Source organism: Cupressus sempervirens, chromosome 2, assembly GCF_028749045.1.
Source record: "Cupressus sempervirens isolate cs-2001-9-10 chromosome 2, ASM2874904v1, whole genome shotgun sequence".
Lineage (NCBI taxonomy): Eukaryota > Viridiplantae > Streptophyta > Pinopsida > Cupressales > Cupressaceae > Cupressus > Cupressus sempervirens.
The window spans coordinates 762,867,913-762,940,001 of NC_143119.1; the positions used below are offsets into that span (position 1 = coordinate 762,867,913).

At 34.8% G+C, this 72,089-nt stretch overlaps 1 protein-coding gene across 1 annotated transcript; it reads right to left on the reverse strand.

Annotated features, from left to right (window-relative positions):
• Window positions 1-29,142: 29,142 nt before the first annotated feature.
• LOC149575687 (agmatine hydroxycinnamoyltransferase 1-like) lies at window positions 29,143-53,373 on the reverse strand. Its single transcript, XM_089815442.1, has 2 exons — window positions 52,700-53,373; window positions 29,143-30,139 (listed from the first exon to the last, which is right to left on the reverse strand). The coding sequence occupies exons 1-2, from the start codon at window positions 53,102-53,104 to the stop codon at window positions 29,267-29,269; spliced, it is 1,278 nt and encodes a 425-aa protein (XP_089671568.1). The 5' UTR covers window positions 53,105-53,373; the 3' UTR covers window positions 29,143-29,266.
• Window positions 53,374-72,089: the final 18,716 nt, after the last annotated feature.

The following is a 72,089-nucleotide window of genomic DNA, read 5'->3' on the forward strand; positions in this document are numbered from 1 at the left end:
GGTTCCTAAGACTCTTTTTGGCACTGATCTCAAGCCAAAGATTGTAGACATTTTGGTTCTTTTACATCGATTGAAAGGTGAGATAGAAGCACTCAATTTTCTTGAACAATATTTCTTTTTGGTACAAATCATCTATTCAAACACAAATTATATTGATTGGGCATATGAGGTAAGTGAGCATTTGTCCAGAGCCCTTAGTGCCACAAAGTTCTACAATACCTTCTACATGTCTTCTTTCTTGATTTATATGTTAGCTTCTCTATAATTGTGGCCAGGCCTTCCCAAAATAGAGAATTTCCCTGATGATGTGAAAAGTTATGAATTTTATCCATGCTTGTCGTTATAGAATAGTTATGTAGAATATGTCAGAGTTAATGATTTGTTTACAATGAGGATTTGCAGGGAACTCCAAGGATGCCTGGAGAGGAGGTTCAACCCAGAAGTAATGGCGGCAATCAGTCAGTTTGGTAGCTACTTTATTTAATTCTCATCCTTTTTGTATTTGCATCTTGCAGCTTTCAACAAATTTCCTTTAGAGCTGCCCAAATACCCAAGCGACATGATCGTGCTAATAGAAATCATGAGACAAGCTATCCAGGTGAACATGTTGAGTGCTAGTTTAAGGAAGAAGGGGTATGAATTTCCCATGAAGGTTGGGGCTTACAATTGTGAGTCTCGATCTGATGCCAAAAACATGCTCAAGGTATTCAAGAATAAGTACAAATTGGAAGAATATGAGGTTGTGAGACCCATGTTCAACCCAAATGGATATGCAAGAGAGGTGCTTCAAATTGGGAGTGTGATCAAGCATGTCACCACTATAGAGGATTATTGGGCAGATGGATGAGTTGGAGAGCTGAGATCACGCTTTCGCCAGGCTCACGGTGGAAAAAATTAGGAAATATGGAATTGATCTCAATGTTGAAGGATTGGAGGTTGATGGTCAAAATATGTATCACAATAAATATTTGACCAAATTAAGGCAGATTCCTATCAGTTTGGAGCCATATGTAGATGTGGAAGAGAATCTTGATATCATGATGGCTAGGATCATCAAGAGAACTAGGAAATGGGTTGAGTGGACAACCAAGAAGAGTTGAAGCAAGGGTGCAACCACTCAATCTTCTCCAATAGCTACAACACCTACTTCATCTCAGAGTGCTATAGTGGGTGGGACAATAACTTCCACCGAAGGGCTAGCTCATCCATCAGGTGGAGGCGATCAACCTCTAGACAAGAATATTCCTATCACCCAAACCTGTCAAGATGGTTCTCTCCCAATTATAGGAAACCAAGCTGGTACTGATGAGGAAAAAATAGAGGAACCAAAGGAAAGTGTCTCCACTCCAGTCCCATCCCCTCATGCTACTCCAGTTCCATCTCCTCACACTATGTATTTTCCTTCTCTACATACCACCCCAATTCCATCTCCTCATCATAGCCCTGTGCCATCAGCGAGTGCTTCACTTTTGAAGCCAAGTGGTTCCCCTATACAGATAGTAGACCTAGGGGTTGGAAAGAGTAGTAGTAGTGAGTCTACTGAGTCGGATGAGGAGACGAAAAAAAATTCAAAAATGGAGAAGGTCCACACTTCTTCCAAACTCATCTCTAAGGATTCAAAGAATCCTTTCTCTTCAACTGCTATAACAATGACTCTACTGAAGAAGAAAATGTTCAATATAGAATCACTCGAAACAACTTCCAAAGTGATAGGAACAGATTCCCGGTTAGAAGATACTTTAGAAAGGAAAAGAAAGAGATGAAAGTGCTTCTCCAAAAGACATTGTATCTCTTGCAGTTCATTCCAAGATTACGTTGACAAAGGTCAAGAAGCAAAAGAATTTGTTAATACTTGGGCAAGATTTAGAAACATGGCACTTGACAATGGAAATAGCCAAGCCAAACAAAGGAGGGACAATTAAGGATATGATGCCTGATGATTTTACTCTGCATTCAGTTGATCTTGGAGAAGCCAGACATGATACAAAAGTTGGCTTGTGGAGATCAAGTAATGAAGTGATAGAAGGACAATTTGAAAGTCTCAAATTGTCAAAGATCAAGATGAAAGTCGAGATAGAAGAATTGAACAAATTTATTAGGCAAGTAGTCACTCCACTAGCAACTATTTTTGGTATGTCTGTGACCCAAACTCCTACTACAATTGAAGTGCAAGCCCTCATTTCCCACCTCTAGGAAGATATGCATTATGGCCAGATTGGTAAATAATGGATTAAGAGACTTAAATCAGAAGGAGTTTCTCTCATAGATCAAATTGGAAATATTATCCTCAAACTGGAGTCAAAAAAGGACAATATCTTGTCTAATATTAATATTCTCTGGCAAGAGAAAGGATTAGATGTGATGACTGCATCTCCCTTTTAAAGATGATCATCCAGATGAAAGCAAAAGAAGTAGTTGAAGCAAATATTATAAAGAAAGGAAATGAACCTCTGTTTGAGTGGCTCCAAAGTATATAGTTCAAGCTAGAAATGATTTAGGTAGTTGAGAAGGGACTCAAGAAAAAAAAAAGTAAAGAAGACTCCAGATAGAGGATTCGAACTTATGAGAGGGCTACACATTCATTCACAAACCAATGGTCAAGGAAAGGCTCTCATTAGAGTGGATGTGATGAAAAATAACTTTTCTACATTTTTGGATAGTCTGTCCAGAGTGGCTTCCAATAGTCAAAATAGAATCGCAAAACTCCAAAAGCTTAGTGGTTGTGTACATGTAGCTGTAGAGGAGTTTCCAGATTAGTTGAATATTGTAAAGGAGCTAGCAAGGGAACATTCGAAATGGCTCTTGAGATTCACTAATATACAAGTGTTCAACCACGAAGAGCTAATCCCAATAATGGTTGCTACTAAGGCATATAGGGCAAAAACTAAAAGGGGAAGAAGTCTAAATGATTCATATTATGCCCCCTTTTTGTTTTCTTTTATAATGTTGTAATATGACAAACTGGCATCTTGCCATTTGTCATCCTCAAAAGATGAACCGATTAAGCTTCCATTGTAATGGTCATCTCAAAAACTCTATATTTATGAAATTAGAAGATTAATAAAAGGTCAAAAAAATTTTGGTGTGAAGTACTTTTTGTTGTAGAGAAAATTGAATGGTATTTTATATCAATCATTTTCTGTTCCAGATAATGTTATAGTTAGTTTACATTTTCTCTTTTGTTTGAATTGAGACAAGGGAGAAATAGAGTTTTACCTCCCCTATTTTGAGGGAACGAATGAGCATAATAGGTGTTGTTATTGTTCATTCAAAGAGAAATTCTTTCAGTGTTTTCAACTTATTAATCAAAGTTCATATTCAAATTCAAATAGTTCATTATTCATTATTGTTCAGATAAGTTTTATGAATTCATAAGATGTGTGAGTGCATAAAACTATTTTGGTGTTGAGAAACTTCTATTTGCCTGAGTTAGATTCTATTTAGGTCTAGCTTGGTTATACCTCTATTGTTCTCAGGTTGAGAACATACCCCAAGGTAATTTAGGAAGAAAATAGAATTCATTGCAAATCTATTTTAGGAAGTTGTACCTACCAATTCAGAGGAAAGCCAAATCATCCATAAGTAGCTTTCCAACTGTCTGTGATTAGATATTGTTTCGAATTGGCATTTAAGAGTAATAATCTGAAAGAACAAATCTATTTACCAATAGAGTTGACATACCTTTGGGCTTGTTCCTTCTATCCCATAATAGGACCAGGTCACCCACCATGAACTTCCTTGGTCTGGCCTTCTTGTCAAAGAATGTCTTCATGTGCTTCTAGTGTTCTTTAATATGATCAACCATCCTTTTGCATTCTTCTTCCAACTTAGTTAGGTACATAATGTGCTTCTCCAATCCATCTTGGAATATTTGATCCTAGATCACTTGTTGTATTCTACAAATGGATAGCTCTAGGGGGAGAGGAAGACTAGCTCCAACTCTATATACTAGCTCAAATGGGGAAATCTTGATTGCCTTTTTCGGTGTAACTCTATCTATCTAGAGCGCATCATAAAATTTCTTGTGCCAGTTCTTCTGGTTCTTAGAGGCCAACTTCTTCATGATATTGATAAAGTTTTTATTACTTAATTTTGCTTGACCATTTCCTTGAGGGAAATAGTCAGATGAGGACTGAGATGTATGCTATTATTGTAGTAGAATTCTATAATCTCCACAGAAGAAAAGTAAGATGCGTTGTCTATGACAAGCTTTAGTGGCATAAAAACCTAATCCAAATGTTCTCTTTGATGAACTCATAGATGACCTCAGACATAGTCTTATTAGTTGGCTTGGCCTCCACCCATTTGGTGAAGTAATCCATAGTAGTAATGACATACAAATGACTCGCAGAAGAGGGCAAATTGATTGGTCCAATGAAATCAATTCCCCACTGCTGAAAGGGGCCTTCAATAACAACTAGCTTTAGAGGTAGAGCAACTAACTGAGGCTTGTTGGAGAACATCTGACACTTGTCACACTTGTCTACTGACTTATAAGAATCCTTGAACATGCAAAACTAGTAATAGCATTCCTCAAAATCTTCTATGATGTAACTATTGATTAAAAAATGACCACCACAGGCCTCATTGTGGAAGAAATGAAGCAACCTTTCTAGTTGAGGTTTATCCACCCATCTAAGGAAGGTTCCATCTATTACTCTTTTATATAGTTGGTTGTCATATATGACATACTTAGCTTCTTTGATTATGAGGTCTCATTTATGCTTGTTGTCAGTCCATCAGGGCAATCTCTATAAGTTAGAAAGTAGGCAATGTTTGTGAACTAGGGATCCTAAAGACTGACTATTAGTGCCCTTGAAGATTCATCTTCTTGGCTCAAGTCCTGATTTTCTACAATTATCTTTCACAAGCCATTTCCTCTCACCAATTTGGTTAGCTTCAGGTCAATGTCATACTCTTGAACCTTTTATATCAATGCACCTCTAGTATTGCAACCTATGTCTTGTTGGGTCAATATATTTTTGACAACTGAATCAGGTACAAATACAATAGAATGAGAGTGCAATATATGGAATCTAAATTTTTTTAGTGCTCTTACCACTGCATAGGCATGATTTTCCATTTGATAATATCTTAGCTCATGCTTCTTAAGGGGGGTACTCATGAAAGCAATTGGCACTTAGATACCTTCCTTTTTCGCTTGCATGAGTATTGCAGATAGCGTATGGGCTAAGGCATAGTGGTATAATATGAAATCCTCAATGTAATCTAGATGTACTATAAGGAAACTTGGCAATAAAGAATATAACCATTTCCACATAACCCATAATAGATCTGAAATAAATACGAAACTAAAATCCATATGCAAGAGAATAGACAACATACCCACAAAAATGTGACACAAGATATACCCTAGGAAACCCTCATTGAGGGAAAAACCTAGCCTCCAAAAGCATCCATCACCATGTATTATTCAGCAAAAAATACCATTGCCATACAACCATGGAAGCCTTCATGGCCATAGTCATAACCGAGAGAACTATGTGAACAAGCATGAATCCACACATCCCATGCCATGCTTTCAACCTTCACAAATGCTCCTTTGGCTAACCTGTCAAGCCTTGTCTTGCTCGACTCTTGCCTTTCTCACTCTTACTCTCATCTACAACAACTACCCTTGTGGCTGCTTATATAGTAGCAAGTCCCACAAAACCACCAAGTGGTATTACATAAACCATGTGCTACCTAACCCACTGACCCCACATTTAATATTAAGCATTTAATTCTTTTCCCCAATATTAAATAATTACATAAAATATTTTCACAATGTTACAATACAACTCATCAAGAATATTCCATGGGAATCTTTACATGTTGCACATCCATTTAGGCACAACATTACATAATAAAATAAAATAATAAAATATAACAATATTATGCAATGTGTGCAACACCCATTATCTCAACATGTATCATAATAGGTGTTTTGGCTATGACATCTTTAATTTGATCAAAATCCATTCTTCTAGTGTCATTCCATTTGAAACTTTGACTTGCTTTCATCATATATATTATGTATTTGCTGGTTTCAAAAAAATTAGGGACGACGTGCCTCAAAAATTCACCTCTTCAAAGAACGATTTGACACCAAATTTTCTTCCTAGAAAATTCAACTGTTGGATGGCTCTAACACACTTTGGGTCAATCCTGATGCCTTCCTGGGAAACTATGTGACCCAAAAATTTTCCTTCTATAACACAGAAAACTGATTTCTTGGGATTGAGTGAAACCCCATGCTCCCTGCATCTTTTGACACTTTCTCCAAGTCCCTTAGATGATTTTCTCTTTTCTTGGAGAAGACTGCCAGATCATCCAAGTAGATAACTACGACTTTGTCCTTTAGATCAACAAAGGAGGAATTCATAGCACTTTGAAAGGTGGCACCAACATTAATGAGCCCAAAGGCCATTCTTTTATATGTAAACTTTAACCAAGGAGTGGTGAACACAATCTTGAACCAATCTTCCAAATTTAGCTCAATTTGATTAAAACCCAAAAATTCATCTATCATGGACATCATTTTAGAGCTAGCTACTATTTGCAATATATGGTTCATATTGGGCAAGGCATAATTGTCCTTTAGAGATGGCTGGTTCAAATTCCTCAAATCCACACAAATTCTAATCTCCCCACTCTTTTTCTAGACTAGGGCAATGTTGGCTATCAATGTCGACTAATGTATGGGGTAGATAATTCTAGCTTCCAACATCTTGGGAACTTCCCTAAAGATGGCATTTGAAACCATAAGGTTGTAGCTATGTTGCTTTTTCCTAAAAGGAGTGGCTTCAGGCTTGAGGGGAATTTTGTGCTTGAACTTCCCATTTCTAAAGGTCTTTAAGTCCTCATATCCTCAAGAAAATACATCTCGGTATTTTGTCAACAAACCTTTTTCTTTTTCCCTTTCTTCCTTTGAGAAACTACTACCAATATTAATTAGCTTGAGTTTATATTTAGTGCCAATATTCATCCCTTCATATTCTCTAGAAGTTCCACCTTTTCTTCCTCTCTCCCTTTTGATAAATGCATCATGCCTATCAAATAGTTTCTCAAGTGAAATAAAGTGTTGAGGGATCTTGTTAACTTTGATTTGTTCAGCTCCAAGCTCTAACTCTTTCTTGGTGTTAGGGGAGAAATCCTTGCAGGTATTTTCACTCCCTTCAAACTATTGGTCACTGAAAGGTTTGAATCCTTTCAGGAATGACTGGATTTTTTTGTTATCATTACTTTTCAAGTCTAAACATTGTCAAGAATGTTCAGCCTAAACAAGACTTTGACCTTGTATTGATTGTCTATGAAATTTGGATGTGGGAGTAGCAGTGAGGAGGATGTGGCTAACAAGTCCATCCTTGCATTCTATTCCCTTGGAATAAATTGAATTGAGAAAGCATCCAGGTGTTCAATCTCATCCCAAACCCTATTTCTATAATTCCTAAGTCTAGCATTCTTTACAGTGTACTAAGCTCAAACTTGCTTCACTATAAGCTTTGTGTCTCCTTGAGCTCTTAAGATGTTGACTCCTCTCTACTTTGTAGCACTGATACCCAACAACAAGGCTTCATACTCTAAGGTGTTGTTTGTGTTTTTGAATTGCAACTTGTTTGCAAGCTGAGTCACATCTCCATTTAGGGATACAAGCACTACACTAGCTCCAGACCCGATAGTAGCACAACTACCATCAAACTCCAAGGTCCAAATCTATGGGTCACTAGAAGGCTCTAACTATTCCTTAGAACAATTGAAGTCAGAGAACATCATGTAATTTACAAACTCTGCCTCTTGATATAGGATCTACACCTTAGGGTCATCAGATTTCAAGACCATAAATTTGGCCTTCTCCTTAGGTTCCAACTTGATCTTTTTATTACCCATGGGAATTATGGCATGATACCAATCCATCTTGATTTCCCCTCCCATATTCCTATAGAAGCTTCTACTTAAAAGCATACCATATCTGGCTGAAATGTCTTCTACTAGGATGGTTAGTTTCATTCTCTTTGTAGGGTGAGCAACCAATGCTACTTATTCATCTTTCACTAGACCTATTAGAGGAACCTGCTTTGCATCCATGGAATAACAACATCCAAAGGTTTTGACAAGAGTCAAGCCAAGGGCAGCAACTAAAGAGGGCATGACGTTATCAAAGGCACCAGAATCAATAATGTAGTTACTAAGCTTATATCCATTTATGTATAAGGACACGTAGAATGGGTTCGAATTTTGACTAGGGGAGGTAGCTAAAACTGATGCTTCTTCACCTTTGAAGAGCATAGGAAAAACATGTTCTTCATCAACTAGTGAGCCACTATCCAATTGAGGTTGGTCATTGCTAATGTTAGAGTTGACATTAAGATGGATTTTGGCATTACCATTACTTTTACAATAATCTACTAGCTTTTTTAATTCAGTAGAATGAGTTTTGAGATAATCAAGGGGAGACAACTGGATACGAGCATCCTTAAAAAATTTATATTATGTCAAATGAGGATTGAGGCTTATCATTTGGATTGAACCTTGGTTGTTCTTTCCTCTAGGATGAGGAAGTGGATGCTCCAACCATCGCTGGTGAAGGGCTAGTGGTTGTGTTCCGAGGAGGAATAGAGTTCACCAGTTTCTTCTCTCTCTAACTTCTTATAGCCATGGTCATTTGAATTCTATCTAAGGTGGCAAAGAAGTCACCTCCAAATTTTGAATCTAATTCATACTCCAAAAAGAATGTTCCAGAGTTGCCATGGGGAGTAGAATTAGCTTCACTTTAAGGGTACTCGATGGTTAGATCATTAGAAGTAGCGAGTTTCTTATATCTATTCATTTCTAGGTAGGAATCACCATCATGATTTGATTGTAGATGAAAAATGTACATATTTTACTTCTTGGGAGGTGCCTCAATAACAAGATTTTGCTGAGTAAATGACAATTGCAATGGTTTGCCTTTGTGTTTCCTTCAAGGAATGTCTTGGTATGGTTGTTGGAGTGAAGAGTTGGGTTTTCCCATTTGTCTTTTCATGACAATAATTTCATTAGAGAGATTCTACAACAATGCTTCAGTATTGTTAGTTACACCAGGAGCAAAGCTTGTAGATGCTCTAGTATGAATCTCTCTTTTCCATTTCTCAACTGCTATCAAATCATCTTCCAATTCAATTGCTAGGGTCTAAGCAGCCAAAAAATTAGCCATATGCACTCATCTAATTTGAAAACTTATGTCAGGGGGCATGGAGCTAATGAAGAACATCTTCTGGTTATCAGCAATAGGTCTGCTTGTAGCAAGAATCGTATTGACCAATTTGTTGAATTTAGCAATGAAATCTCTCATGGAAATGCTTGGTTCTTTCGTTATCTAGGTAAGTTGAGTCAAGATATTATGGTCATCCTCTATACTCTTATAGTATGCTTTAAATTGGTTCCACATGTCATCCCAAGTTGTGGTACATCCTACTGGAAGGTGTTGAAACCAGTCAGCTACAATGTTGAACAAGGTTTCCACAAACATCCTCACTACTACATCTTCATTTTGAGGACAAATGACATTGCATGTGGCAAAGAAAGATGCAATGTGCTCATCAACAAAGACCTTCCCATTACCATTAAATTTTGGGAAATTCTTTCTAGAAGCTCGAGGCAAGTCATTACTGGTAGCAAGGCATAGAGGGCTAATAGCATTACCCCAGGGAACAACCATTGAGGTAGGGAGGATTATTGGTACAGCCTGAAATGTGATGGTAATAGGGGTAACTACTCCATGAAGAGTGAGGGCGTTACACAATTATAGTATTTGAGTGCATAAAATAGAAGGCAAAGATGAATGACTACCTATCTGGGCAATAGGGTGAGGAGGCAAAAAAAGAGCACCACAAATTCCTTGATATACTAGATCCTGAGAACATGTTCTCCCTCTTCCTATAGGATCTTCCAATAGAGGGAACTCAACTTTCTGTAATTCTTCAAACACAGGGTCAACTTTCCCTTTACCACGAGCATTGCATGTATATGTAGAATCTAGGGTGAACCATGTTAGCTCACTATATCATCTTAAAATGGAAGCACTTCCATATTGGTAGGTTTAGCACCCTCTTTTAGTACATTTATCATGATAGACTAGCATTTAGGATGCATTTTGCATTCAATTCCTTCATTATAGGTGAATTTAGAGTTAGGATCTTGAAGTTTCTCCTTAATTTCCCTCCTCTATGGATCTATTTTCTAGGTAGGACTTAGGCATTGGTCCTCCTAGCCTTCATCATATTCATCATAGGATTTTGTGCCTATTCATGACACTCTATCCTATTCTGATATCATTTCTAGGTCTCTGGGCATCCTCAAGACCTCTTATTTTTTTTTGGCTAGATCAAGACCCCTAGGTCAAGGTCAAGGTCAAACAGGTTGACCCTGAGCTAGGGCAGGGTCAAGGTTGTCCTTGACCTAGGTCAGGGTCAAGGTCATCCTTGAACCTCTTTGGGATTTGATCCCCCTTTTCAAATTTTGTTCACGGAGTTCCCCAAAATTAATGTCAAGCTTTTGGATCTGAATGCATAAGGGTTTTAATTTGAGATTCATTTATTTATTTTCCCTCCTTAGTTGGTTATTGTGATTGGACCATACTTTGAAGTGAAATTTAAATTATGGGTCCTCACATTACTCTAGGAGCCTCACCTTGAAACCTCTATATAAGAACTCTCATTTGCATTCATTTAGAACTAGAACTCGAACTGGAAGAACAAGACGATGCTAAGAAGATGTAAGATTGCAAGAGGATGATATAAAAGATCAAGCATTTTTGTGAATACACCATTGTGAACATCTATTTGGAGCAAGAGAGATCCTATCTTCCTTGATCTACCATTATCAATATTCAAGCATTTAAAGATACAATCATGGGATTGCAATTATGGATTATGAGTTTGGTAGGAATACTTTAGCCTTGGGGGCTTGGTATGCTTTCTTATCTTATTCAAGTCTATGCATTTCTTTCTCATACATATTCACACTAGGGTTTCAATTTAGTAGATTATATCTTGGCATTGCACATTCAATACACGAACACACACATTCTATTATATTTGACTATTCATGGAGGTGGAAACTACCAAAATGGGGGGTTGACTAAGGAAAATATAGCCACCCCAAAACCCTCATTTTTAGATTAATGTAGGTTTTGCTTTGACAATTAGAGTACAGATTTGGGTACCCTTTTTGACAAACTTCTAAGATCCACGAACAAATTTTTCATCAGAGCAGTGTAGGTCAAGGTTGAATTTTTGGGGCACAATTGTGCCCCGGGGTAAGATTGTGCCCCACTATCTAGGTCAAGGTCAACCTACCTTCAGAAGGATAATTTTTTTCTAGGTTTTCTTTGTCTTGACATTTCCAGTCTAGAACAAGTTGCAAAATTTCCAAAAATTGTTCATAGACATCAAAAAATAGGTATTTTCATATTAGTTCCATCATGAGGTATGTATCTTATTTGATCTAATTCCAAGCATTTCCATTACTTATTCCATTTCAACTCTAAAAATAATATATGAATAATGATGAATGTTATGAGGCATTGTTAAAGATCAATTTTTACCCTATTCACTCACAATGGGCGCACTTCTCTTAATCTTATTTCCCATAATACTCCCTTCCAATATTCAACATTGGCTTCCTCTCTTTCAAGGGTGAACCTTACTCTTCTATATTGGTTAAGGGGCTTTTGACTTTTCCAGGCAAGGGTATTCAATTGATTTATTATGTCCTCTTGTTTGTCCTAGAAATTGAGGTTAGGTTGCACTACTAGGATTTGTCCCTCGTGAGGCAACACCATTTCTCCTTAAGAGTTGTTATACATGACTCAACTATTTGAGTTTCATAGAGATGATCTATAAGTTCTTCAATAAAGCCATAGACAAACTTAAGAGAACTTAGGACGTATGAGTAATTCCCTAATAGAGTCGCCAAAAATTGTTGGTTAACCATTTATCTTCCTTGATATTTTTGTTTATACCTTGACTCTTAGACTGCCCAATGGCTTATGGAAAACAAATAAGTTAACAAAAAAAAGGGTCAAAATAGTAATCTATGAAAGACCCCTAAATTGAAAGGTATAGCTCTCTTATGAGTGCAAGATATGCAATGAATTTTTCTTTTAGATTTTGGGGGTATGCTCTTAACTAGAGAGAAAAAGAGGCAAAACCAAGTTGCTCAACACTTTAAACAACCTAGGAAAATGAAGGGGGATCAACTCACAAAATGCAATCTATTCTGACCTATAATGCAATGAATGGAAATATGCATAACTAGCTATGACAATAGGAAGAAAAGAAGAGATGGTGAAATAAGTAATTCTTGGATTACAAAGTTAGCTAATGATTTGACAATACCTAGATTGTCTATCTCTCAGCTACTGTACACACCATCTTTTCACTTACTTATGCATCTAAACACATGAACTACAATATACATCAGAGAGAACAAAAGACATACTTATACTAAAGAAAGTAAGATGTATAATCTATTGAACGAAGCAAACAAAACCAAGTTCATTCACATTCATTCCATATACTCTACTTTAAAATAAATGAACAACAAAGCTTAAAATGGACTCAGAGTCACACACAGTAGTCCCAGCTACAAGGGTTTGCCCAAAGTAAATTTTTTCTATCTTATTGATTTCATAAAAGGTTACATTTATAGGCCTTCTCAAAGTGACCGGTTACATTGGATGATTGCTTCGCAAAGCATCTCTAAACAAAATAATATAAAAATAGGACACACATCAATCATTGTCCATTACAAAGATTGACAAAATGCCACGAATGGCTACAAAAGAAAGAGAAGGAGAAGAATGATAGATGTCTAGAAAAGCATCAGAACATCATGTCTTCTTAGAAGTAACTAATTTATCTCTATAAGCTTTCATGGCTTCGGTTACTTTGTCTAGCTCTTCAACATCTAGAATGATGATATTGTTGGCTTGGACCATCCAGTAGTCATGCATTTCTATCAATTCATCAATTTTGGCCACCCTTGACTAGAATTTCTCCATTTCCCTCCCTATGATTACATCCGCTGCTAAGAGTTCCTAGATCTTGGACACTTGGAAGTTGAGTGGGTCAATGACTTCATTGAAAAATACCAAGAACTTGGATTTTATTCTCTCAATGTCTACAAGCTCTCCATTAGTGGACACGAAAGACTCTGTGTGTAAGATCTTCAAATATTAAAACAACTTGTCAATGACCTTTTGCACAAGGTCATGCACATCATTAAGCTCATTTGTAGATCTCATGGAGCTTTCTATGACAAACTCCAAGGATTGCTTCCAGTGAAATAGTGACTCTTTCCAGTCTTTAGAATCTTGTGAGCAATGGCCACATTTGTCTTCATGTATATCACTTCCTATAGAAGGAAAAATTTCTCTGTCAACTTGCCAACTGCCTTCTATATGGTTGTCTAATGGTTTGAAGCCACTTCCCTAAGCTTGTGAGCATCCAATACTAGGCTTCCCAAGTTTTCAACCAATGGGAGACCTTGAGCCTTCAGCTAATCTACCCATGCTTGGCCTATCTACTCGAATTGCCTTTCTTGTTGCAACTTTAGGAGTAATTTTTTTCTTCTCCTTTGCATTCCAGTCAAATTGACTAGAAGAAGTGCTCCTAAGTTCAAACGTTATGTATTCCACTAACTCTCTATTTGAGGCTTTCAATATCTGCTTCTCTACTCTAAGCTCTTCCAGCTTGTCCTAAATTTTCTCATTGGCGGACTTCCACATGTTCACTATGGAGTCATGAACTAGGATGCCAAAATCCACTGTCTTGATCTAGAAATCATCCTCTGAGAGATTATGAAATTTACCCTCTTTCTGTGGCTCAACAATCTCAACTAGCATGTGGTGAGTCGTTGAATCTGTAGCCAGTGCAATGATTGTCTTTTATTTCTTTGTCTTCTTGGATCACTAAGAGGAGATGACTTATGTGGTCAAGTCCTTTGATGGGGATGCATCCTCATATCTCATCTTCTTCCTATCAATGGTCTCTTCAAGCCAAGACTCTGTAGAGAGCACATTGATAGTGGATTGCAATGCACTAGGGTCAAATAGGTTCCTTTGGATTAATGGATCTGGCTTGCTCTGGGAAGCACTAGGGAAGGTAGCTACCTTGGTTACCAAAAGGGATAAAGTATCCCCTTGTTGAGATGCTTCCTATTCCTAACCATCCATGGGGTTAGTATCTCCATCCAAATTGATGACTTGAACAGGGGAAGATGGCTTGGCCACTATTTTTTCTTGTTCCTTCCCCTTATCCTTGTCATCTTCCATTTTCCCAGTCTTCTTGATGTTCAAAAGATGGCTAGCTCCCCAGGTAGGGTTGAGTGGTACATTCTTTTCTGGAGGTTGGCCTCCACCTTGGCCAATGGATTGTAATGGCCCTGCAGATGTTGATATAGTGGTTGTAGTGGTTGTTGTTGTGGTTTATTGGGCTACTCCAATGGATACTCCACCCGTGGAACCAATGCTCCTGGTCCTTTTCTTCCTTGCTTGGGTCCACTCCACCCATTTGTCTATTCTCTTTATTATCCCCTATATAAGAACCTCTATAGAGTCAATAACTATATATGCAGGTGGGGTAGACAAAATTGGGGTGCCTTTGATCTTTTTGTAAAATGTGGGGTGCATGTCGACTCCATCATCTGCAAGGTCAGAAACATCAACATAATCATTATATAATTTTATTTCACCTATGGTTAGCCGTGACCAAAATCTCTCCCGAGTTTGGTACTCATTGAGAAACCCAGACCAGAAGTCTTCAATATTCGGGACATGCCTATAGGCATATCTCAACTTCAGATGATGCCTTACAATGTTAAATAGATCATATTGAGGCTTGAGCACCTCATAGTCTAACAACTTAATCTTTCTCTCAAATATATTTACCAAATTCTGAGCATCTAATATGGAGGCACATGAATACGAGCCAACCACTATAGGGAAGGGAATTCTGGCTATCTTATTTATATTAGAGCATAGGGTATTCACTTCTAGGATTTGTTGACATAGTTCGACCAGGACCATCGTGTCTTCAGGATACCTCAGCAACCTCTTAGGAAGTCCATTGTAATGCCCTGCCAGGGAACCCAAAAGAAATTAACCTTAAGTTTCACTAAGTTTGCCAAAAAAAAAAAATTATAAAGATAATAACTTAACAACAATAGATATAAAATAGTGGAAGCAATAATATACACATAAACACATACCATAGAATAGATTACAATTCTTAAGGGTCCCATAATGTTGAATCACATTTAAGTTTAATTAATACTAAAACCAATATATAACACATTCACATTAAAGAATAACTACAAGTACAAATCCATTTAAATAATATACAATTATCCTGAATGCCACTTGGCAATAATTAGAATGCACAATCATCCACTGTACAAGTCACATGGTAGAAAAGGTTGAAAGAATATACATCATAAAATAGATTAAATCATCTCTTTAAGATCCATGAAATAAAATAACATACAATAAGTATAGCCATCCATCATAGTACACAAGAATATAATGAAAGGAAATGCAGAACATAGAACTCTAGCCACGACATCAAATTGGGGGATCTCAATGGTAAAAGTAAAAAGCACTACCACCTGACCTCGTGGTAACCTGAAAAGGGTCTACTCCCACCATGTTGAGGAGATAGTCTCAAGTCCCAAATAGTATAACAATCCCAAAAGTGAAAAGTAATATCTAGGTCAAGGACAACTTGAAAGCACTCTAACTCAAGGTACCAAGACACAAGTGACATCTAAACCCATAGACAAACAAAGAAACGTAGGGAATCTACTATGTAAGTGGGTAACTATCATCGCATGAGCCAATCTAAGGTTACCCTATTCGTCTTTTAATACTCTACCCTCGTAGTGTCTCTATGTGGCATCAGTATCCTTTCGTACTGATAAGGAATAATAATGAAGCAAGGTCGCAAACAAGCATCCTCTCTACTCCCATCCTAGTCTGTACTAGTACTCAAGGCATGGGCGAGGAAAGACAAAGACTCTTATTAATTTATTTTACTCTCATTTAATGTAGTATTATCACTTATTAGAATAACCTACAATGGGTTACTCGTCAGCCTCTTTAGGGTCTTAGCCTCTATTGCAAGCCACTTCCCAACATCAAATACAAATAACCTACTGTAAGCTTAGTAAAAATAGCAGGTCACATATGACCATAAGTCACTCATCAGTTCTTAAACAAGAAAAAAAAAATATTAAAAACATTACTAATCAAAATCACAGGTTTCATCAATATGATCATCCTAATAGGATTGATCCAACATTAAGTACACATAAACCAAATTCATGACATCACCTGACATCACCAAAATAATAACTCAATATCACCTTAGTCCTATACAAGCAACTAGGAAGCAATCCAATGATAATTGATCGAAGACTCAAAGGTTATATTGAAAAAGTCACACCATTCACTTCAGTTCTACACAAGAGAAATTGAAAGCAAAACAAAACATTTGATCAACTCAGCATAGAGCACACATGACACATCACCATGGTTGGGTATAAAAGATCATAACCAAAATAAGCCATAACATCATCACAGAACAAAACTCCCAGCGTCTAGTAAACATCTCGATTTGGTCCAAGAACTAAGTCAACCCCAAACCCATCATACAAGAAAACATACAATAGGTAATGTAGTTTAGTAGTTTTGTTTGAATTTAAAAACACATAGTTTGAGTTGATAGTAAGGTTCAAGTTTTCATTCCGATGTAAGTTTTCAATTCAATAAAGTTTATAAAATATCACTTACAACTTAACCCATATTCACTTTTAAATTTGATCACCCATTTAACACTAACTCACAAAATTATCGTCCTTATTAAGGTCATATATTGAATAATTATTATTAAATAATTAACTAGTAATTATTTAAATTATTAAACAATAAAATTAATTACAATAACTAATTTCCTTCTAATGTCCTATTAACAAATTAATTAATTAATTAAATTATTAATAACATATCCTTTTAAAGAAAAATACTTAATAAATTAAAAGTACTTTAATAATTAAAAGAAAACTTATTAATAAAATATATTAACAATAAATATTAATTAAATTTAAATTTAAATGAGTTTAAATTTTAAATAGCTTAAAATTTAAATAAATTTAAATTTAAATACTTTAAAATTTTAATAAGAAAATGACATGTTTTAAGGCCCGTCGGCCTTCCATTGTCAAAGGCCATCGTAGCAGGCCCTACTACGGCTGCAGTAGGTCCTGCATTAGCAGTACCTGTTGTTGTCGCTGCAGGACTGCTATGGTAGACCCTGTGCACTATTGGGGGGGGGAAGAAAGGGGTGGATGGGGGGTTGGAGGCCCCACCCACCAAAGTATATAAGTGTATATATATATATATACATATATACATATATACATATGTATATATGTATATATATATATATATACATATGTATATATGTATATATACATATATACATATATACATATGTATATATACATATATACATATGTATATATGTATATATGTATATATACATATATACATATGTATATATATATATATATACATATATACATATGTATATATGTACATATGTATATATATATATATACATATGTATATATATATATATACATATGTATATATGTATATATAGATATATACATATATATATATACATATGTATATATGTATATATAGATATATACATATATATATATACATATATACATATGTATACATATATACATATGTATATATATATGTATATATATATATATATATATACATATATATATACATATGTATATATGTATACATATGTATATATGTATACATATGTATATATGTATATATATATATATATACATATATATACATATATATATATATATGTATATAAATATATATATAAATGTATGTATGTATATATATATATACATATATATACATATATATATATATATACATATATATACATATATATATATATACATATATATATATATATATATATATATATATATATATGTATGTATATAAATATATCTATGTATATATATGTATATATATATATATACATATATATACATAGATACATATATCTTTATATACATATATATACATATATCTTTATATACATATATATACATACATACATACACACATATATATATATATATATTTAAAAAAAATTGTTTTTGTTTTATAAAAACAAACAGTACGCGCCCCCCCCCCAATCAAATACTCTAATAGGGAAACCTAGAAAAAGCATTTGAATTTACATTCTAGATTTTGATTTTTAATCCAAAACCAAAACCCATCTATTTAAAATTTAAATGAACGAGAGTTTCAAAAGCTCCATTCCTCAAACCCAAATAACTTCAATACGAAGATAAATTAAGATTCACAACAAGGTTTCATCAATGATATCAAACAAATCTTCAAATATATGAGAATGGATCTATCCAAACACGAAGCAGATAGAAGATTGAAAAATTAAAATCTTATTGCATAAATTAATCATAAGATTCTTCCTAAATTTGATGCTAACACGCAATCGCATGAAGAACATGAGAAAACCCCTTTCTTTTGAAAAATTTCTTCTCTAAAAATCACTTCTCCAAATCCTAGTCCTTGCAAAATGAGCTCCAGATCCCTGATAAAGAGTTCTCCCCTAATTTGAGGCTTTGATTGTGCAATCATGCGAGGGAACTCACTGATCATTTATTTTAATATTTAATTATCTTTTAAATTTTCATGCACACTTTTTGCAATTTAAAATATCTTTATTAAATTAATTTTCTTTCTCTCTTTAATTTAATTTTTGAAGTGTTTTTTATAGAAATATTTATTAACTTAAGTAATTATAATATTTAACATTTATTTTAAAATGATCTCCTAAATATATTATTATTAAATTAAATAAATATTATTATGCTCTAAAATTAGAACTACAACTTTATCTTTAAATTTAATTCTTTTATTTAATTAGTTTCTCAATTAATTAAATATTGAATTTTCTATATAAAATTCTCATTATATTAAATCATTTATAATTCTTTTAATTTGATTAAATTATAATAGAAAATAATCATAGACGTACAAGACTGAAATGAAAACTCATAATAAAGTACAAAAAACTAGATCAAATTCAAGGCTTATAATCATGAATTTATGTCACTTGACAAATTTGGAAGGTAGACAACTCAAATTCTTGCCCTACTTTTTAGGACAAATGGATTAAGAATAGGATTCAAACTCAATAGTTATCTCTACTCTCTTACCATTGAGATATTGCAACAACGTATGCTCATCCTAGCAATTCAGGGAAGTCGAAACCAATACCTGCAATCTACATAAAATTGACACATGTACATACACATATATTCTAAACTAAATAGGCAATGGCAGGAAGTGGTGCATCGTGTAGATCAAAACTAACAGATGACTACGACTCCCTCCCTCAACCATTTCAAAAACATTATACATAAAATAAAACATACAAGCACACCATACACATACAAGTATGGGGTAAGTATTCATAGAAAACGTGTATAAATAATCCATCCAACTAACATAATGAAATAATTGAAATAACTATAAACAATCCTTATCATCAAGGAATAATCATGCATACATGAAATAACTAGTACCAAGTAATCTCATCATATAATCAACTGAGCAAGAAATAATATCCAACAATTTGGAAAAAAAATACCACTAATCATCAAACATAATCATAAAGCTGGCCTAAAAGAGTTCGGCAATAATAACTAAAAAGAAAACTAGGGGTAGGCACTACATCCATCATAAGCTCTAATTCACAAATAGGAGAAACTCAGAAACTGGATGAATGAGCATCTGAATTAGTTTATGGCTGAAACTACCTCTGATGAGAATCTCCTTTCAGGGCATCCTTGCAATTCTCGGCATAGCCTCATTGTGAAGGCGTCATTGACAACTACGTACTCCTCATAGCTTCTTTGCAGTTGCAGTTGTGGGTAAAATTCATAGACTTTGGTGCGCTCATCATAATTTGGGATTCTAGGGAGGTCGGACCACAAGTGATGAGTTGCCAATGCATAGATTAGATAAGAGGACATGTAGAATTGCTTGAATCCTCTGGCCAAATTCAACCAGGAGGTGAGCTCATCACAAATTATTTGTGCCCAATCGATCTGCATATCCTCAACACATGTTTCTTGTACTAGGAAGAAATGGTGCTCGATGAACTCCAAAATCTCCTTTTTTCCTTTCAGTTTGAGGAGTGATTATCCACAATCTCTTATTTCAGATTTGTGCCAAAAAGGATCTTTGGCATTTTTCTCTTCTTTGAGCGAGTAGTTTGGAACTATGTCCTCTGCATGTCTTCCTATCTGAGGGTCTTCTTCTCATTGAACATGGACGTGGAAAACCTGAAATCAACATCACAATATTGCTCCTTCACATGGATGACAAATGCGAATTGCATCAGTGCCTTGTTGATTGATATGAGAATAGACTAGTCAGGAAACAAAATCTGCTTTGTTTTCGGGTTGTATCTTTCAATTCATTCCCTTACGAGCTTAGGTGCATGCACTACCATAGTAAAAAAAGTTGCTTCAACTAGTCCACTCTCCTTCAGTTTCTGAGTAATTGGGTGAATAGGTTGAGAATTAAATCTTCTATGAAGATCACCCAAATCATAGAATTTGAAGGACATGTTTGTAAGCTCTTTTAACTCACTCTCCAAGCCAATTAACTTATCATAACCAACAGCTTTTATTTCCATTCACCGTGATTGCACAAGATGCAGTTATTGATAAATAGTTATTTAATTATATTTGAGGAAACTAATTGAATGCAATTATAATGAAATAGCTTTAGGAATTAGAATGTTGGTGCCACACAAACAAAATTAAGTTCAGCCAATGATTACAATGATAGGATTTGCATTTAATTCAATGAGTAATGACTATTTAAACTTTCCATTCATTTGCATATAAAATACTAAGTTCCTGAAAGCTCCCTTACTTTACCTAAAGTAAAGTGATATGACTAAGAATCACTAAACAACACAAATGCTAAGCTTTACGGGAAGTGCCTTACTCTGCTTCAAAACTTGGAATGTAGATATACTTGATAATGTCAACATAAGTATGGGAGAGAGAGAGAGAGAGAGAGAGAGAGAGAGAGAGAGAGACTTAGCTTTTTCATAAATCTATTTTCCTTCTATTTGAAATTGCAGCACGAGGAGTAATCCTTTTGCTAGCTTGCACACTTCGTTCTTCCACTTTCTGCCTAAGGCTTTTAATATTGCATTTCTGCTATATCGAGGTCACACTTTCATCACTAACTTTTCTGAAGTATCTTTCAGCATATCTAAAGAATATTTGTATTTTAGAGTGAATTGACTTTCTATTCTCGAAGCATCTGGAGAAGTGACCTTTTTCATAGCCTTGGGACGGAAAACCCCTCTCTCAACAATATTTCTCGAACTGAAGCACCACAAACATCACTCAACCTTTCACTTCAATCTGATGGCCTTGAAGCTAGATCTTTGAGCATGCCTTACTAATTATAAGCCCAAAAATGGTTTATTCAACATTGTGCTCATACTATTTGATCAATGGGACTGAGATTTGGCTCTAGTCTATACAACATTAGAGGCAGAGCAAAACAACTTCACTTTCATGAATATTTAGCAAATACTCAATAGATCCGTGTTCACTTGATCTTACCTCCATGAATTTGAATGAGATTCATCTTGGATTTGATTCATAGCTTCATAGGCCGTTGGGCATGACACAATCATATTCACAACCTATTAATCACTATCATGACTTCATGCTTCGAATACACACTTGATAGAGTTTTCTCAAGGGGGAAAACAACTCAAAAGCTTGGAAACCATGGGATATGAAATATTAGGACAAGATAGAAGAGAATGAAATGTGGAATGCTTACTTCTCATCGGGAGGACACCATAACACACCCCAACCATGCCTAGATCACCTAAACCCCATGTGCACTGGAAAAACAAGAAAACCTACTTAGAAAGTAATTAGGTAAAGGTAATGCAAAGGGAGACCCAGGAAACAAAGAAAATAGAGTACTTCGAGAAAGATGAGAAGTGACCTAAAGGAAACTTAAACATCATCTTGGACACACACTCAATTTCATACCAAAGACTTAAAGCTTCTAAAGGGGTAAGACTAAACTTGGCAACAAGATGACATATGTTTTCTCATTGATACTGGTTACACATAAGTTCAGTCTGTAATTCCTAGAGTTGCATGGTTAAGACCTCTACATTATGAGATTAATATGAATGAAGTTTCAAATTCCATTACAACATTGTTAACTAAATAGATTAACAAGAATTCTAAACCCTCCAACACATATGAGACAGTTAAGATCAAAATGATGATGCAAACAAAGGTTCCCAAGATGGACAAAAAAAGAAAGAAAATGATTCAAGATTTAAAAGGTAAACTTGGGGAAGCACCATTGTAGATAACTAAAGGAAAAGGAGAAGAGCTCAACAGTGAAGAAGGTGATCATGTGCTATCATATAATCATTCACATGGTTGAGTAAACACCATAAATCCTAAAATTCATCTCCTGAGACATCAAAGATTTGATAGACCAATCAAATTATTCATTGTCTATCATAAACTATTCAACTCAATTGTACTATCACAGTTCAATCAATGATAGCTCTTTCCATACTTATGTGCAATACATGAAATTACACATACAACATCTAGAGACATCTCTAAGTCTCCCATATTAATTGTGCACTCTAACTCAACATAGAAACCAACTGCACACTTGATTGTTCTTTGTATATAGTAGAAAAAATCTCCCTAGTAAACAATTAGTAGACAACCTTCAAGTTGACATCAATGACAACACAATAACTGGCCAAAAAATCATCAAACATATGTTGTGACAAACCTTCAAGATAATTTTCATTAATTATGCCAACAATCTCCCCCCTTTGATATTGATCACAACACCAACTAAATTAGCAAGACCAACTAATAGGAAACACAAATCAACTTCCACAACTTGCTCCCCCTAAGTTCATTCATCCTCTCATCCTATGGTTGTCTTGTCCTTCTCCTTATGATGATCTTGTTCTTATCCTCCTTTGACAAAAATGCCAAAGTTGTCTCACTCATTCGTGAGTTCACCTTCTACTTTGAATATCCAATAACTTTCTCAATTTAGAACCCATTTACTATCCACATTGAGAACCAACTACATACTCCCCCTAAGTAGTCTCCATTACATCAATCTATAAGAAATATGTTAAATGATTTGAGTGTCTTGGTGTAATAATATCATCTTAGTTAGAAGTAGGGTGTGAAACGACCTTAGTATCTTTGGTAGGAGGTGGTGAGATTGCAGAATCTTGCTTTGGCTGAGAAGTAATAGGTTGTTTGCCCTTTTAGAAAAAATTAGTCCAAGTAGTATCATTTTTAAAAACCTCTAATGCTCATGAAATGGTTGGTTCCTTAAGATGATCCTTGAGTGCATAGAAATGACCAAGAGACAACCTTTAATCTTGTGATCCATAGAATGACAAATGAAGAAATTATTCATTAAATTCAAATACATAAATCTTTGGGTAAAGCATTGCCCACTAATCTAAATATCAACTAACTCCCTAAGGTCTTGGGCAAGGTCAATTTCTACACAAATCCTCTTTTGAGGGTGAGCGTGATATAAATTTTCTGGCTACATGCATACCACCCTACCTAGGGTCAGAGCGATAATTTTTAGAAAATGCCAACACAACACATGCAAACTAGGAAATTTGACCTAATGGGCACTTTAAGGTTTTTATCATGAGAGAAAAAAATAAATCTCTTGACCAAGGTTGAAAAATAAGGAGAGAAGTCTAGACAAACTAGTGGTCGTTTTTTAGAACACCCTTAGCAGGAGAAGGGTTCCCAAAGTGAAATAGGAAAAACCCTTTGATAAGTTTTGCACACCATCTACGCGTACCCCATGTGGGAGTTGGGATTTGATAATACATTCCTTAACACACTTTTAGAAGGGACTCTACCTATAAAGTAACCAATTAAAGTATTTTTCTACCTATTTACATGCCTTATCAAAATATGACAGAGGCAAAACAACATATAGGGAAAGAGATTATTTACCTCATGAAGGACATTGGGCACCAATTTTTTGGGACATATTCTCAATAGAGCCATAAACACTTGTTGCCAAAGCTTCAACACTAACAACAACTATTGAGAAAAATGTGGCCAAAGTCATAACAATGACTAGGAAAATCCTACAATTAACGTGGTATGACATGATTGGCAGGAGAGAAAGGTACAATGTAACCCTAGTGCAAACCCTAGGAAACCAATGGATGCAACAAAGTACTATAGTTGTAGATTTATTTTTGCAAAATCACCACCTATACCTAGTTTTCAATTTAAGACTTAGAACTTTCAAGGTTATGTGAATGTCACGTTTCATTTTGACATATGAAGTTAAGAATAGTTTTTTTTGTCTCAATTGTATCTCAAGTATTATGTTATAAATATAAATTTTACAATTATATAGAATAATTAAAAAATTAAAAAGTAATATATTTTTTTGTTTATTCTTAAAATAAAATAGTTTTTAAAAACATCTTTTTACATTTTCAAAACTATAATAATCCTTGTAACTTCTTATAATTTTCTTATTTTTATTATCATTTCAATTGTGATTTAAACAATGATTTATACACAAAACTCTTAAATATTTTTAAAAACAATATCTTCTTTAAATTATGATATCATTACCAATAGGTAAGAACTACAAAAAAAAAATGCTAAGTTGTGAACCTCTCATTTAGGAAGTCTTTGACTATTTTAAGATAATTCTCAACAATCCACAAATAAAAGAGAAAAAGAACATTAAAGCCAATAACATTATTACTAACACTCTAAAATCACCTACAGAGATTTATTAGTCCATGCCTTTAGGCGGAGACTTATGTTTTCAGATCATTTTCTCTAATTTATTTATGTTTGAAACATCATGCAAGAAGCCATTTTCCTAAGTGTTAGAATTTTTTTCATTAAAATTATATTTCTATATTCTGATTAGCTCTTGTCAGAATTCTCAGTAGTTTTTTTCATTTTAAGTGTTCAAAAATTGAGCATATTTAATTTAATTTTGAAATGGTGAATACATTGCAAAGATAAAGTTATGTTAACATATTTTATTAAATTTAAATATTTTGGTCATTTAATATTTTAGAATTGGTTGTTCCAATTTTGTTGCATATACCAAATATTTTGGAGATTTTTACGGTGCATATTTGGATGAGAATGGATGTGTAGTTTTATAACTTATTTGGTAGTTAAATGTAACTATTATATCTAGGACGATTTCCTGTGTTGTGTTTCCAGATTTTATTTATCAACTCTTTCTTTATCTTGTGTAAGGGGTTTGTTCTGGAGAAGGGAGCCTCAGAGATCTTTGTATGGGGTTTTATGCAGCTTGAAAGCTATGCATTGGGATATAAATGTAGAGTAGGAGTTTTGTCCAAGATATGCATTGGGATATAAATGTAGAGTAGGAGTTTTGTCCAAGATACATAATGTATTATTACCTAATGTCATGTTTTACTTATTATTTTTTCTTGGTATTTATGTAAAACAATGCATAAGTCTTACTTGCATCTTGCTATTCTATTCTGCAATCCATAGTAGTTATTTTAGATTTTGGTTAACTTTCCTTTTCTTGGATGCCTTCAATGTCATTATTAATATTAATAGGTATATCTATATTTTAACTCATTGAACCAACCCAACATAGTAGAAGTTTTGGTGGAACTTGTTGTTAAGTATTAGCAACATAATTGCCTGAACAGGTAGATCTGTTAACCTTTTCTTGAATTCAAATGCAATACATACCTTACTCTGCCTAACCAATAATTTAACTGGTGCAAACCTCATTTACATGAGTTAAATGTATATTGTTGTGTTTGGGAAAATGAGTAGAATATAACTGGTGCAAACCTCATTTACATGAGTTAAATATATATTGTTGTATTTGGAAAAATGAGTAGAATATGAAATATGTTCTACCTTGCATATTTCTCTATGACAATAATGAGTTAATTATATATTGTTGTGTTTGGGAAAATGAGTAGAATATGAAATAGTTTTTGCCTTGCATATTTCTAAGATAGTAATTGACCTAAACACACATTTGTGTAAGGGCCATTTGGTGCATGTTACCTTAAATCACAATCGACGATTTTTAAGTTATTTTGTTCTTTCAAGCATGACATTTTTATGCCATTGAATAAAAAAGCATTTAAATGGAAATGAGTATTCTAATATGTGTCTTCGTATATGTAACAAGACTAGGGTTGATGATTATATTGTTCGGTATTGGGAGGATTCATAAGTATGGTAGATTGTTTATTATTTAAAATTGTCCTGATAAACATAATCAACAATACGACTATTCCATCATAGTATGCTCACTGGTTATGTAAAACGTAGAATCACTAGCCAATCTTCCTTTTGTCTTTGAACAACCATTAGAGCAGATAAGGCAAGCAGAGGAAGGAATAGAACAAAAAAGATTGGAAATCTGAATTTTCAATTTTAGTTTTGAAAAATGTTATATATATTAAAAATTTACATTATATTTAAGAAATGAAAAATTTATAAGAAATTGGCATATAGAAATGCTCAATGAAAAGAAATGAAAAATTATAAGAAATTGACTTTTCCAAAGCCATAATGGAATATCAAAACCACAAACTCTAGTCATTGACTTTAGTGTTGACTCTCCTATTATTTAAATATATTTTTATCTCATTTTTTATAATTTTCTATACTTTGACTCATTTTTTGATATTTTATATTTTACAAGAGGCAAGGACTCCAGCTGGAGCAAAGCAGCCCTTGTTTATTATTATTATCATATAGTCCACATATCTCCATTGTTTAAATCTTTCTATTTTTGTTAAGCTTTGGCCCTTAAAAGGACCTAATCTATCATCTCCTTAAAATTGATTTGGGAAGAAATATTACAAATAATTGGAAGTCCACTCGATAATGAAAATTTAAAATGTCATTAAAAATATAAAAATATCCTTTAAAATATTTTTTTAAGACATTATCAAATGGTATATAGATAAAATAATTTTAACTAATTGATTCTTTTTTGAAAGAATGTGAAAAGAAGTAGTTTTGACAAGTAATATATATTTTCTATATAGTTTTAAAGTCAAACTCATTTACCTATATTTAAGTGGGATGGATTCTTCTAAGTGTTATTCATGAAACATAGATCAATAAATTTAACTAAAAACTACATTATTTATAATTATAAAAAGTATTATTAAAAATATAAATATGAATAATTATATTCTTTTAATTTAATTTTTACTCTCTAAAAAACTTATTTTTAGATTTATTAGTGTGTACTTGAACCTAGCTCAAACCAAAGGTGACTATAGAAAGGGAACCACCTCCCCTTATCCTATACATCCCATGAACTTGGTCAAATTTAAGATTAATAATTATCTCCTCTCCATGACTCGAAGCAAGGTATATCCTGGCTCTCCTCCCATCTTTTCTTCCTAAAATATGCCTTTTATGTACCATATGATGTCTAGCCTATTTATCACCTTTTAGACTTTCTTTATAGTGTTAAGTGGATGTTGACCTTCAAATTCTTAGCCAAAGCCTTAGTTCTGCCACAGTCAAGACATGTCCCTCAACAATACCTTGATTATTAACAGCCTCAGGTGTTTTCACTAATTTAGAATCATGACCTTGCTTAATCTCTACAAGCTTTGCCTCTTTACTTTCCTCATTTTTTACTGAATAGCATTGTGGCGAGACGTAAGTATTCTGGTTATGGGTCTTCTTCTTTGAACAATTCACTACAACGTGTCAGTCTAGTAACACCTTCTACATCTAAAGGGTAATGCCTTCATAATCCACTAATTGCAACCACATTTCATTTGCATATTTCATAACTCAACAAGAGGGGCATTTGTTAAGTCTATGGGCATTTGTAGTGTGATAAAACTCTTGTCATCCTCCATCCACTCCCAAGAATTTACCAAGGAATTCCCAATTACTCCAAAATAGGATTCAAATCAGTAATGGAAGGTTTGGAATAAATTTTTGGGGAATGTTTGAAGTCTTACCTATAATAAAATTTTGGTGGAATGATTTGGTAGCTGCATTGAAGCCAAGTACCATGATTTTAGCAACAACATGTACTAGTTCTCTTTAATCCAATGAGATTGACAAATGCTTTTATTTCTATCTTTATCATTGTCATATACCACCAAAAAAATCCCTTAACGCTAGGGTAGATTTGAATCTTACCTTTCACTATAGAGTTCCATTGTTGAGAGATCCATTTATTTAGTTTAATCTTACCTTCCACTATAGAATTCTATTGTTGAGAGATCCATTTATTTAGTTATCCAAGGTTTGACCAAAAACCCTTAAATCTACCTATAAGCCCATCTCCTAAAAACACTTTTTATTTTCACTAATTCTCCTCCAATCTCTTCCTTCAAAATTAGTATAAGGCTTCAATCCAATTTGGTTCTTTTTCCTCCATTGATGCCTACATTCTTAATTGCGTCTACATACAACCCCATTGTAGATATGTCAACATTATCTCCACTCTCACTCCAATACAGGTTAACATGGACATCTATTCTATTATGTGTGTTCTCGTGTTGTCCATCTTAACAACATAGAGTAGATGAGGGTGGCGGACATAGTCCTATATAATATACAAATGCATACACATCTAAATAGTGTTATTATCGCTGTAACTTTGCCTAAAAATAATGCAATATAATTTGAGAATCCCCACCTGACAGATAGAGCTGGATGAAGCCTCCCCCTTCTCAAAGTTCAAAGTTAGTGTGTGGTAATTCCAACTTCCTGTTAAGTTCAATATGTTGATTTGTACAGTTAAAAGGCTGCAAATTTTACACTCAAACCCCTGGAATCCCCCTTTCTTCCTTCTCCACAGAAGATGATCTTAGTTTTGATTAAAACTGGAGAGGTCTGTAGATTATGAAGGGCAAGCCCTATCATTCAATATAATTGATAAAATAATACTTGTTTATAGATAACCAAAGCATATCTAAGGTACTTACACTCAAATAAGCTTATCAAAGATAGCACTTGTATATGTTTAAAACTATTATGATATGATCATAGATTTCTATCAAAATTGAAAACAAATTTGTTCAAATAGAGCCATGTGGGATTCCAACAAACAAATCATAACATCTATACTCCCATCTTTGGCACATGAATCATATAAGATGATAAGGCCTTCAGACCGGATCATTGAAGGGCCTGCATAAATTGGTTTTCCCATTCCAAAATGGAATTCATGGTAAGGGAATTTTAGCCAGCTTGTGGCTATCACACTAGTAGGATCATTAAGCTCTAGTGGCCCTGTAATTTCGTTGTTTAGCTCAAAAAAATCAATAGCTGATCGTATAAATTCATCATCCACCTTAGCAATTGACTGATGGATCAATTCTGCAGCAAAGTCTAAAGATCCATTTGTGAGTTCAGAAACAGTTGTCTGAGCCCATGATTCATACACAACATTACCAAAGTAATCTTCAGCAATGGGAGGATTTATCCTTTTCCTTCCATTTATTGGAATGCTAGCTTTTGTTTCAACATCACCATCAAGTCTTCTGGCTTGTGAAATGCATATCCACAAATGGGCAACAAGTACTTCAAAAGTAGTGTAGTTTTTCTTTTCTTTTTTGGATTGCTTTACCTTCGATTTGAGTTTATCCAAAAGTATGCCATCAAAATGAAATACTTTTGTGGATCGAATTGACTCTCTTGGAGATCTCTCATGGGCTATTGTATTATACTCATAATGATCAAACATTTGCCGAGGAGGATCTCTTGCTTTTAATAGAGACCTATCATGCATCCAAGGAGGTTGATGAATACTCTCCCCTCTAACAGCTTTTCCCCATGAATTGATAAAAGTAAATGTTGCATGTCCATCTGCAACATGATGATGAAGAGCTATACCTATCACCATCCCTCCACATGCAAATCGAGTAATCTGCATCCACAAATAACAATTATTTAGTTCTTATGTTGAATCGATGGGGGCAAATAGAAAAGAAATAGAAAAGAAATTGAGAAGTTCGAAAATATTTGATAGTTTCAATGATAATAAATTCTTACTTCTGAATGCAATTGTGTAAAAGTTTTTACCATCAACATTTCAGATAATACTATATGACCCATCATCACAATGCAAGAGAGCTAAAAAAGATATACAATGTGTCAATACAAGATTAATCAAAGGATATACAACAGGAAAGAACCATCTTGCTTTAGCACCCAAGTTGTTGGCACCATTATTTGTGGCATGAGAATTGCATTTGGGTTTAGATATTTCATGAGTTTGTAATAATTATACGTTCAGTTTCATGGTCTTCTAGAATATAACTGTTTAACCTATATTTATTAGGCCTTTTTCAATACACTCTGTCTTTGATCTTAAATCAGCTGATCCTTAATCTTGTGATCTTCTTGATTTCTTCACGAACATGCTCTTGATAGTCACAGCAATGCAAACAAAGTGAAGGACAATGCTAAAGACAATATAAAAATGATTGAAGAAGAGAGAAAGAATGGTGCAGTGAAATCTGATTCACCAAGATCCCCAAGCCAAATTCTTCCTTTGAGCCGCAACATGAGAATGTCATGTTAGAGCTGGAATAGTAGAGATGTGTAGTGACAAGGAAGAGTTGCCTGCTAGTGATCAAATATGTGTAAATGATGCTGATCAGTTTCAAGTTTGATGTTCGATGATCATTCTGGCAATTCTGATGAAACAAGTGAAGAAGAGGATGCAGATAGTGCAGTGGAACTTACTAAAGCAAAAGGAAATAACAAATTTGTTGAAGCATAGTTTGCAAACACTGTGAGTACTCTATAAATTGTGTTCTCTTCTTCTTCTTTCTTTTCCTCGAATTTAAACAAGCTTAACACTCTATTAGACACAAGGAAAAAGTGCCTAAATATAACTATGTAGATAAAATGTTGGTTAAAATGCATTTTCATATATTATTTTTGCTAGAAAACTACGCATTCTCTTTTGAAATGTCAAATTTAAACTATATATATTTTACAATTGAATCTTTGCAAAATATGTACTTTCTTAGAAAAATTTATTTTGTACTATTTTCTAAGTCATTAAGTTCTTGCCAATCAAAAATATTGGACTTGCCATCCAAGTCTGAAAACTGAATTGAAGAATATTGCCATGAATAGAGTGACAGGAACCATGTTTCCATTTCTGTACCCTGCAAAATTATTGACAATGACAAATTTGTTAATGAGAAGTGTGATGATTTTGAACTGCACGATGAAAGGAATGATGAGTTTCAAATACAGGGGGAAAGATTTCGTAGAGAATATATTGATGAAGACTTTGAATGCTGACTACAGTGATAGTAATGGAAGTGAATCCAATATTGAACAAGAAGGGATTGGCAAATTCAGGAAACAATATCAGAGAACTGTTCCTGAAGAGACTACCTGATGAGGAAGAATTATTGACTCTTCCAATCCAAAATCAAAACTAGAGAATGTCAGCCTAAGGCATTAGGGATTACAAGCAAGAAAGGCATACAAAGAGTGGGTAATAAATCATGCAACTGAAAAAGATGTAAATAAGCTCATTCTTTTGAGAAAAAGAAAGGTGAAGACATTAGTGGGGGCTTTTATACCATCCATTTCACTTAAAAGAATCTAAAGTTAGTTCCTCCACCTCACCAAACATAGTTGGAATTTATATTGGTCCTCCTATAGAATATGTTATAGCTGTTCTTACAGTTCTACAAAGTGGGGAAGATTTCTACCTATAAATCATTCATTGGCCCAAATACAGAGAGTTGGCTATAATTTCTGCCACAGTGATTGATCTTGTCATCAGTTTTTTCCATGTTTAAAGCTCAAAAGACCATGAAAATCACCTTTCATTGGAATGATGTTTAGAAGGTTGAAAAGCTCAATTTCATGCTTATCATATGGCTATTCTAAGGGTTCTACACGGAAGGGTAATTCTTAGTTTTATACTTGCGTGAATACATTCTTGACATATCTCCGAGTACATTCTATCATAAACCTCAAATTAAATATCAAGTTTCAATTTATTTCTCCAATTTTTTAAGATTCCAACTCTTGTATAAAAATTATTATTTAAGTCGATAGGCTTCACTCCTTAAAAAGCTTTGATCGGTTTATTCGAACTTCCCGCTGATCTTACGCCAGAAAAGAAGACCCACCGAAAAACTCTGCCGTTAATGCAGAAAATAGTGTATGGAAAAGAATGCCCACAGTGGATACGTGGAGAGCGTTCAGGACGGTCAAAGCTTTAACAAAGGATTTATAAAGTATACTACATTGCTGAGTCAACATTATTTAACAAATAATACGTGATTAAGAGAAGGGAAAGATGCCACGCGAAGGGAGATGTCTCTGCTGACCCATGAGAAAGATATAGATACTTAAAATAGGGGATTGATCACCCAACAAAGGGAATTAAGGCAGCAGCAAAACCCAGTAAGCAAAAACAAAACAGGATTGACTCATTCATCGCAAGGAAAGCTGAGAACTCTGAATTATGGGCAGAATACAAGGCACTTTAGTATGTATTATATTGATAACACTGTGATATATAGGATTACAAATTATTGTAATACATTAACTGAACAAGATAAGGGACTTCCTATATGCTAAATATGACTGCATTATACTGCATGCTATTACCTTAAATTTGATATATATAACTACATGTGGGATCAGGCTTCGTAGATTTTTAGGCAATATATATCTGAAACTAATTCTTTACATTTTAAGTACAACATATGTATAATTAATCATATGGAATGTGTGAGTTACATAACTCCTAATTTGAAACTTTTCAGAACGTTTATGGTGGCGGGAAATAGAAAATTCAGTTACACGGACGTGGATGTCAGCAAGCAGTAGAACAAAAGCAGATTGAGTCAGCAGGACACATGAACTATTGATTTATATTTTTGAAAATGTTGATTTATGTTGTGACAATTTCCAGCAGTGAATTTCATAGTGTTTCTCCACAATGTTCTTTTTTTTTTAGTATGTCTATGGATGTAGCATTTGAAGCTTCAGATTAAAATAGACGCCCTGAGGTTTTTTTAGATTCTAACCCCCATTATGTTTTCTTAAATCAAACCCGACGATCCAAAAACAGGAAAAATATAAAGACGTTAACTGCCCATTTCTTGATCAGGTGCTGCTTTTTTAACAAACAAAAAAACCAGCCATTCTGTTAGAAACAGTCAAAAGACCACGCGAGTCAAATCCACCTCATAATCTGTTATAACCGCACTCCACTACACTGCAAAACTGTTGCATACGTTGCTAACAGAAATGGATGTTGTCCTCCAGAATAGGTCATACAGCTTTATCACCTTATCCTCTAGAAACATCTTCTATTAATGCCCTCATATCATAGGCTCTCTATATATAGAGGCCATTGCATAGGTTTGTAATCAATCAGTTCTGTGAATAAAATATGTTCTCAGTTCAGTGTTTATTTCTGATTTTTTCATTGCTTAGTGTTTGTGTTTATTTCAGATCTCAGTAAATATTAGATCTCTTATTTTTTATCATGGTATCAGAGCCTAATTTAGCCAGGTTCAGCTGGAGATTCATTTAGAAGTTCAGCTAGAAATATTGCTAGAGGGTTTTGCTGCAGGCAAATATATTGCTGGAAATGGTTTGTTTGCAGGGATGATATATTTTTGGAGTGATACTTTGTTGCAGGGCTGTTATGCTTCTGGAGTATTGCTAGATTTGTTTGAAAGCTGATGTTTTTTGCTAACATGGGTTCTTCAAATGAAATTTTGCCTATCTTTGATGGAAGTGGTTTTGCAAATTGGAAGATTGCAGTCAAGAATGCTCTAAGAGAGAAGGCTTTATAGAGGATATTAAATAAAAAAATTGGGGAACCTCAACAAACTGATAGAGAAAAGGAGTTGTGGAAATGCAAGTTGGAGCAAGCTAGAGGTATTATTGGTAAAGCTTTGAGCACCAATCTAAATAGAAGATTTGTTGATATTGATAACCCAATAGAACTGTGGGAGACTTTAGAAAAAGATTATAAAGATGTAGACATTGCTAGCATGTTTAGTATAGAAGAAAAATTGATGAATTTAGATCCATCTGATTTTGAAAAAATGTCTGCTTACTTCAATGAAGTTACCTTTTTAAATGCTCAGCTAAAAAAAATAGGTGCTGATTATGCAAAAAAAGATTTTCAATTGATTGCAATGGTTGAAAGCAAGCTTCCTCAGCCATATAAAGTCTTTAAGGAATCAAGGAAAAGGGTTCTTCAAATAAATCCCAATACCCCCCAGCAAACTTTTGATCGATTTTACAAATCTGTTTTAGATGAAGAAGTTCAGCTTATTAAAGAAGGGCATATTAAGAAGAATCATGCATATATAGCCAAAAGTAATTTTTTTAGAAATGATGAAAAAAAGAATTGGAAAGGAAATAATAAATTTCGAAATAATGAAGGTTTTAACCATTTTTCTAGAAATGATGGTGCAAAAAAGCAAGCTGGAAGAAAGCCCTTTATTTGCAAGTATTGTGGAGGTGAGAATCACATGAAGAAATTTTGTTTGAAGAAGAGGGACAATGAAAGGCAGCAATATAAGCCCAAGCAAGAAAGGTTTAAGGATGGAAAGAAAGATAAACATAGTTTCGTAGCTATCTCTTTGAAAAGACGAGAGAAATCAAATGAGGAGGTAATTGCTACACCCGAGTAAATCTAGTGTTAAGGGGGGATACTTTGCTTCAAATTCTAATAAAGAATGGATTTTAGATTCAGGGGCATCATCTCACATGACTGGGGATAGATTTTTGTTTATTGATTTTTATGAAGGGAAGAATTCAGATCAAGAAATTTCTATTGGCAATAAAATGAAACTTCCAGTTTTAGGAACAAGAACTGTCAATGTAACAAATGGGTCTTTGAAAAATGTTTTATTGGTTGAAGGATTGGGGGTGAATCTTATTTCAGTATACAAAATAGTTCAAGCTGGATATGAGTTTGTTGTCAATGCTAATCAAGTTATTGTTAGAAATAGAAAAGACCCAAGCAATATAATTGCTATTGGTAGAGTTGATCATGAAGAGAATCTATTTAAATTTGTGGGGTCTCTTGATGATAAATATACACTCTCTCATGCTTTTATTGCTCAGACTGATTATATGTCACAACTTTGGTATGCTAGACTTGGACATTTAAATTATAGAAAATTACAAGATATGGTTAGAATGGATATGGTTAGAGGATTAACAAAAATTTCAGCTTGTGAACGTGTGTGAAGGTTGTGTGTTAGGGAAACATCATCGAGATCCTTTTGATTCAGGTAAAGCATGGAGAGCTAATCATCCATTGCAACTCATTCATAGTGATTTATGTGAACCAGGATATCCTTCACTTTCAGGGGCCAGGTACCTTCTCACTTTTATTGATGATTACAACAGGAGAGTATGGGTTTATTTTCTTGAAGGGAAAAAAGAAGTGTTTGAAGTGTTTCAAAAGTTTAAGGCATTAGTTGAAAATCAAAGAGGCAAAACAATTAAATGTTTAAAGACAGATAATGGAGGTGAATATTGCAATTATGCATTTGAGTCATTTTGTGAAAATTATGGTATTAAGGTGCAAAGAATAGTTCCTTATACTCCTCAACAAGACAGGGTGGCTGAATGAATGAATAGAACTCTTTTAGAAATGGCTCATTGTATGTTGCATTTTAAAAGTTTGAACAATAAATTTTGGGGTTTGACTGTTTCTTGTGCTGCACATATTATAAATAGAATCCCCACCAAAGCTCTCACAAATATCACCCCTGAAGAAGCATGGAGTGGTAAGAAACCTCACATTGGATATTTTAAAGTATTTGGGTGTATTGCTTGGGCACACATTCTTGATGCAAAAAGAGAAAAGTTAGAACCAAAGAGTCATAAGTGTTTGTTTATGAGTTATAATGAAAAATCAAAGGCTTATAGGTTATATGATTTGACAACAAACAAAGTCTTTGTTAGTAGAGATGTGAAGTTTGATGAGCATTCACAACTTATAGCCACTCCTTCTCGCTCTACAACAACAAATGCTTCTCATTTTTCAGATATTTTAGAAAGAAATAGAGACTACATTGATGAGGATGAGTTGTGTACTTCTACAAATGATGAAAATACTAGTGAAAATGAAATAACTAATGCTTGTAATCAGACATTTTCTATAGGTAGTGATGATGAAGAAGATGATTTTTCAGCTAGACAAAAGACAAGGAGTGTTGAAGAAATATATAGGCAAGGCTCAAAGATCCAAGGGAGGAATGGTAGTGCTCTCATGGCCAAAGTATTACAAGTAAATAACCCAAGATCATATGAGGAAGCTAGAGGGAAGAAAGAATGGGAGCAAGCTATGGAAGAAGAATATGATGCTTTGGTGAAAAATAAAACTTGGGAACTTGTGCCACTTCCCAAAGGTAAGAATGTCATTGGTTGCAAATGGGTTTATAAAACAAAATTTAAATCAGCTGGTGCTATAGAAAAATTTAAAGCTAGATTGGTTGCTAAGGGATTTAATCAAAAAGAAGGTGTTGATTATGAAGAAACTTTTGCTCCTGTCATTAAAATGAATACAGTTAGAATTATTCTTTCTTTGGCTACAAGTCTTGAGTGGCATATTCATCAAATGGATGTAAAAAATGCTTTCTTAAATGGAGATTTATATGAAGAAATATATATGGATCAGCCACTAGGTTTTGTAGATCAGCAACATCCTAATCTTGTTTGTAGATTAAAGAAGTCACTTTATGGGCTTAAACAAGCGCCATGAGCATGGAATAAGAAGATTGACAGGTATTTTCAGCTTCATGGGTTTCAAAAATGCAAATCAGATCCAAATCTTTATGTGAAGAGAGTGCAAAATGAAATTATTCTTGTTGCAGTTTATGTGGATGATTTACTCATAGCTGGACCAAATATTGGGTTAATTAATGATTTGAACTCAAATCTTAAAAGGGCATTTCATATGAGTGATCTAGGTGTGAATTAAATTATTTTCTTGGCTTGCAAATTAGTAGACTTCATGATGGGTTATTTATCTCTCAAGCAAAATATGCTTTGGATCTTTTAGAAAAATTCAACATGCTTGAATGTAAGCCAGCCCCTACTCCTTTTCAATCTGGAATTAAGCTTACTAAAGAATGTATTTCCAAGAAGGTGGATGCTACTTTATATAGACAGCTTGTTGGTAGCCTAGTTTATCTAACACATTCTAAACCAAACATTTGTTTTGCAGTCAATCTAGTATCTAGATTTATGCAGGAACCAAAAGAAACTCATTGGTTGGCTGCCAAAAGGATTTTACGATACATTCGTGGAACCATTTACTATGGCATACATTATAGTTACAAGTCCTCAGTTTCTTTGATTGGCTTTACTAATTCAGACTGGGGAGGTGATATAGATGATAGAAAATCTACTGGTGGTTCTATTTTTCAGCTTGGGTCAGGTCCAATTACATGGAGCAGCAAAAAACAACCTAATACATCATTGTCCTCATGTGAAGCAGAATATAGAGCAGCAAAAGAAGCTAGAAAGGAAGCAGTTTGGATTCGCAACCTTTTATTTGAGCTTGGTTTTGCACAGAGTTCAGCTACCCCTCTGTATTGTGATAATCAAAGTGCTAACCAAGTTGCAAATAATCATATTTTTCATGCTAAAACAAAACACATTGAGATTGATGTTCACTATATTCGGGATCTTGTTCAAGCAAATTTTGTTAATCTCCAATTTTGTCCAAGTGAAGACCAAGCAGCAGACATATTTACTAAGAGTATTCTTGAGGCCAAATTTCTGAAACTATGGGGCATGCTAGGCACGATTGAGGTGAACATTAAGGGGGGATAGTCATATAATGTTCCCCTCTTTTTTTTTATGTTGTAAATGGGTACCTAACAAGGCTCAATGCCGGGACCTATCCTATCTAAATTTTTTATTGTAATTCCTCCCACACATTATCATTAGTGGTAGAAATTAAGGGAGGATGTTAGAAACAGTGAAAAGACCACGTGAGTCGAATCCACCTCATAATCTGTTATAACCGCACTCCACTACACTGCAAACTGTTGCATACGTTGCTAACAGATATGGATGTTGTCCTCCAGAATAGGTCATACTGCTTTATCACCTTATCCTCTAGAAACATCTTCTATTAATGCCCTTATATCATAGGCTCTCTATATATAGAGGCCATTGCATAGGTTTGTAATCAAGCAGTTCTGTGAATAAAATATGTTCTCAGTTCAGTGTTTATTTCTGATTTTTTCATTGCCTAGTATTTGTGTTTATTTCAAATCTCAGTAAATATTAGATCTCTTATTTTTTATCACATTCCACATTGAAACCGAATGAGTCATACACACCTATGGTCACAATGGTTGGCTAATTAAAAAGCCCTAAAATTCTTGGGGTGGGAGCAATTTTACAACTTATATAACTATTGTTGGTACAATGACTCTAGTTATAACTGTATGGAAAATTGATAGATTAATGATCCTTGTAGAATTGAGAGAGTTTTGCTCACTCCTATAATGGTATAAATTAAGTTTTAAGTTAGTTTAGGATTGATAATTAAAATTTTATAATTAGATTTTTGCGATGGTATTTATCAACAAGTTGCCTATTAATATAAAAGTACTATTTATATATTTAATAATTCCTCTTTAGCTTGAACATTTGAATTCAAAATTCTTAATGATCTAAAATGTCATGTAAAAGAAACAAAATTAAATACATACATAATTTCATTAGGGTTAGGTTTAAGAAATCTATAACCGTATATTAACATAAGATAATTTATACAATTAACTATAATGAACATCATTCAGTTCAGTAGTTAGCAAACTTGAAGGCAATGTTTTATAGCAAGAAATCAAAATGTTATAAAATTTGAAATCATTTTCTGAAGTCCCCGTTCATCTACAAATTTCCAAACAACATACAATCATTCACACATATTCATTGATCTTGGGAATATTTTCTTAGCAACCAAAAAGATATATACATGTGATGCCATATTGGCAAGCCGCTCATGCCGCAGACAATGGGAAGCATGCTTTCTATGTAGAAGATTATATTAGAGTCAAATCCATTTATTAAGACTGGATAACATTTAAGCATACCTAAAAAAATTATAAAGGAAACTTTGGGGACAAACAACTATCCAATACGCACAATAGAGGCACCCTTGTGGGACGTTAATTTATAAATTGTTGGACATATTCAACAAAATGATTTAAAATTCAATTATTTTAAATATGATCATTTTTTTAAAAATCCTCTTATTTAATAAATAAGTAGAAAGAGATTTAGAGCCATAATATATTTAGAAACACAGATTATCTTTAATTATTTGAAATTTTTTAACACTAAGAAACAACAAAGTAAGCAGGATGGAAATATTTGTTAAACATTGAAACTATAAAGCATGAAAATTTCCCTTTAGATTATAGACAACTGGATTAGAATCAAATGTGAAATATAAATGTGAAAAGGTTGATAGAGATTAATGGATGAGAATCAAATATCAAAGTGGGGAAGAGGAGAGGATGGGGAGTTGAAGAGATAAAATGATAAAGATTATGAGGTGATAGATAGAATAAGTAAAGATAGACAGATGTGGGAATACAAAAATAAGAGATGAAGTGGGGGAGAGGAAGAGAGAGAGGAAAAGAGTTAAAACTAGCACTTGCACCCAAAGGAGGTGCAATGGGTACGCCAATAGGAGAAAAAAGCGCAAGTTTATATAAGATGGTTGTATATATATTTTATTTAGAATTGTGTCTAGCATCACAAAGATTCAATTAACTGCAAATATTCTGAAGCCTTGAAAGAAAATCAAATGTATCATGACAAAATCAAATGTATCATGACTATCATTCTCAGAAACCATACTAAAAAATGTATACAAATGAAAGATAAAGGTTGGCAATCTCAATCATTTAAATAGAAATGAGAAAAGAGGACCATTTTGATTTCATGCTATAGCTAGTCACCTTCTCTTAGGTTTATAATAATTTGGTTGTAATATCCTTAGTTGTGCAAGATAAAAGCCATCAATTCGAGGTGAAAGTTTGTCTACATCTCAATGTCATCTAATGCACCTTATTATACTCTCCAAAAGTATTCTCATATTTTCTTTTGTATTCTTGTTTCTTTGGCTACATCTATAGTTAAGTTATTTTCCTCTACTCGTGATGTTTATGACTCTCTCTTTATTATGAGACTTTCGCTCAAGTTGAGGTTAATATCTCCAATGTCTAACTTTCTATCCCCCTTACACAATGACTGTATAGCCAATGATGCATAATCTTGACATAATGTTGACTACTTCAATGCCAATCTAGCCACTTCTTTTGAGCTATATAGCTTTGTTTATTTCCTAACAACATCAAATGCAATAACATCATATATATCCCTCTCAGAAGAATTAGGACCCCTTCTTGGTTAAAAATTTTCTTTCCTTCTTCAAGAGTAATGGTTTTAAATCCCTTCACCATTTCATACTCTATTTATTTGTCATTCTCTTGATCGCTCTATTCATGCTTTTGAGCCTCCATCTCTTCACATCTTCTCTTATTTTCATTTATTTTAACTTTTCAAACCAATTATAAAAATAGTTGACCACAAAAGTATCGTCTTCAAGAAATTCATCTCAAGCCTCCTTCCTTGCATCTTGAAAAGCTCTCCCGAGAAGTGGTATTGAGTTTGTGCAAAATTTCCACCACTAAAACCATATTCATCTAGCCTTTATTATATTGTGAATCCTCACCCTCTTATAATCCAGAATAAATTGTGGTATTTGCCCCTCAGCACGCCATATAACGCAACAAAAGTTTTCACCATAGTTATCAAAAGAGAGTTTTATAAGTGTCGCATCCATAAGCATTTGAAGCTGCTTCCATCCCACTTCTACTACATTTGTTTTATCGAAAAAGAAAACAATGTCTAAAAATGCCTTCTTAGAAAGCTCATCCAAACTTTCAAATACTCCATCCACCACTCGATCAATATCTATCCAGTTGCTAATAATTCTCTGAGAAATTGATTAAGAGGCCTGAATTCTGAAGATCTTGACATGAGATAGTTTTTAAATTTAGGTGCAACTAATTCAAATAAAGTATTCCCACTGCACATCCTCCACCTCTATGCCCTCTATGCCTAGGGGAAGTGATGCATTAGCGCTGCTAGAGCTATTTTATACAATAGCTCTCTGGAGTCTGAGGGGGAGACCATGTCTACCTCAAACGAAATGCGTTCAAAATTGGTTCGGTCAAGCATATCGGTATGACAAGCTTTCTGGTATTTACCAAAATTCTTGTCCCATCAGGATGGCACGAAAAATTGGTTGGCAAAGCTTAGCGAGGTTGTTTGCTTTGAGGGCATTGTAAATAAACAAGAATATACAATGTTATGACCTTCCACAAAACTATTCAACAAGATATTCCCTAGACCCAACAACTCTCTCAACATCTGTTGTTGAAGCTGCTTAATATCACAGTTTGAAATATTGTGATCCATATTGAGTCTGCAGAATTTGTAGGCCTTAAGGTCGAGAGTATTGAAGACAGCAGATGCCATTGTTGTTTTACCCATTAAGCCCAATCCATAAACTATCGACGACCGTAAAAGTCAGACATTTCATGGGTTCCTCGTTTCACGGCGTCCAACAATCCACCGGGCACTTTGTTAGGAATAAGCCTATCAGCTTAACAAGGATGTTCAAAGAAATATTAGTTCCAGGTCAATAACCACTTACCAGTAATCACACTTGTAAATAATCATGCCTTCGCTCAACCAAAATATTGCCAAAAACTTCATTAACCTTTCAAATTTTTGTGAACATGTTAAAACAACTTAGGGGATGCCTTCTAAACTTCCCATCTGACAAAACCCCCTCTTTCATTATACTTTGATGGATGTGTTTGCCTTGTTCCAAAGCTTCCATTTTCACACATGTAGGGAGGATGTTGGCAAAGGTAGTGAAATTCGGCTTCACAATTGAGAGTTTTATTTATTTGTAAGTTTGTAAAGCCTTTCCAAAATGTCCATCTTCTACATATCCTATTATCATCGTAGTCCATAAGACCACGTTTCGTTGAGGCATTTTGTCAAACAGTTTACGTGGCTTGTGCATGCTTCCACATTTGGCATACATGTCTAGCAGGGCATCTGCAACTACAAAATTTGAAGAAATTTATGTACCCTCTATGCTTTGATGGATCGCCATACCTTTTTCCAACTCTCCCATTTTGGCACTAGGTGGAATTACTTTCCAATTCAAAGGAAATAAAAGAAAAGCGGGAATTCTTTGCATACAATCCAGTGGCCATGTTTGTAAAGAAAGCAAACAATTTTAAGAATAATGATAAGAAAGAAGTTATATTTAAAAAGGTAAAAGATATTTTCAGGTAAATATGGACTCCCAAAAGTAGTCCAGTTATTAATAGGAGAGCATTTCTGGGCAATCGCCAAAGCAGAAAGATGGGAAAAGCCCCAATATTACTCACTAACAAAGACATAATGTTTATTAAATGCATCTGCAACTCCATTTTTGATGTACCAGAAGTCAGAATGGTCAACATGGTAAAACAGGGGAATAATTCTGGCTTTGGTTTGAAATATTAGAGCAAGCTTGGCTAAACACCAATGAGACTATACATATCCGAGTGAGAAGATGGCTATGTGCACTGGTAGTAGCATGTCGCAAACAAAAACCTTGAAACATAATTTCGAATTTGACGGAGGGGATTGATGTCATGATAGGCTCACAATTTGAGTTGGTGGATGGATGAATGACTGAGATTTAAAATGGATCTAAATCCCAAATTTGCAGCCAACACTAAGAAATGAAGAATCTCAAAGTAAAATACCAACTAGAGCACCATGTTAGGCGACTATCACACAAAGACAAGGCAATGGCTGGGGCTATTGTTAATAGAGCCTTTTACTAATTTTATAGAGTCAAGGCAAGCAAATCACTAAAACATAGTCGAAAACCACCAAAACAAAGCAGATTGACCTCTCATATATTGTAAAACAACAAAGCTTATTTCTGAATGTGAATAAATACTCCCTTTATTATCTTAAATAAATAGCTAAATAGATACTAAAACAGATACTACGTAAAACTACCAAACTCTAGATAAATGGTCAATGTTAATCCTTCCTAATCACAACATGAAAATGTGAACCTCTAAATATTGACATTGCAATTGTGATTCCCTATGTTATTCTCGTAGATCAATTTGAAGAAAGGGACAAAATGGATCAAGCCATACGCTTGTGATTCAAAATGTCGTGGGTTCTACTCATAAAGGCATAATTATATTCTTTCCTATGGCCCATCCCGGACTTGAAAATTTGATATCACATTAGCGAGATGCCCTGCCACTGTGCTACCAGCCCAATCTAGAATGTCTGGATTGTTTTTCCAATAGAATAGGCCCAGGCATCAACCCCACAAAGTAAATTGCACTGGCCTTTGCAGTGAATAACGCGAGCCCAATTAGATAGCTTATCTATATTAGAGGAACTTGTGCATTGAAAACTTTTGTAATTAACAATGAGCTATTATTGTTGTTGGCAGAAGAAGAAGACAGAGGCTACTCATCTGCTAAAGTGTCCAGATCCTCCTCCACCACCAACAACAGATGATCCATCAGTTCAAACTGCAAAAGAGTCGTCTTCATCCTCACATCCTCTACTTGAAGGTGGAACATCCTCAACCTCACCAACACTGGCAGAAGTCATCAAGAGATTCGTAGATACGAACATTGATAAGGCAGACGATTTCTTCAACGCCATTCAACAACAGCTGGTAATTGGCTGTAAACTTCATTTCCTTTTTCTTCAAACAATCTTAACTATGATAGATCTTCATTTCTTATTTATTTCCTTTTATTTGTTCTCTTGATAGAATGCACAGGACAGTCCAAGCACAAGTTCCTCTAATACAGATAAGCTATCTAACAAAGCTCCCTTTCTTCAAAGTGGGGCTACATTTCTTAAACTTGCTACCGATCGTACAGGAAAATTGACACTGAGGTAAAGTTATCTGATAATATAATGTACAATATGATATTACTGTTAGTTTTGTTAGCTTGGACAGCTGTTTGTCCATATGCTATTATTTAGTATCTAATTGTTTTTGCTAACAAATTGGTTAGAGCAAGGACAATTATTTATTAAATAATTGACTTCTTTTAGAATCAACTAGAAACCAATTTTGTTAGGGTTGTTAAGTTGTTTTAATCTCAACCGTCGATTGTAAATCAATCTCGGCCGTTGGTTTACCAACGAGAGTAGTATAAAAGGGGGTCTAGGGGGCATTTGGAGTACAATGAAGTTTGGAGAAACATTTGCAGTGTTAGCAAACAGTCTTGCAATGTTAGCAAGGGCGCAGTGTTCGCGTGGGAATAGCAGTGGGGAATATCAGCGGGATAAATTAGGAGGTTGTCGGAATTCTGCCAGTAAGAGGTAAGGAATTTTGTATCTCTTGATTTGCTGAAGTTTAATATAATTCCTCATTTGTAGAACTAGTTTTCCCTTAGGGGTTTTTCCAGGGACAATTTGTCCGAAAATATTGTGTTCATTGTGTTGCACATTTCTTTCTGTATTTTATAAGTGAAGTTGCAGTTGTGTTATTTTTCGATATTAGCTGAGAATTTGTTTTTCAGCAGTTTAATAATCGTTTATGATAGGAGATTAATAATCAGTGACTGCAATAGTTAAATTTTTCACATGGTATCAGAGCTTTGTTAAGGGTAGAAGAGTTTTGCCCTAAGAAAGAAATTTTGATCTCTTTAGATTTATTATTGCTTTAAACCCTTGAGATGGCTTCAGCTGGTTTGAGAGATCAGGATAGATTGGATGGTGCCTCAAATTTTGGTGTCTAGAAGGCCAGAATTTCTTTATTGTTGGAAGAGAATGGTATCAAGGATTATGCTACCAGTGTTGTACCTGTACCAACGGATGCAACACAGCTTGCAGCATATAGGAAGGATGATGCCAAAGCGAGGAGGATTATCCTTGATGGTGTCAACGATCATATTGTTCCACATATCGTAGAGCTAGATACGGCAAAGAAGATGTGGGATGCCATTCTGAATCTATACCAGAATGCTACCACCAACAGGAAGTTGATTCTCAGAGAGAAGCTAAAGAATACCCCAATGAATCAGGGAGAAGACGTCACAAGTTACCTCACCAGGCTCAGACTTGTCAAAGATGAGTTAGCAGCTGTTGGAGATAGCCCTAGTGATGACGAGCTAGTGAGAATAGCTCTAAATGGGTTTACTAAACAATGGAGTGTCTTTGTTCAAGTTGTCAGTGGACAAGATACTTTACCGAGTTGGGATCGACTATGGACTGATTTCACTCAGGAGTTTAGACTAAGTCTTGTCAATGGGGCCAACAAGAGTCAGAAAAATGAGGTGGAACAAGAGAACGTTGCCCTAGCGGGTAAAGGGAAAGCAAAGAAGGGATCTAGCAAAGGATCGAATTCACAAAGTGAAAAGAAGAAGAAGGACCTTTCTAAGGTCAAGTGCTTTGGATGTCACGAGTTTGGCCACTATGTTAGTGATTGCCCAAAGAGGAAGAAGGGTAAGAAGCAGGTGGCAGCTTCAGCAAGCGCGGAAGAACTCTCCAATAGAATGGAAGATGAGTTTGCACTCATAGCTTGTATGGTTAGCTCAACCTCACAGTGTGTTTGGTATATAGATAGTGGGGCGTCATTTCATATGACAGGAGTTAGAGAGTATTTCTCCAGTTACAAGGAGGAGGACACCAACATCCAGATTTCTATGGGAAATTTGTCCAAACTCAACCCTGTTGGGAAAGGGACTATTCAGTTTCAGAGGGAGAATGGAAAGATAATTCCACTTCATGATGTGTTATATGTGCCAGGCTTAGGTATGAATTTGATTTCTGTATCTGTTCTTCAGGATAGGGGGTATAATGTACTCTTTAGAGGGACAAATGTGTTGATTAAGCACAAGGATTGGAAATCACCCATAACTATTGGAGTTAGGAGTGGTGACCTTTATAGATTGCAGTTTGATACTCCTAAGGCACTTATGAGCAACAGTAATCCTAGAGATCTTGGAGAGCTATGGCATAGGAGGATGGGCCATATTCATCATGGAGCACTTAGATTGCTTCATGAGATGGTGACAGGTGTTCCAGAGGTGAGCACAGAGCATGATGATGTATGTAAGGGATGTGTGTTGGGAAAGTTTGCGAAAGCATCTTTTCCAAGGAGTGACACCAAATCTAAGGGTGTTCTTGATCTAGTACATTCAGATGTTTGTGGACCAATGTCGACGAAATCTCTCAGAGGATATGAGTACTATGTTACTTTTATTGATGACTTCTCTAGAAAGACTTGGATATACTTCTTGAAGACTAAGGATGAGGTTTTCAGTCGATTCCAAGGGTTCAAGGCTCTTGTGGATAATTCCACAGGAAAGAAGATAAAGGTTCTTCGGTCAGACAATGGAGGCGAGTACAAAGGAAATGTCTTCCAAGAGTTCTGTACCAGAGAAGGAATCAAGAGAGAATGGACTGTTCCTTACAATCCACAGCAGAATGGAGTTGCTGAGAGGAAGAACCGTTCTATATCGGAGGCAGCAAGAGCTATGCTACATGACCAGGACATGCCCCGTTACTTATGGGCAAAGGCATGTAATACAGCAGTCTACATTCAAAATAGAGTTCCACACAAGGTGCTAGGGAAGATGACACCAGAGGAGGCTTTCACAGGGAAGAAGCCAGATGTTAGTCACTTCAAGATATTCGAGAGTTTGGCATATTGTCATATTCCTGAAGATACACGTACAAAGTTAGATCAGACTGCAAAGAGGGGGTACTTTGTTGGGTACAATGAGACCTCAAAGGCATACAGGATTTTCATTCCGGGGACTAAAAGAATTATTGTCAGACGGGATGTCAAGTTCATGGAGGACAAGGCATTCAGGAGATCCAGAGATTTGCCAACAGATGATCAGAGTGAGCAGCCAACAGATGATCAGAGTGAGCAGCCAACAGAAGCTCCAAGACCAAGTCAAGAGAAACAAAGCTCAAGTACAGTTACCAGTACGAGAGTAGACTCAATTAGTGAAGATTCACAGAGTATGGAGCAACAGGTGCAACAGGAAATGCATCTAGAAGACTTAGAGGTTGACATTTCATCCTCTACAGTTGGCAGCAGGAACCATGTGGTTCCAGATACACAAAGGGATACTCAGGAGTTTGTGGGAGCTCCTAGGAAGAGTACTAGACAGCGAAGACAACCAGCCAAGTTCAATGACTATGTGGCATTAGTTAGTCAGTTGGTAGATAGTGAGCCTTCTAGCTATCAGGAAGCTGCAGAACATCAGGTATGGAGAGATGCTATGGTTGAGGAATATTCTTTAATAATGCAGAATGATGTGTGGGAGGTAGTACCTAGACCAACAGATAGGGTTGTAGTTGGATCACGTTGGATCTATAAGATAAAACACGGTGAAGATGGTAGCATCGAGAAATACAAGGCGAGGTTCTTGGCAAAGGGGTTCTCTCAGAAGGAGGGAATAGACTATGAGGAGACATTTGCTCCAGTTGCCAGGTATACTTCTATACGAGCTGTAATCTCACTTGTAGCACAGATGGGATGGCAAATCCATCAAATGGATGTCAAGACAGCATTCCTTAATGGTGAGTTGAAGGAGGAGGTATACATAGAACAACCAAAAGGCTTTATAGCACACAGCAAAGAGACCCACGTCTGCAGATTGAAGAAAGCATTATACGGACTCAAGCAGGCTCCTAGAGCGTGGTATGAGCGCATTGATACATACTTGCAGAAAATGGGCTTTGTGAAGAGTGAAGTAGATGCTAACCTCTACTACTTGGTGGTTGGGGGTGAGATTCTCATTCTTGTTGTTTATGTGGACGACCTATTTCTTACAGGTTCACTAGGGCTCATAGTGGATTGCAAGAGAAACCTTGCAGAAGAGTTCGAGATGAAGGATTTAGGACTTATGCACTACTTTCTAGGCATGGAAGTGTGGCAGACAGATGGGGAGATTTTCCTTGCTCAAGGAAAATATTGCATTGAAATCTTGAAGAAATTTGGGATGGAGGATTGCAAAGCCATGTCTACACCCATGATCACGAATTGGAGGAAGGTAGATACAACTAAGGAGAAAGATGTAGATCCCACTTTATATAGACAGTTGATTGGTTCGCTTATGTATTTGGTCAACACTAGGCCAGATATAGCATTTGCAGTAAACTCTCTTAGTCAGTTCATGGTTGAACTAAAGAGAATGCATTGGATAGCCGCTAAGCATGTGCTACGTTACTTGTGTGGTACAGTCGAGTATGGGATCAGATATGTTCGAGGTGAAGGTATCAGGTTGATAGGCTATACTGACGCAGATTGGGCAGGAAGTACAACAGACAAAAGGAGCACTTCAGGGTGTTGTTTCCGCTTGGGATCAAGAGTTGTATGTTGGTTCAGCAGGAAGCAAAAGTCTGTGGCTCTAAGTTCAGCAGAAGCAAAATAATAGCAGCTAGCATGGTGACATGTGAAGCTATATGGCTTCGGAAGTTGTTAGTAGCCTTGTTTGGTCAAAAGGTTGAGACTACTGTGATACATTGTGACAATCACAGTTGCATCAAGTTGTCTGAGAATCCAGTGTTTCATGATAGGTCTAAACATATAGATATCAGATATCACTTCATCAGAGATTGTGTACAAAGGGGAGTTGTTCAGCTACAATACATACCTACAGAGGAGCAGGTAGCAGACATTCTGACTAAGGCATTGGGGAAGGCAAAATTTATCTTCTTCAAAGATAAGTTAGGTGTCCTGCAAAACAGCTTCCTCGCTAAGAGGGAGTGTTAGTTTTGTTAGCTTGGACAGCTATTTGTCCATATGCTATTATTTAGTATCTAATTGTTTTTGCTAACAAATTGGTTAGAGCAAGGACAATTATTTATTAAATAATTGACTTCTTTTAGAATCAACTAGAAACCAATTTTGTTAGGGTTGTTAAGTTGTTTTAATCTCAACCGTCGATTGTAAATCAATCTCGACCGTTGGTTTACCAACAAGAGTAGTATAAAAGGGGGTTTAGGGGGCATTTGGAGTACAATGAAGTTTGGAGAAACATTTCCAGTGTTAGCAAGGGCGCAGTGTTAGCGTGGGAATAGCAGTGGGGAATATCTGCGGGATAAATTAGGAGGTTGTCGGAATTCTACCAGTAAGAGGCAAGGAATTTTGTATCTCTTGATTTGCTGAAGTTTACTATAATTCCTCATCTGTAGAATTGGTTTTCCCTTAGGGGTTTTTCTAGGGACAATTTGTCCGAAAATATTGTGTTCATTGTGTTGCACATTTCTTTCCGTATTTTATAAGTGAAGTTGCAGTTGTGTTATTTTTCGATATTAGCTGAGAATTTGTTTTTCAACAGTTTAATAATCGTTTATGATAGGAGATTAATAATCAGTGACTGCAATAGTTAAATTTTTCACAATTACAATGAGCTAGTGCGAGAGCACATGGAATAGCCAGTGGCGAGGGGCAGGGGGCAGACAGTTGCGTGGGATGTTCCCGAGAAGGCAGTTCAGAATTAGCTTTCCAAGCTCAATTTTGTCTCTTCAAGTTTCGTGATTTCAAAGAATTGTACATTTGCAACCTATTTAAATATAACAATCTAAAGCAAATCTGAAAAATCCAAATCTTTATTGCAAAAGATTTGATTAGATTGCATAGAGGAAATCTGATCTGACTGCATCGCATGGAAATCTGATATTGCATCGCATGGAAATCTGATGTGATTGTAAAAAAATATGTTTTGATATTTAGAGATTTTGTTTTCAATAAATGATTTCAGCATGAAAAACCGTCGAATGGTAAGTGGTTTTGCATTCGGACAGGTTTGGCTGAAATGCCCACCTATAATAGCCTATCGGCTAATAATATAGTAAGATGGAGAGAAGGAGGTAGAGACAATGAAGTAGTTTATTGATTTAAAAAAATATAGGTTGTTAGTTTCATATAGGAATCAATAGTTAGAGGGATAAGTAGAAGTAGGAAGGGGGGATGGTAAGTAAGTTGAATAAGAGAAAGACATAACAAAAATATAACTATGAAAAGATTGACAGATATAAATGGATTATAATCAAATATAAAAGTGGGGAAGAGAAGAGAGGATGGGGACATGAAGAGATAAAATGATAAAGATTGTGAGGTGATAGATAGATAGATAGATAGATCTATCAAAGACAAATAGAGGAAATATAATATAGATATAATGAGGCTAATGGTAAAGATATGAGAAAGATAGAGATAATGAGGAAGAAATGAGTGTCTATGTGTGTATGTGAGAAATATATAAAGGCAGAGATAATGAGATAGATAAAGAAACCGTGAGTCAAGGAGCCTCCATGGTGATTCGAACTAACATTCATGTGCACCATTTTAAAGGTGAAGTATCCCAAATCTACAATTTTGATAGCTCAAATACTCCTATGCTACATGTATCATATCATGACGGAAGTCGCTATTGTAGTTTGTACTTCATTAATAGCAATGCTAATGTTCCCATGGAACCCATGTTTTGGAGGACAATCAAAGTACAAATCATAATGACCAAGAGCCTATAAAGTTCATCATGAATGTAAAAGGGTGCAAAGATACTGGAAAAAGTTGTGAAGAAGATAAATCATTAAAAGAACTGGATGAACCTTGATGAAGGAATAGTTTAAGAGAGTGTATTCAATGGGTAGAAGTGAAAATAATAGAGATAAAAGTTATCTTACCAATATTTTACTATATTTGTGAGCACTAATTTGGGGTCATCAAGTGGTGTATATCAATAACCATTTTTGGTGATTTTGTTTGAAAGTCTTTTATTAAACATGTAGTGGTTTCATTATGAAAACCTAACTCTTGCGAGCTAGGACATCACATCTCGAGGTCACCATTTTTTAACATGATGGCTTAGTTAGGAGAAAGATGATGATGGTTGTGAATTAGTCTGTGGAGGAATATGAAAATAGTTTGAAAGGATTGAATGCAATATCTATGGAGTTTGGAAGTATTATTTTTGTGCCAAGTGTATTCAGTTTCTTCCTCTTTTCATTTTGAGTTCATTAAGTGTCATGCTTTATCTTGTTAACGTTGGTACATACATTTGATATTGTTTATGGTATTTAGGGTGATGTTATTGCGTGTTTTTAATACCTTATACCTAGGATTATTTCATCCATATGCTTTAAAAAGGGTTTAACACGAAGTTTAATGACATTCTTTTATGATTTGTAAAAAACCCATGTTGGGTTTCTCTCAATTGTACGTATAGTATCAACTGTTATTTATTGTGTGTTTTCATCTTCAATATGCACAACCATATTATGTCATACAAAGCATGTAATTTCTCATAGTTTTGTATGTCATTTTAGCCAAGTGTTTTGTGTGTCAATTCTATAGTGGCATTCATTCATTTACATAAAACTATCGGCGTAACCGTTGAACCCTTCAGAGGTGCAAGTGCTAGTTAATATCACTACTATTTTCCCTTTCAATTGTCTTCTTTGAACCTCAGCTTATATAAGTCTTATGTAACAAACAAATATGTCTGCCCATCTCTAAAAATAAAAAAATACAAACAAAGTACATGAAACTCCTGCAGTGCTAAGTAAAGAAAGAAAAAAATAAGTATTACTATTTTTCAAATTAAAAAAGGCTTAGTCTTGGAGGAAATTCCACAAATACACTTGAGTTGGGAGTTTTATTAGGATGGGTAACTTTCCAAGAAGGTCCAATGCTTCATTTCCATGAGCATCACTAGATACCATGAGTGCTAAGTGTTCCATTCATTCACATTACAGATAGATTCTTGTGAACCAGCACTCATTAAACATGGATTAATGACAAAAACTTTACAGCTAAATTGTGATAACAATATATAAACATACATATTTATTATTATATTGTTATTAGGATTCAAACTTTTGAATCAAATTTATTGAGTCACATTTTATGTATATCATTCATTCTTAAGAAAGACGAATTCTTGTGAACCATTAGTCATGAAACATGAATCAATAAAATTATTATGATGTTGCTATCAAGATTTTTAACTGTGCAGTTTTGAGTCAAACTCATTGACCTATATTTCATGAGTAGTGATTCACAGGAATCCATCTCTTATGACAATAAATACAACACTCAAAACACTAATTGGATCTAGGTGATACTCACCTGGAGGTCACCCATCCCAGTACTACTTCCCGGAGTTCCTCCATGAGTAAACCCACTCTTCTTGCAATCAAATCTCATAATAACATGATAATAAAAGAAGACTTAACAATCCATCCTTAAAGTGCCATCTTAAGGCTGCCCTATCTGATCATTACTTAGCTACTGACAATCACATATGTTTGCCGAGGAAAACCATATATAAAAACTAGAAATGCCTGTGATATCTACCTGTACCAGGAAAAGCTCCTTGACCCCAGGAGGCGTAGGGGGCACCAAGTGGAGGAGGAAAGAAGAGGGGCGGAAGGGCATTGCATCTGCAACACTCCCATCTGCTTTTCCTTCTAACCAAACAGCACCATGGTCGTTGAGATCAATGCCAAGGCAGCCATTGGGTGTTTCTCTGCTGTATCTGCCTGCCAATACTCTGTAGTGTGGGAGGCTCAGCACCTTGGCTAGCCCTTCTTTCAATGCCTCCGAGGATGGAGTTGGAGGTTGGAAAGCATAGAGCACTTTGGTGTACATGGGATATGCAGCCAAATCCAAATTACTTAGCTCTACAACCTCACAACTATTGAGGTGATCTCCACCTACAGAGGGTTTGATCATCACACTTTCACTTCTCCGTACTTCCATTTTTCCTCTCTTTTCCTTGTATTGTGTGTTTACAGCAGAGAATCGTTGCCTACGCGAAACAAAAGCTTTTTGAATGATTAGCTAAAGCATGTCTAGATAAAAAAAAATGTTTTACTGGTGTAACCATCACATGTCTGGTGCGCAGTTCAGTACTATCCTTTTATATAATACTGTAAAACACTCATTGGTATTGTTTTTTAATTCAATCCATGTCTCTTTGCATCAATAAAATATGTTCCTATACACATATATAGATCATATGTATACATGCATCTCAATTATTTCAGTTACTTCTTATAGAACACGCACCTTTAATAATGGTTATACTCTACTTGTACCCGAGAGGTCCAACGGTTAGCCGATTATTAAGACCACTTTCATTTAGTTTAACACAACCAATTTAGTACGAGCCAATTAGGATAGTGAACCCTAAAAGAATAAGCCAAACAATGTGTACTAATAGAAGGGCTTGTCTAGAGAGAAAATCATCCAATCTTCACAACCTCAACGCTCACACGTTGAGCCTCCGTGCAACCACATCAATATGTGATTCCATTAATCCAACACACTGGTTTTGCCCTAAAACAAATCGTAGGGCATGAAACATAATCACTGTATTTTCCATTCGACACTGCGATATGATGTTCTCATTTTTAATTGCCAAGACTGGTGTTAAAAGAAAAAGTCAAGAATAAACATTAAAATGGGAAATGGTGTTTGAAAGATCCTTATCAACTAGCTTCCCTTTCTTGAGTTTGGATTTCACTCTATATAATAGCTCAACCCATGCTGAAAACAAGAAGAAGAGATTGATGGAAGGAAAGGTCTAATAACAAGTTTGCAATAATTTTTTTCTAAATATAAGTATGGGAGTTTTATTTATGGGAGATTCAACCTACTCATCACAGGGCATCAATGCCTATGAACAAAGCTTCTTCAGTAAAATTATTGGATTACCCATATAAATTCAATTTGCATTTAACTCCCAAACTTCCAATGAGAAAAGCAAATGGAATAACTGTTGGAATAAGTCAAAATTGAATAATCAAGTATGTGGCAATGAGTTTGAGTTGTAAACAATGATTAAAGTAGATTTTTCCTCATTCTCTCAATTAGTTGTCATTTCTTTATAGTTTGTTGTCAGTTGGTTTACCATATTTATAGGAAAGTAGTTTTCCTCCAAAATTGTATGAATGAGAATCATTTATGTAATGAAATAACTTGCACAATAGAAGAAATAATATGAAATATTATATAAATGCTTGATAATAGTTGAGAGTAATAGGCCACTTCGAGGGGTCAACCTCCAAATATCTCCACTGAGAACACACTTCACAATACGATGATGAAATAAGACTCACAACATCCTATATATACCTAATTATGCTTAGGTTGAATAGACACAACCCTTCATAACACCTAGGCCAACCTACCTACCTAAATTATAATATAATAATGATAACATGACTTAATTAAGGATTAAGATAGCCACAAGCTAACTATTCATAACTCTATATACAATAATATTCAGGGCGTAACATTCCCACCTCTCGAAAAAAGCATTGTCCTCAATGCTAACTAAGTGTGGATTCTTTTGAATGAACTCCTCATCCTCCCATGTGACCTCTTCAACTAGTAAATTCTTCCACTGGATGAGATACGGAGTCAGGGTTTTGTTCCTCAGCTTCTTTGTGTGTGTTTGAAGAATGCACTCTGGTTCCAAAATTATTCTTCCTTCTTCATCAAGTTCTGGTAGTATTGTTTGAGTAGGAATATTTTGCCCAATTACCTTCTTCAAACAAGGAACATGAAAAATTGGATGTATCTTTGTTGTTGGTATGCAACACTTATTATTTACATGATTTAGCATGGTCCATAATATCTTGGAGACAACTTATTATTCAATTTTTGTTGCTTCATTGAGATTTGTTTATAAGGTTGCAATCTCAAGAAGACCTAGTCCCTAACTTCAAATTTTTTTTCGCTACGATGTTGGTCTACTTGTTGTTTTATTCGATTTTGTGCCATAGCTAAATTCTCCTTGAGTTCTGAAAGTACTTGTTGTTGATGAAGCAAGTGATCCTCTACTACTTCAACTCTTGGTGACAACTTTAATGATGATGTGATGGAAGGAGGATGATATCCATAAAGTGCCAAAAATGGAGACATTTTTTATGAGCTATGAAAAGAAGGATTGTACCACCATTCTGCAAGAGGTAGCCAATCTACCCATTAAGATTGTTTTTCTGAAGTGAAACAATGTAGATATCCTTCCAAACATTTATTGACCACCTCTGTTTGCCCATTTGATTGCAGATGGTATGAAGAACTATGAGCCAATTGAGTACCCAAACATGAGAATAAATCTTTCCAAAAGTGACTAGTAAAGATAGGATCATGATCACTAACAATAACCTTAGGTGTACCATGTAGCTTTTGGATATTCTCCAAGAAAATTGTTCCCACTATACTTGTTGTAAAAGGATGTGATAATGCAATAAAATGTGCATCTTTAGTGAGGCAATCAACTACTACCATGATGACATTATGACCTTTAGATTTGGGGAACCCTGTGATGAAGTCCATGGATACCTCTTCCCAATGTTGGCTAGGAATAGATAAAGGCTACAAGAGACCTAGTGTCTTAATTGTTTCCCCCTTATATTTTTGACAAACCAAACATTCAGCCACAAACTTTTGAATATCACCTTTTAGCCCTTTCAAAAAAAAATCTTGCTTGACCCTATGATATGTCTTCAAAAATCTTGAATGATCACCGATTGGGGACTCATGTAGTTCTTTGAGAATCTTGTGTTTAAGAGTGGAATTCTTGCAGAGATACAAGTGCTCTTTATACCAAAGAATATCCCCCTTTAAACAAAACTTATATGAACTACTAGGGTCATTTTTTATTTGTTGAATGAAATTACTTGTTGCAACATGATTTTTCCACTCTTCTTTGGCTTCTACCACCCAATTTTATTGTAATATTGAAAGGGCATACAATAAGGCTTCATATTTTTCATCCTTCTTGGAAAGTGCATCAGCCACAATATTTTCCTTCCCTTTCTTGTATACAATTTCAAAGTCATATCCTAACATCTTAGTGACCCATTTTTGTTGCTCTTTTGATGATAGTCTTTGTTTCAAAAAATATTAGGCTATCATGATCTATTTTAACCTTGAAGTGTCAACCCATTAAATAAGGCCTCCATTTTTTAACTGCATGAAAGATTGGTAACATTTCCTTCTCGTAAATAGGTTTGAGATGATTTTTACCTTTTACTTGATGACTCTTAAAAAAGCAATTGGTCAACTTTCTTGCATGAGAACTACTCCTATCCCATTTCCAGAAGCATCACATTCCACAATGAATTCCTTGGTGAAGTCAAGAGTAGCAAGCATTGGAGTTGTACAAATAGCCTTCTTCAATTGCTCAAATGATACATTAGCACATTCATTCCAATGAAAAGAATCCTTCTTCAATAGAGTTGTAAGGGGTGTTGTTATACGACCATAATTCTTCACAATCTTCCATAGTATCCTGTCAATCCCAAGAAACCCCTCAACTTCTTAATAGTTTTTGGAATAAGCCATTCCATGATAGCCTTAATTTTGTTAGGGTCCACCTTTACTCCTTCATGTGAAACTATGTGTCCCAAATACTCCACCTCCTTAAGACCAAAAGCACACTTGGATGGCTTAGCATAGAGTTGATGATCTTCGAGTAGTTGTAATGCTTGATCTACATGCTACAAATGTTCTCCCCATGTCTTGTTGCTATAAATTAATATATCATCAAAAAACACTAAGACAAACTTTCTCAAAAACTTCTTTAAAATGGAATTCATCAAATTTTGGAATGTTGATGGTGCATTGGTAAGACTGAATGGCATCACCAAAAATTCATAATGACCTTCATGAGTTCGAAATGTTGTCTTACAAATATCTTCCTCCTTAATCCGAATCGGGTGATAACCTGATCTAAGATCTAACTTAGTAAAATGCATAGCTCCATTTAATTCATCTAGCAAATCATCAATGACTGGAATAGGAAACTTATCTTTAATGGTGTACTTGTTGAGCACTCTATAATCTGGGCACATGCACCAAGTTTCATCCTTCTTACACACCAATACAACAGGTGAGGAGTAAGCACTTTGGTTATGCCTAATAATTCCTGCCTCTAACATTTCTTCAAAAAAAAATCTATCTGACTTTTTTGTACCTTCTAATGTTTGGTGGCTAACTCCCTAGAATTATTTGTATGGCATGGTCATGATCCCTCTTAGGAGGAAGTCCTTTAGGCATATCTCCAAGAATCGTTGAGTGACTATCAATTATTGCCTGTAAATTTGGATGAGTAAGAGCATTAGATTTAGAGACTTCTAATAAACATAGCTGGGCCACAAATCCATTTGCACCTTTCTTAAAAAGATTTTGCATTTGATGAGAGCTTACCATAGGTAGGGATTTTGCCTTCAATCCCCTTAGCTCCACTACCTTTCCTTGAGATTGAAATCGCATGAACAGTTCTTGGAAGTTCATCTTAATTGTTCTCAATGTAGTAAGCCATTGTACTCCCAAAACAATATCTACTACACCCATGGATATCGCATACATTGGGGTATCAAGTTGATAATCTCCCATGAATAATTTGATGCTATGACACATTCGTGAACAACTAATTGTGCCCCCATATGCAATCAAAACCTAAAACTCTGGGGCTAGATATATAAAACAATTTAGAAGAGTTGCCAGCTTATTGTTGATGAAATTATGAGTATTACCTGAGTCAATCAATACTGTTACTTTAGGCTTCTTTAAGAAACCCACTACCTTGAGAGTTTATGGTGCACTAAAACCTGAAAGTGCATGACAAGAAATGATTGGTTGAGAATCATGTGATTCCTCACCTAACTCCCTATCCTCCTCTAATATGAGCTCATCCTCTACTTCCTCACTTGGACCTTCAATATAGAACAATTTCATTTCACTACATTTATGTTCTCGACTATATTTGCTATCACAATTGAAACACAACCTTTTTGCTCTTTTCTCCTCAATTTGTTGTGGAGTCAACATAGTAGGTTGAGGAAGATAAGGTGTTGAATATCCTTTGTCTCTTGTCGCATTAGCCCCTTGCTTTCTAGGAATCAAGAATTTCTCCTCTACCTTGCGTGCCAATATAAAAGACTCATTTACTAAACTAGGACAAAATATGCATACCTCGTGTTGAATGTGATCCTTGAGTATCATTCAAGTTAAGCTCTGTAATTGTATCCACTCTTAAGGATAGATTTTGGAATTTCTTAATATAATCATTAACTGATCCTATTTGTTGAAGCTTAGCAAGTTGGCTAAAGAAATTTTTTGTCACACTAATGCTATATTGTGCTTGGAGTTCTTCTATAAAAATTGACCATGATATAGTGAGACCCTTTTTCCTCCTATGAGTACAAAGCCAACAATACCAAATGAATTGATCTGGTTCTAGATATAAGGAAGCCATCATAACCTTTCATCCATATGGGATTTGATGTACTTCAAAAAAGTTCTCCATTTGATTTATCCATGTTAGAGGATCCTTGCCATCAAATTTGTGCATATCCACCTTTGGAAAAAAATTCCTAGATCCCATAGGATTAATAAAATTTGTGTCATTATTAGTCAACTTGAAGGTTTCACCTTGATTGCTTGAGAGCTCCTTCCTTGTTTCATTCATATAGGTGCTTAGCATGCTTCATATATTTGATATATCTCCTCATAGGTCACACATATCCTTCTTAACCTCTTCCTTGAACTTACTAAGTTTCTCATTGGGATTACTATCCTTTGTTGCTTCCCAATCTTGATCAAAGGATTTCCCCGGTGTGGTAGAATTCTTTTTGCCTCTTGTTGGAGGCCCCGTCATGATGGAAACCAATGTTTTTGAAATAAATCACACAAATGAAATGTAAATTCTCTGATTTTTTTTTTTATTGTAACTTACTTGGGCCAAGAAATCCTTACTCTGAAAAAATCCCCAAAAAAAATTAGCAAATATGCTGCCTAAAGAGAGAATTTTCCCAATTTTACAATATCTTGCTTATTTTTGTTTTTCAATTTCTCCAAGCTTTGAATTTAGGCTCCTCTACTATGTATTGAAAAACCCAATACAAGTTATACTCCATTTCGATAGGATGTGATAGATATGAAGATCTCAAAAAATTGTGTAGAAATAGTAATTTTGCAATAATTTGCTCAAATTTGTTCCAATTCCTCTAAATTTTGGACTATAGCTTCTTTAATATGGTCTTCGAAAACCCTTTAAAAATCTTTGAAAATTTTGCAAACATCTGAAAGTTAAGCTCTTCCCAAAATTGCCCCAATGTTGAGAAAAAATCTTGCCTCTATGGTGCCAAGATCATGCTCTGATACCACTTGTAATGAAATAACTTGCACAATAGAAGAAATAATATGAAATATTATATAAATGCTTGATAATAGCTGAGAGTAATAGGCCACTTTGTGGGGGCAACGACCAAATATCTCCAATGAGAACACACTTCATAATACAATGATGAAATAAGACTCACAACCTCCTATATATACCTAATTATGCTTAGGTTGAATAGACACAACCCTTCATAACACCTAGGCCGACCTACCTACCTAAATTATAATATAATAATGATAACATGATTGACGTAATTAAGGATTAAGATAGCCACAAGTTGACTATTCATAACCCTATATACAATAATATCAAGGGCGTAGCAATTTGATCAATAAAATAAATATACGATCTCTCTTCCATCTCCTTCATTTTCTATTTATTTGAATTTATTATTTGGTATTAGAGCTAGGAGGATGTCAATCATAGCTAAGGAACCATCATATTATAGTGATGATGACTTAATTCAAGCTAAAAAAGACTTGTCATAGTTTGAAGAATCCAATGCCTTAAAGATAGGAAAGGGTGCAATAGAGGCTAGATGGATGCTCAATAGTCCGAGGTGCTAACAAATTAGAGAAATTATGCCTCTTTGGGGTTATGAGACATACATGTGTGGATTGGTGTTGAATAGTTCAAGGAGATCTAAAAATATGGAAGCTTGGCATCATGCCATTATGAGGGTTATGAGGCATTTCATGTGCAAATGGTGTCTAATGGTGTTTTGAAGCTTGGATGATAGCTGGATGACTATACCAGCAATTAGGAGCAAATTGAAGAAGCCTTACTAGTCTATGGACTATTTTCAAAAAATAGCTTCTATATAGATGTATTAGTTTATTTTATGTTTCTAGTGAGTTTACTTCCTAGTTTGTAGAATGTAGATATGGTAGTAGTCCATCTTGATCTAGTTATTGCTTAACAAGGAGTATTGGAATAAGTCAAACTAAATCATCAAGTATGTAGCAATGGGTTTGAGTTGCAAACAATGATTAAAGTAGATATGTCCTCCATCTCTTAGTTAGTTGTCTTTCCTCTATAGTTTGTTGTCAATTCAATATAAAAGACTTAATTACTTAGAGAGACTTTAAACATTGGTAGTCATATTTTGAAGGTCCTTAATTGATATCCTAATGCTATAAATGATGAGATATTAGCCTAAATTGAAGTCAAACTCTATTACAATTTGAAAAACTATAGCTAGATGAAATTGTTTTGAAGTAATGACAATATATGCTAAAACAACCACGTCCTTACAAAGATTGTCAAAAGATAAATAGTGCACTACAACATTTGGGATCAAATTGCGACAACAATTTGGAATGGTGGTGTGATTTGTGATTATTTTTATGTTTTTTTTTTTGCAATTTTCCCTAATGACGTCGCAATATTGACATTGGCATGATAATTGTGTTGTAGGCATGATTATAAACCCAAAAAAAAAAAATGACATAGCTCAATCCCCATTTATTTTGATTGTGGAGAGTTGCGTGCGAAAGAGATGGAGAACTCCGAACAAGGGTGGAGAGCTTTGAACATTGTCGTGCCCTTGTGATCGGTGCATTTCATTGATGTAATCTCCACATTTCATTTTTGTTCCCTTACTCTGTGATTTTGTTGTTGTGATCTCTACATTTCATTGTTGTGCCCTTGCTCTACGATTTCATTGCCATGTCATTCCCTTGTGATCTTCATGCCCTTGCTCTGCAATTTTCTTCAAGGGTAGAAGAGGTACATATGTAAATGCTCTTTTATTTTCCTTCTAAACATGTACGTCTTTATATTTCCTTCTAAACATGTGTCACTTTATATATAGAGAGAGATCTTTTTTAAGGTGCTTATTACATATTAGCTCACAATAGAAAAATTGATCCAATTGCATACATATTCCGAAATCCAAATAATAAAACAATAAAACTCACTCAAACCATATTAAGCGAATTACCTCAACATTCTACACAAAAATAATGCAGACTAGGAAAAATGGGTAGAGTTTGCAAGAATTTTTGCAAAAAATATCATAACAGATATTTTTAGAAAGAAACAAGCCATAACTAAGTTAAATTGGTCTAGTTATTGATTAGTTGTGTTGATTAAAAATTCTAGTAGAACTATCATCAGATTAGGTAAAATAAAATGAACAATCAATTGTTCCCAACTAGCGAGATCAAGTACAGTTTTCAAGGTGATAAAATTGCATATGCAAATGCATCACTTGCATACCAGGCATGAAGTGCATTCCCCAACTTATAATGAATTGTTGGATATAAGTGCTCCATAATTGGCCCAACAATGGAAGCCAAGGATGTAACCAGGCATGTATTAATAGTCTCGCTATAAGGGTCCCAATTATCTATTGTTGTTGTTAATCTGGGCATCGCTGTATGATCCAAAATGTTATGAAGTATTGAATCCTGTAGTAACTTCTCCCATGTCTCCAGAAAATGTAGCATAGGTTTAAGGTCCCTTGGCCCTAGGAATTTGTAGTAACTATTCTCATTGCTGGAAGAATAACTTTAGTGAAGAGTTGAGTGTAAGGATTTGAAGAAGCAAGTTTTGCTTCCATGCAAATGTCATAATCACAAGGCTCATTTCCTTACAGAAGCATCTTCCACAATGACATTACCTCTAAACCATCCAAAGGATGTTGAAGTGGTTCACAATCTTGTTATAAGCAATGACAAAGCAAATGCAGATGCAATACATGAAAATTGTATAACTTGTAGTCTTTATATATAGAGAGAGAGATCTTTTTAAGGTGCTTATTACATATTAGCACAATAGAAAATTTGATCTAGTTGCATACATAATCTAGAATCCAAATGTATTGCATAAAAATGTAATAAATGAAATAAACACTAAGCAACTAACGCCTATTTCTACATGATCATGCAAACCTCAAAATATGCAAGAGAACATGTAACTAAGAATGACATGAAATAACAAAGATCTTAAACTACTAATGCAAACCTCATGAAATCACCAAGTGGAGATGATTTCCTTGCTCATGGGATGTGGTTGCTCACAATTCCTATAGCATAACAATGAGGTAGATAGTAGATGTGGAAATGAGGAGAGGGCTCTCCTTTTATAGGAAATGAGATGCAATGGATGACTAAGATTAAATGCAAGATGATGGGCTAGGATCTCTCTAGATCAATGAGGTATCCATGAGGTGGAGGTCAAGTAGACTCCATATGGATTAGGGTTTTGACAATTCAAAGGGGGAAATATGCTCACATATGTGTAAGCAACTTTTGATGGTGACATGATTAATGACAAGTGTAAGAGGTGTGAGACACTTTGATTCTCATGCAAGAGGACAAGTGTGCAAGAGGTGTGCGAAGGATGGCTTCTCACACATGTGTGAGACACCTTGATTCTCATGCAAGAGGACAAGTGTGCAAGAGGCATGGAAGGCATGAGGGTGTGGGTAGTGTGAGTGTTCCTCACACATGTGTGAGCACACACTTAGGATTAAAAGGTGATTAGGAAAAGTAAGTGTGATTAAGGAAGTGGGTAGGTTTAGGAGGATGAGTTAGGTTAGGAAAGTGAGGTTAGGTGAGGTTTAAAGGTAGGAGCCATGTGGTCAAATAGGATTAAATGTAATATTTAATTCTAAGTGGGATTAGGAAAGGGATTAATTAAGTAAACAAAGTTCTTAATTAAAGTGAATGGGTTAGGATGCAAGTGGAAATGCTAGGATTTAAATAAACCTTAGTTTATTTAAATCAACGAAAGGGGAATATAATTAAACAAATGCAAATTTATTTAATTAAAGGCAAGGGAATTAAAATAATAATAAATATTTATTTAATTGGTCAGGAAACAGGTATTTGGACAATTTTAGGTGTCTACACCAAGCAATAAAATAATAAAACTCACTCAACCCGTGCTAAGTGACTTAGCTCAAGATCCTACACAAAAATAATGCAGACCAGGAAAAATTGGCATAATTTGCAAGAAATTTTACAAAAACATATCATAGCAGATATTTTTAGAAAGAAACAAGCCATAACCGAGTCAAATTGGTCTAGTTATTGATTAGTTGGGTTGATTACAAATTCCTATAGAACTGTCATCAGATTAGGTAAAATAAAATGAACAATCAGTTGTTCCTAGCTAGCAGATCAAATACAGTTTTCCAAGGTAATAAAATCCATATGCAGATGCATTACTTGCATGTTAGGCATGAAGTGCATTCCCCAACTTATAATGAATGGTTGGATATAAAGGCTCCATACACTGGCCCAACAATGGAAGACAAGGATGTAGCCATGCATGTATTGGCACAGTCTCCCTACGAGGATCCCAAGTATCCATTATTGTTGTTAATTTGGGCATCATTGTATGATCTAGAATGTTATAAAGTATTGAAGCCTATAGTAACTTCTCCCATATCTCCAAAAAACATAGCATAGGTTTAGGGTCCCTTGGCTTCCAGGAATTTGTAGTAGTTATTCTCACTGCTGGAAGAAAAACTTCATTGAAGAGTGGAGTGTAAGGAGTTGAAGAAGCAAGTTTTGCTTCTATGTAAATGCCATAATCATGAGGCTCATTCCCTTGTAGAAGCCTCTTCCAAAATGATATTACCTCTAAACCATGCAAAGGATGTTGAAGTGGTTCCAACCTTGTTATAAGCAATGGAAAAGAAAATGCAAATGCAATACATGACAAATTACACAACTTGTAGTCTTTATATATATATAGAGAGAGAGATAGATCTTTTTTAACGTGCTTACTACATATTAGCACAATAGAAAAATTGATCTAGTTTTATGCATATTCCAAAATCCAAATAATAAAACAATAAAACTCATTCAACCCGTGCTAAGTGACTTAGCTCAAGATCCTGCACAAAAATAATGCAAACCAATTAAAATGGGAAAAGTTTGCAAGAAATTTTACAAAGACATGTCATATCAGATATTTTTAGAAAGAAACAAGTCATAACTGAGTTAAATTGGTCTAGTTGTTGATTAGTTGGGTTGTACAAATTCTTTTAGAATTGTCATCCAGTTAGGTACAATAAAATGAACAATCAGTTGTCCCCAGCTAGTAGGATCAAATACAGTTTTCCAAGGTGATAAAATTGCATATGCAAATGCATCACTTGCATGCCAGGCATGAACTAATGAAAGATGTAGAAGAACCAAATGAGGAATCATGTGAACAACTCCCTGAATGTTCATGAAAACAAGAAGAAGAATGGAGGGAGTGACAAGGAGTTACAAACAAGAGGAATGAAGAGGAAGGGGATAGAGGACAAGGGTCCACCTCAAAAGAAGCAAAGGTCTATAGGTGAGATGGCTTCAGTAGTTGTGACTAAATTAGAGACAACAAGAAGTTCAAGTTCAAGGTACTCACCCTTATGTCCAAGTAAGCAAGAGATAGATTCCCCCTCTAATAAAAGTAAAGAACAAAATATTGAGAGACATTTTGTAGTTGACATTGAGGCCCTTTCAAGTGATGATCAAATAGGGCCTTAAGGTGCAAATGTCTTGGACATTAATTTGAGCACCCAAGATCATGATTAAGGAATTCAAAGTCATGAGGATGAACTAGGTGAGATCACCTCCCTAACATGGCTATCAAAGAAAATGTGATGGGGACAAATAATAATAGCCCAACCCATTAGGAGTTAGAAAGGTAGATCTAATATTTACCTTTGGATTTGGTTTTCTTCATGCAATCTTATTTCATTTCTAAGGTTGATTCCTAGATAGGGGTTCCATTCCCCCATCTTTTCCATACTTTTATGTACTGGTATAAATGTCATAACAGATTCATAAAGGTTAGACTTGTGGGGTTGTAATTAGTCAATTTTTTGGGTGATTTCCCCAGGGAACAAAATGCCTAGCCCATTTTGTTGCCTAAAATAGAATGTGTAAGGCATTTTGCTAGACTTATAAAAACTTCAAATTTAGTATAAAGGTTAATATTTTCAGCTTTTCAATTATGGTGATTACAAGTTTTTTTTTTTTTTTGTTACTATGTATTTTCCAAAACTATTTAATTAAGTTTATTTGAATCATTTAGCTTTCATTATTATTTTAAATTTCCCCAATCCATTTCATCCCTAATCATAAAATTGTCGCATTTAGTACTTGAGTTTAACTTGAGCCTTTTGAGGCATCTTTCTTTCGATCATAAAAAAGGGGTGGAAACATCTCTTTCATACCAAATAGACATCCCCACCTATCTTTCTTTAATGTACATCTGCATTCTCGCTAAAATTATTTGAACATTTGCATTCTCGCTAGAAGAATAACCTCAGTGAAGAATTGAGTGTAAGGAGTTGAAGAAGCAAGTTCTGCTTCTTTGTAAATGCCATAATCACGAGGCTTATTCCCTTACAGAAGCCTCTGCCACAATGACATTACAGTAAAATTTTCCACAACTATAGATCTAGCTAGGAATTGAAAATGAAAATGCAGAGAAAAAATATTGAAGAAATATAGAGCTGCGAAGATTTAAAAAAATGTATTGATTACATTGTGCTCTCTATTTATTTTATAACAATATTGCATGATCTATATAAAAAATCAATGCATGAATTTATAAATTTGAAACTAGCGCTCGACTATTTGAAGGAGCAATTATGATAAAATTAACCCAATTGTCTTTGAGTTTCAACATGCAAAGAAGACTGGAGACTACATTACCACTTTTCAAACTGGAGCTCACTACTTAAAATGCTGAGTTAGAATTAATAACATCAAAAAAACCCCTTAATTCTAACTAAGGAAAATAGAAGAAAATGAAAGAAAGGAGATAATAGGTAAAATCTACAAACCCCCCATTAAAATCTATAGAGAGAAAATTCTTCTTTGATATGAAAAATATTGTGGATATCTATCAAATCATAACCACCATAATATTGAATGAAGAACTTCCTTTGAAGACCAAAATTAAGATCAGGATCAATTTGCATGAGTACCCCTAACGACACTACTCAAACAATGAACATATGGAAAACAAAGATAAAACATCTGTCAATCAAAATAAAGATTCAATAGACAATAATCTGCATAGCTCCCTCAAACAAATAATAGATAGAAAATAGAGGCAAAAAATCTACCATTAAAGGATACAACTGACACATGAGTATGTACAAGTGACCCTAACAACACTAATCAACCATGCATGAATAAATTTTTGATTGAAAATATAGGTGTCAATTGTCTATAAATTTGATCAAGTATGGAAGCAAAGGAAGAAGTCACACTAAGAGGCATGACAAATCCTCAAATTGGAGTGTGTCACCAAAGAGAAAAGAAAGGCAAGATCCATGCAAAGAGAGCATGATCTTGATCTATCTTTGAATCAGGTCCAACATTTGATGTCGTGACATTTTGATGCAAGCCTCTCCTTGTGGACCTAAGTAGAATCGGTGGCTTCTATTTGGAGTAATTGAATGGCATGAGAAAGACAAATGCTGAAAATTCCATCTCAAGGAAAACTCAATCTTCAATACTTGCAAACAAAAAATGCATTTCTTTTCCTAGCAACCTAGCTTTGATACCATGTAAAATTTTCTACAACTATAGATCTAGGTAGGAATTGAAAACAAACATGCAGGGAAAAAATATTGAAGAAATACAAAGTTGCGAAGATTTTTTTAAAAATGTATTGATTACATTGTGCTCTCCATTTATTTTATTACAATATTGCATGATTTATATAAAAATTCAATGCATGAATTTAGAAATTTGAAACTAGCGATCAATTGTTTGAAGGAACAATTATGATAAAATTAACCTAGTTGTTTTTGAATTTAAACATGCAAAGAAGACTGGAGATTGTGGTATCATCGTTCAAACTAGAGCTCACTACTTAAAATATTGAGCTAGAATTAATAACATCAACAATTACCTCTAAACCATGCAAAGGATGTTGAAGTGGTTCCCAACCTTGAAACACTCTTATAAGCAATGACAAAGCAAATACAGATGCAATACATGACAAATTACACAACTTGTAGTCCTCCCAATATTTGGATTGTAAATTATCAAAGACACGTGCAACTGATTCCAATGTCATAGTACCTACCGCAACACTTTCCTATATTCTATCTAGTGCTCCCATAATATCCTCTATGTGGTCTAGCTATTATTTCTGCAGTGTAGCCTCTTTTTGAAGTCACTCTTTCTCCATTTGGTTACTGGTATATTGCCATACTCTCTCTCTCTCTCTCTCTCTCTCTCTCTCTCTCTCTCTCTCTCTCTCTCTCTCTCTCTCTCTCTCTCGTGCCTTCAATTTTGATCAAACTTCTGAATATCTTCCTCTACCATATCTAAAATCAACTTCACATTATGGTGTAACTTTGGCATAGGTGTTTGATCCTTGATAGCTTTTATTTCAACATTCAATTTTTCAAGATTGGCCAACACCCTCACTTGCGAACCTCTCATGTCAAGCATTTTTTGTATTGTTTCAACACCATGTTCTTGTTGAAGTGGTTCCCAACCTTGAAACACTCTTATAAGCAATAGAAAAGCAAATGCAAATGCAATATATGACAAATTGCACAATTTGTAGTCCTCGCGATATTTGGATTGTAAATTATCAAATGCACTTGCAAGTGATTCCAATGTCATAGTACCCACCGCAACACTTTCTTGGATTCTATCTAGTGCTCCCATAATATCCTCTATGTGGTCTAGCTGTTGTTTCTGTCGTGTAGCCTCTATTTGAAGCTACTCCTTCTCCTTTTGGTACATTTCCATAGATTCTCTCTCTCGAGCCTTAACTTTTGATCAAAATTTCGAATATCTTCCTCTACCATATCTAAAATCAACTTCACATTATGTTGTAACTCTGGCATAGGTGTTTGATCCTCTATAGCTTTCATTTCAGCATTCAATTTTTCAAGATTGGTCAACACCCTCACCTGTGGACCTCTCATATCAAGCACTTTATGTATTGTTTCAACACCATGTTCTTGCTTCTAAGCTAACAGTTCTTCAGGTGCATTTTCTTGTAAAACATTAATTTTGTTAAACAATTGTAAACTCTTAGAAAATGCATTCTTGTTTTCTATTACCATTTATAGGATTCCCTTGAACAAAATCAAAATGAAGAGGCATAAATACACCAATTTTTTCTTTCAAAATCATATGTGCAGATATAAACATCAAGTACAACATCTTTGATATTTTTGCAGATGTACACATTAATTACACCAAATTTTTCTTTCAAAACCATGTGTACATATATAAACATTAAGTACAACCAACTCAATAATGATACAAGAATAAGTTATTTCAATGAAGAAGGATCATTTCAGATAATACAAGGGAATTTGATCAAAATAGGGAGACAATCGCTAGATTGTTGTCTAACTTTCAAAGAGAAGGCAATGACAAATGTTATTGTCCTTGCAAGAGTTGTAACGACTTAAAGACAAGAAGAATCAAAATCAAAACAACTAAGAGACATTGTAGGGAGAATGGTCACATTAAAGGGGGGTTTGATTATCATCCATTGGTAAGTTGTTAGTTATATTTTTTTCGCAATTAATATACATATGAACCACAGAACAAGGGTTTGATTATCACCATTTTTATATAGGTTGATCTCCTCGGGGTAGTATGTGATATGGACCACCACATCTCAGAGGAACATGGAAGTGTAAATATGGGGGAAGATGGAGGTGTGAATATCGAGGAACATGGAGGTGTGAGTATTGAAGGAGAAGATCATGATCCCATGGAAGATGATGATCATGTGCTAGAAAACACATTTGAAGATAATGGTACAAATGCATTGATCCATGGCACATTTTTTGATGTTGTTGCTATTGATGATGATGATTATGATGAGGATGACATTGAGGTCATCCATGATATAGCTCTACTTGAAAAGGAAAACACGGCCCTTTACGAAGGATCCCAATCAACTCTTCTCTCTACTATATTATTATTGGTGAATTTGAAGGTTATGAATGGTTTATCCAACATAGAAATGTCACATAAGATAAGGTTTGTGATATATGTCATTATAGTCTATAAAAGGTGAAATATGTACCGTTAAGATCGTTCATACTAATGACTTATATTTTTTGCTCTAGATTGATAGGTGACTATTTGTTACCACCATCAAATGTTCTCCTACTGAGAACTATGTGCACCAATGAAACATATTGGAATGCAGTATCAAGCAATAGATGCTTGTCCTGAGATCATGTAATTTATCATAAAGAGCACAAAAATGCAAAAGAATGCCCTAAATGCTATACAAGCAGATATCAAGATGATCAAGTGACAAAAAAGGTGCCTCGCAAGGTTCTTCATTACATCCTCATTATTCCACATCTTAAACGATTATTTAGGTGCAGTAGCTTAGCACAATTTATGGATTATCATGCACACAATAGAAGTTGAGATGACATTATTTGAATACCTGTGGATGGTTCAAAATGTATGGACATAGAGGAAAAGTGGCCACACTTTAAAGAAGAACCTCAAAGTCTCAAGTTTTCTCTGGCAACTGATGGTGTCAATCCATTTGGAGATATGAGATCTATTTACTTGGTGTGACTTATTTTTGCTATCAAAAATAACTTTCCTCCATGGATGTCAATAAAGAGGGACCACATTATGTTGGCAACAATTATTCTAGGTATTTTATTATTTTATTATTCTATTATTACCTACATGTAATTATAAGTCTTTGAGTGAAATGACCACAATAATTATTTGATGTTGTTCATTCGACTAGGTAAGTATCAAGTGAAAGATATGAATGTATATATTGTGCCTCTTATCGATGAGTTTTAGGTGTTATGGAATGGTTTCACTATGTATGATATCTCTAGACCAATTGGACAAAAAAAAATTCATTTTCATGTAATGCTTGTGTGGACAATTCATGATGCCCTAGGGTTGACACATTTTTGTGGTATGTTATGCTAAAATCTAGTTGTACCCAATAATACTAATTCCAAAAATGAACATATTTAATCCAATTGTATTGTTATCTTGTAGGTCTTCAAACAAAGGGAAAATTTGCATGTTCAATATGTGGTCCAAGATGAAATCTCGTCATTCCAAAAGTTTAAGAAAGCAGGTGTTCGATGAGAATAGACACTTTTTCCACATACATCATAAGTATTAAAGTTTTGAAAAACATCTTTTCAATGGAGCCACAAAGTAATGACACCTCACCTATGGTAGTTGGAATATAATAGAATTTGAGGTAGTATCACTCCACCTAATGGTTTATGTTTGGAAATTATATATTTTGATTGTGTTTGTTGGCTAATTATGTAACTTGATGATTGTGAAGGTCGTCAAGGCATCCCTGACCACCTTCCAAAGGGACTAAAATGTTATCCCACAGAATTTAGTAGGTTGTCCTACTATGAGAAGCTACAAATTGTGCATTTGTTTGATACTATGCATATTGGAAAGATTGTAACAAAGACACTGTGGAAAATATTGGATGGAAGGCGTGAGAAAGAAAAACTTGCCAAAATTTGTAGTAATATTCATGATTCTAGTCATGCAATGAAAACATCATTGGATCAAATAGCAATTGAGACAGGTTAATGCAAGTGTCCTTCATTGGTTATTAACAGAGAAGCAAAGTACTGACATAAAAGAATTCATACGGAAAAATTGATTTCCTGTAGGATTTGTTGTGAATATAAGCAATCTCATATCAAACAAAAAATTATATGGGCTAGGGCTGAAAATGCATGATTGGCATACCTTCATTAAGGTAAGTCACAATCTTTTGTATTTATAATATATTTGTGAATTTGCATTCAATTTTCATTGTATTACGTTAGAAAAGAATAAAATGATCAGTTGACATCTGTTGCAACATGTGCTACCCCTATCACTCCCAAACAACTTCAACAATAATATCAAACAAGTGATAAATGATCTTGGAAAATACATGAAGTAAGCAATGATATTTGGTCAATATATCTAACAAGTAATATATTGTAAAGTCTCGTATTTATATGTTTTTGTGTCTTGATTCCCTTTTAGGTGGTTATCATCTAAAGAAATCAATAAAGAAGATATAAAATATTGGAAGAAAAGAATTCATCTACTAATGTGTGAAATTCAAAAGTGTTTATCTTCAACTTTTGTCAATGCACAAGAACACTACCTCATACACCAAGTTGAGGAGATTGAATTGTGTGGACCTATACAACCTAGGTCAATGTGGATGGTTGAGAGACACTTGAATTTTTTGAAGGGTTTGGTTTGACAAAGAGCACATCCTGAGGGTTATATGATTGAGGGATATATGGTATACTAGATGATGGTGTATGTTACTCAATATCTTCATAATCTTGTAGCAAAGACTCATATAGATTGCATTTGGGATTTGAACTCCATTAAAAAATTTGAAGGGGAGTACTTGGTGAGGAACAGTAAATTTAGGAAAGTGAAAGGTAATAAATTATGAGATGTTATTGTAGTTTATTAATTCTTAATCAAAATAAATTTGTTGTAAGTCATCTATTTACTTCTGTACATCTACTAAAGAGTGGGATGCAATACATTTGTTTATTGCAAACAATCAAGATTA

What these genes read in the sequence shown, in the direction of transcription:
- LOC149575687 (XM_089815442.1), bottom strand. Translation starts at nt 53,104, where the DNA reads ATGGAAGTACGGAGAAGTGAAAGTGTGATGATCAAACCCTCTGTAGGT. An exon ending in AGGAGCTTTTCCTGGTACAG is followed by an intron (nt 30,140 to 52,699) that starts GTAGATATCACA and finishes TTGTGGATGCAG; the next exon opens with ATTACTCGATTTGCATGTGG.